Here is a 60,948-nt window from a genome sequence, read left to right as displayed (position 1 = left end):
TCAGCTATCCTGTGTTGTTCAGTAGACGTCAGATCAATTAGGTATGTTTAGATCAGTACAGATCCCCTTATCCCATACGACTCCTCTACTCCTACATCTTTCCTTCTCATTTTATTGATTTTTTTTTTAAATTATGACTTTGAATAATTGGAGACAATTTTCTACTACCCTTCTCGAACGTTATTATATGATCGTTTTTTTTTTTTTTTTTTACAACAACAACGACAACTTTTTTTTAAATGTCTGCGACATTTTTTATGCGTTTCGTACAAATTATTTCACGGTAACAAACAGGAATTCTGACTCAACATCTAGGTACTTTATATTCGGCATCCACATAACTCCAGGAGAAAACGGAAGCAGAAATATCTACATAACTCCAGGAGAAAACGGAAGTAGGAATATCTACATAACTCCAGGAGAAAACGGAAGCAGAAATATCCACATAACTCAAGGAGAAAACGGAAGTGGGAATATCTACATAACTCCAGGAGAAAACGGAAGCAGAAATATCCACAAACCTCCAGGAGAAAACGGAAGTAGGTATATTCGGAGCTAATCATCATCCCACACCAACAGAATTCTGAAAAAAAAACCAAACAAACAAACAAACAAACGAAAGGGAAACATCCTGTCCTCATAAAATTTCCAGGTAACAGAATACGGACTTAAACAGTCCACAATCAAATAACAAACTTCAGTTGGAATCCGCTCGAATTACTAGATGTTAACCAGCGTTTAGCAGCAGAAATCTCCTTATACCGAAAGTGGTCTGAACGAGGGAAAATACAGTTCTTCTACAAAATAAGTAATAAACTCACACCTAATTATCTATCTTCTTTTTTGCCTCCTTTAGTGTAAAAAAAACTCACAATATAACCAGTGGCGTAGCAATAATATACGCTGCTAAGCTTAAGCATACACTCGAATTCCAGTGAGATTTTTTTTCTTACGTTTGTTTTTACTGCACTTCGCTCCTGGACCCTCTCTTGAAAGTTTACACTTCTAAAACATTTGCTATGCCACTGTCCGCGAAATTAGATAGAGTGTTTTTTATTCAGTTTTAAAAATTCTATCCGAACCCCGCAAAACTGATATATTGCATGCTCGACTAAGAACTATTTCTAGTAATTTAAATAATGACTTTTTTTCAAATTCAATTTGAAATATTACCGTCACTACCCCCCCCCCCCCTCTCTCTCTCTCTCTCTCTCTCTCTCTCTCTCTCTCTCTCTCTCTCTCTCTCTCTCTCTCTCTCTCTCATTATTATTATTATTTTCATTGGGGTGGGGTTAAAGGGCCCATTACCCACGATTGGTTACACTTCTGTGGCTTTCTGTGACTTTTCTTCGCATATAGAAATACAAAACAAATAAAATCCAAGGAAAATGGTAGTATCGGAGTCGGCAACTATACAGAAAAAAGGACGGATGGAACGGGAGACTTCCCAGTTTAAAAAATTGTGTGCTCCCTCCTTCCCGAAATTCTGGATTTGCGCCTCGATGAGGTTCGATGTGTTTGAACATTCTGAAAACGTTATTAAATATGGATAAAGCTGGGTTCGAACAAACACTAGACAAAAAAATATTATTTATATCGCAAAAATCATATGTTCAAACTAACCGTCCATTCAAATTTGGCCAAGGTTTACCACATATGTCAAGCCCTTTGTTGTAGATGTGAATGTGAAAAGTCTTAACATTTGTATTGTGTCGAAGTTAACCTAAAACTTTCAAAGATGATAACTCAGTCTCATGTCTGAATTTCAGACATCGGGTAAATGACCAGTGTCCGGAATCGTACCAGCACTGACGCACTTATTGTACGAGATGGTAAGGAATCGACCACCTTTATTTCCGAAGTACTATAATCCTCTGTACACTAAGGTGACGAAACGGTAAGCAGATATCGTACTGCATATGGCTTTAATCTTTTTTTTAAAAAAATGTGGAAATATCGCACATTCACCATGTAGATTTAACAAAAGATAACAATTTATTCCATACATGATAAAATGTCGTTAAATAACATCAAATCAAATTATTACAAGTTGTATTTTTTCAATTTTATTTCATATGCTGTAAGTACCAATTAATGAGTGAACGTAATTGTTTAAACCTATTGACTATATATACATATATAAGTGTTATCTAAATTTGAAAATCAAGTTATTGGATGAAACGTTATCAACAGTTAATCATTTATATATATCAGTGACTGAATGGTCGGCTGAAGTTTTTTTCAAATAATAATATATTCTTGAATGATCAGAAACTAATTAATAACTATAAAGTAAATCATATATGTTCCGTATTTGTATTTCCCCGTCCGTGTCGCTGTTTTTGATTAGAAGACGTTGAGCTATATCCGGGGCTGAGTTCCGTTCCTGATATATAACACTGATGTAACTGTCTAACAGCTGGCAGTGTAATCTCTCTATGTGGAAATGGTAAGATTATAGCCGAAAGTAAATTTGTCCTTGCTTCAATGTAAAAACCTGTGTGATAATTGATATACTGCATCAATATTCAAAACCAGTAAAACTCGTTTGCATTCGAGTGTAAGTTCGCGGTGACAATCACTGCTTTGAGTAATGAATCAGTTAATCGAGTATGAGGTATTTTAAACAGAGACCCATTGAATTAAATGAAAAAGATATCATTATTTCTGTTTCAAGTTTTAAGTAAAACCGTGAAAATTTCTACAATAACAACCACGAGGAAAAAATCGGTTACCTGTCTCTGCCTGAAAAGGTAGGGACGTTAGGTAGGTGCGTTTTGTGTTTGGTTTTCTTTTTGCAATGAGGTTCGCTTCAGTTTGCCATTTATTTCTGAAATACTACATATTTATTAAGGAATGGTTTCTAACAGGACACTCTTATTTAAGGGAAATTTTCGCTAGCCATGGCTAGTAAGGCAACATGTACTCATAAGTTATAAGTCCTATCAAGTGACGAGTCTCAATGAAATTTCATTGAACAGTGTAGGAGGAGTTGCATTTATAAGGTTCTAGACAGATGGACAGACAGACAAGGATATTTCTATATACACCCACTTCTTTGCATATAAAAAGATAACACATAGAACATTGGTAATATCTGTCAAAGCAATGCAGAGTTATCACGTTCAGAAGAGATCTGGAACATCTTATCACACCTTTGCTTATAGTGAAAGTTCATGATGTTTTTAGCATATGTGTGCACTTAATAAATAACATCAGCAAAACCATGATAGGGATCAGCAGGAGACCAAAAATCAGCAAAATCAACACAGACATTTTAGAGTGTGTTTTATGCTGAAATGTTAATAAAAAAAAAAAAGAATCAGGGTTCATGGCAAAAGTATAGGGATGGTGAGGAAACACACATTTTTTAAAAAATTTATAAGGAAATAGGGATGGTCAAAAAACGCCTGATCATTTTTATTTTTCATTCAATATTCTATACTATCATACATCCATCTCTTATTTTTTTTATTTTTAGGTTTGTCCTTCCTGTGCCTCTGTCTGCTGAGTGGTCATTGGCTGAAAATCAAGAATAATGCATCTGGGTGTATATTGTCCAATATTTGTGAAAATTTCCATCTTGTTTTAACTACTGCAAAAGACATTGACAACATACTTATTAATAAGAAGATGTCATTTCTACGATTCAGCAGTGTTACTGGATCTGAGCTGCTATATTTTTGCCATTTTTGATGATTGATTAAGGGGTTCTTGATATAACTTCAAGTTAAAAAAATGTCATAAAATTTTCATAACTTCAGCATCCTACCCATTACAATGATGTTTGTGCAATGGCCTCTTGTGGGTAGAGTAGAGTTTTACTATGGATCCATGGCATTCTTCCAAACCATTCTTAACAATATATTTCTCCTCTACCATGTTGATTTGTTTGTTTCTGTTTATAAAATTGACAAGATGTCATTCTGGATTGGAGAAACAATTTTTCTAATATGGAATTCCTTCAATGATCCACTTTTTGGATGGCTGAGTGATAAGCAATATCTGTCAACAAAAAAACATTCTGAAAGTGCTAGCAGTGCCTTAGAAATTGTAACGAACCGCCTGAATGCACTTATGTATAATGGGCCTTTATTGGCATTATCTTTTGTTTTATTTTGGTTTCCATGGGGATTTCCTGGTCTCCAGTTTGTAGTCTGCCTCTGTCTGTATGATGGGTTCCTTACTCTTGTGGATTTACATCATTCATCATTGTTAGCTGATTTGGCTGTATCAGCTAGGGAACGTACACAGCTAAACACAATGAGTTCTCTTTTCAGTGCATTAGGATCAGCCTCTGTTTTTTTTTCTTACTCAGTTTGGAGTAAAGAAAATCTTCATTCATTTAGAATATTTTGTTCTTGTTTGGCTATTTTTTCATTCATTGGATTTGTTGTGGCTATAAATTTGATGAAACAAGAAAGAACTAAAACATTGAAGAAATCTTTCTCCTATGATGACTCTTGGAGTAACAGGTATGCAATAAGAAAATAAGTTTATATTAACATTGATATTGGTTGCTATGGAAATTTCCATTTCTATTTTATAGCTATATAATTAGTCAAATTTGTTATTCACATGAAAAAGCAAAAACTTGTAATTTTGAAGTTGTGTTATGGGTAGCTATTTAATCTCAACAAGTATTAAATTTCTTTATAGATAACACCAGATTAGAAAGTTTATACATTGCCGAAACATTAAGGTTATTTTCTGTCAAAAAGCTCTCATCTAGGATCTGTTTGATTAGATCCTATTAACAAATGATGATGTACCACATTTACTTGTTAAATCCAGATTTTCCAATGTTTTTTTTCAGATTTGACAAGTATGATGACTCCAGTCCAACTGAAAAACCTGTAATCACTACTTTTCTGTCACAACTTTGGAACCAACAAAATTTTATATGGTTTACGATGATGAATCTTATTCAGGTAACTTATATATAAAGGTGCTCTACTGTCCGATATAAACTATTTATATAGATGCCTTGCTCCCTGATATGAACTCTATAAAAATGCCCTTCCCCCTGATGTGAACACTTTATAAAGATTCTCTGCTATCTGATGTGAACTCTTTATAAAAATGCCCTGCTACCTGATGTGAAATCTCTATAAAGATGCTCTGCTTCCTGATGTGAACTTTTTATGAAGATGTTCAGCTCCCTGCTAAGAACTCTTTCTAAAGACGCCCTGCTCAATGATAGGAACTCTTTCTAAAGATGCCCTGCTCCATGATTTGAACTCTTTCTAAAGATGCCCTACTCTATGACAGGAACTCTTTCTAAAGATGCTCTGCTCTTTGATGTGAGCTCTTGATAAAAGTTGCCGTGCCCCATAATGTGAACTCTCTATAATGATGCTCTGCTGCATGTTGAGAATTCTTTTTCATAATACCCTGCTGCCTTATTTGAACCTTTTTTGAAGATGTTTTGCACGCTGATGTGAATTCTTTATAAAGATGCTCTGCTGCCTGATGTGAACACTTTATAAAGATGCTCTGCTGCCTGATGTGAACACTTTATAAAGATGCTCTGCTGCCTGATGTGAACACTTTATAAAGATGCTCTGCTATCTGATGTGAACACTTTATAAAGATGCTCTGCTGCCTGATGTGAACACTTTATAAAGATGCTCTGCTGTGAACACTTTATAAAGATGCTCTGCTGCCTGATGTGAACACTTTATAAAGATGCTCTGCTGCCTGATGTGAACACTTTATAAAGATGCTCTGCTGTCTGATGTGAACACTTTATAAAGATGCTCTGCTGCCTGATGTGAACACTTTATAAAGATGCTCTGCTCCCAGATATGAATTCTTTTTAGAGTTGCCCTGCTTCTTTAGGTGAATTTCTTATGAAGGTACTCTGCTCCCTAATGTAAACTCTTTAAAACACTTGGTCACCTCTGTATGGTTAAAAGGTGATCAAATTTCTTTCTCTGTTTCAAATGTGATAACACTTCCTGTGATAAACTCATCCTTTACCTTGTTACTTTTATCCAGTTTCAATATTTGTCCTGGGTCTATTAACAGATAGTCCTCCTCCCCCAAAAAACTGTTAGATAAGGACACACTCTGTTACATGGTTAAGTAGAAAATGTCATTCTGATTCAATATCAATATCATTTTCAAACTTTAAAGTGTCCGATTTCATAGAGACATTATTGACTTCCAAAAGATGGGTTATCTTAGTTCCATAAGAATGTCACAGGGGATAGTATAATCCTACAAAACTGTCACCGATTCAAATATGGATTACCATAGTCCCACAAGAATGTCACCGATTCAAATATGGGTTACCATAGTCCCACAAGAATGTCACCGATTCAAATATGGGTTACCATAATCCAACAAGAATGTCACAGATTCAAATATGGATTACCGTAGTCCCACAAGAATGTCACCGATTCAAATATGGGTTACCATAGTCCCACAAGAATCTCACCTATTCAAATATGGGTTACCATAGTCCCACAAGAATGTCGCCGATTCAAATATGGGTTACCATAATCCCACAAAAATGTGCCAGATTCAAATATGATATGTACCTTTGTATCTCAATTTGTATCCTAAAAATTACTAATTTAAGTACATGTGTCCATGTGATATTAAAAGAAACCAAATTAGCAGATGAGACAAAGAAATCTTGTCACTACTTAGGATACAATGTGAATCACCAGTTACAGGGATGAAAAAGAAAGATAAACCGATAAACTGGATAGAATATGTGGAACCACATTAATAAGCCTGGAAATTTTATTTGAAAGTGCATTTGAATTCTTACTGTTCAAAAAGTTTACATGGAGATTGGCACCGCCTCCTTTGATTACTCTGAAATCACATTGTATTTTGTTCTCCTGATTTCTCTGAAAGTTACACCTCATGACAATTCATGTACAACAAGTATCTAGAATGACACATATTCATGATATTTATGTAACCAGTTTAATTTTCACTGATATTAGTTGTTAATATATTGTTAACACTGATTTGGCATTTCATTAACAATGAAGATAGATGTTTGGTTTTTGTTTCATTCACACTAAATAAATATTTTGTTTACACTGATTTTATTTTACACATGATTTCATTACAATGTATTTATTTTTTCATTCTCACTTGCTTTGTTTCAACACCAACACCATCTTGTATATTTTCAGGTTTTTCACTGTCACTTCAATAGCAATTTTTTTCCGTTGTTTCTGGAAAATTTATTAGGAAATTCTGTGAGCTCAAGTTTTGGATCATTCTTAATTGGTAAGTTATTACTTAAAAAAAGGAAAGAATGTGACCACAGTCTGATTTCTTATACTGTAGAGAAATATTCTGAATTTCTGATTAGGCATCTGGTCTATTGTATGTGTCAATATTTGAGTTTTTGCCAAAGTACATTGATGCTCTTCCAGGGTAAATGAACTTTCATGCTTTCAGCAATCCTTGTAAGCATAAAGACATTATCACTCGCAATAATCATAGCTTGATTAAGTTGTTTTAGACTGAATTTTTGAACATGATCAAGATCATTACAAAGGGATTGTTATATGGCAGGATATTTATCCCATGTTCCCTGTCCAAATCTCTGGCAGGGTATATGGTCCAATGTTCCCTGTCAGAATCTTTGTCAGGGTATATGGTCCAAAGTTGCCTGTCAAAATCTCTGGCAGGGTATATGGTCCTAGAATCTTTGTCAGATATATGGTCCAATGTTCCCTGTCAGAATCTCTGGCAGGATATATGGTCCTAAGTTCCCTGTCAGAATCTCTGTCAGGATATATGGTCCTAAGTTCCCTGTCAGAATCTCTGTCAGGGTATATGGTCCAAAGTTCCCTGTCAGAATCTTTGTCAGATATATGGTCCAAAGATCCCTGTCAGAATCTCTGGCAGGGTATATGGTCCTAAGTTGCCTGTCAGAATCTTTGTCAGATATATGGTCCAAAGTTCCCTGTCAGAATCTCTGTCAGGATATATGGTCCTAAGTTCCCTGTCAGAATCTCTGGCAGGATATATGGTCCTAAGTTCCCTGTCAGAATCTCTGGCAGGGTATATGGTCCTAAGTTCCCTGTCAGAATCTTTGTCAGATATATGGTCCAAAGTTCCCTGTCAGAATCTCTGTCAGGATATATGGTCCTAAGTTCCCTGTCAGAATCTCTGGCAGGATATATGGTCCTTTACTTTCTGTGTCTGTATTTCAGTCTTGTTATATTGAGATATGTTCCCTGTCAGAATCTCTGGCAGGGTATATGGTCCTAAGTTCCCTGTCAGAATCTTTGTCAGATATATGGTCCAAAGTTCCCTGTCAGAATCTTTGTCAGATATATGGTCCAATGTTCCCTGTCAGAATCTTTGTCAGATAAATGGTCCAATGTTCCCTGTCAGAATCTCTGTGTTCCCTGTCAGAATCTCTGTCAGGATATATGGTCCTAAGTTCCCTGTCAGAATCTCTGGCAGGATATATGGTCCTAAGTTCCCTGTCAGAATCTCTGTCAGGATATATGGTCCTAAGTTCCCTGTCAGAATCTCTGGCAGGGTATATGGTCCAAAGTTCCCTGTCAGAATCTTTGTCAGATATATGGTCCAAAGTTCCCTGTCAGAATCTTTGTCATATATATGGTCCAATGTTCCCTGTCAGAATCTTTGTCATATATATGGTCCAATGTTCCCTGTCAGAATCTCTGTCAGGGTATATGGTCCAATGTTCCCTGTCAGAATCTTTGTCAGATATATGGTCCAATGTTCCCTGTCAGAATCTCTGTCAGGATATATGGTCCTAAGTTCCCTGTCAGAATCTTTGTCAGATATATGGTCCTAAGTTCCCTGTCAGAATCTTTGTCATATATATGGTCCAATGTTCCCTGTCAGAATCTTTGTCAGATATATGGTCCAAAGTTCTCTGTCAGGGTATATGGTCCAAAGTTCCCTGTCAGAATCTTTGTCAGATATATGGTCCAAAGTTGCCTGTCAGAATCTCTGTCAGGGTATATGGTCCAATGTTCCCTGTCAGAATCTTTGTCAGATATATGGTCCTAAGTTCCCTGTCAGAATCTTTGTCAGATATATGGTCCAAAGTTCCCTGTCAGAATCTTTGTCAGATAAATGGTCCAATGTTCCCTGTCAGAATCTCTGGCAGGGTATATAGTCCAAAGATCCCTGTCAGAATATCTGGCAGGGTATATAGTCCAAAGATCCCTGTCAGAATATCTGGCAGGGTATAAGGTTCCATTTTACCTTTTAAGATCTAATCACACATAAGAACCTGGATCCTGTCAGTATGCATATGATGCTGAAGGGAACATTGGTCCATAAACCAAGTCATAATTGGGTCCTGTACTGTCCATGTATCATTCCAAAGACTAAGATGATGGTGGGGATCATGACATCCTGCTACTCTTCTCTGTATGACTACAGATTCTGATAAATCCTATAACAAATGTTCCACTATGCTATTGTTTCCTACACAGACAGTTATAGCTGATAGACCATGAATGTTAATGATTGATAGACAACTGGTAAACACCATCCTTCTGATGATCACTTAGAAGTAGAGAGATCCAAATTCTTTAATGAAGGGGTTTTTTCTGTGGGTTATAAACGTCTTTCCTAAGATAAATGAAAAGAATGTAAGTAGGATATATATATATATATATATATGGTATCCACATTTTCTATTTTACAGGTATATCTTTCCTGGCACCCCATGTAAATAATCTGTTCTTCCTAGAGCTGTGTAAGCGGTATGGTGTGTACAAAGTCATACAAATCTTGTTCTCCATCAAACTTTCTCTTAGCCTCTTCATGTTCTTCATGGGACCCAAGAATTTGTGGCTGCTCTGTCTCTTCATAGCCAGGTAAATTGATGTCTTTTCTTTGCCAGGTAAATTGATGTCTCTTCATAACCAGGTAAATCAATGTTTTTTCCATATTGAGGTTAACCAATACTCAGACACTTGATGTAGAAAATTCAGAGAGTGAAGTTCCATGACAGAAGTTATCCTGATTGTCCGTTTTCAGTGTCATTGAGAAAATAATGTGCCAGGAATGTCACTGAAGGTTTGATTCTTCCATATTACTCTAATGTAATGCTTTGTTCTGATTGACTTTGTTTTAATTTTTATAACTATTCTCATTGCTTTCCTTCCCCAGCAACCGTGTATTTACTGAGGGAACCTGTAAACTATTAAACTTGGTGATCAGTGACCTTGTGGATGAAGACTATGTTCTTCATAACCGAAAAAAGGCAGTCTCTGCCCTGATTTTTGGGAGTACTGCACTGCTGTCTAAACCAGGCCAGACACTAGCACCACTGGTTGGAATGTGGCTACTATCAATGCAGACAGGTGAGCGGATTTAACATAAGTATTCTTGCCTACTTTTCCTATTCAGGAGCAAGACTTTATTTCGGGCCTGAATATCATAAAGGAATTATCTGTAAATCTCTTCTTTTTCATGATGTTAAAAAGTTCTCTAGAAACAGCAGCTTAGATGTTTTCAGGTGTTAGTGTTTCAAGAAAATATATGAATGTATTCATTTTAGACCTGAAGATTCAAAAGTGCAATTTCCTCCATGGAAGTGTTGAAAATTGTTGGCAAGTATGTAAAATGTTTTTGATAGATATTACAAATGCATATTACCAGTTAGAGAGTGGAGGCTAGGGATTTGCTCTACTTAGTGATGGTGTGTAATATGTGATGATTTTAACTTCATTTACTGGAATAAATGGATTGATTGGTGGGATATCTTAAAAATAATAAGTGGTATCTAGATATGTGTGTTTTGAAATGAAATACTACAAAATATGTGATTATTAATAAGTATACAATATATATGAGGTGGAATTGTTTAAATCTTGCTTCTTGCAATAATCAATTGCAATTTGATTATGTGTTGAATTATCTATGATGTTTAAAAAATACAGACTTTATGTGATAAGTATACATCTTAGTTATAAATAAACCGTGTATTTATACCAAACAGATGATGGAAATGATGTGTGCCTTTTCCAGGTCATGACATTTTCCAGACAAGTAACAAGATTCTGCAGCTTGGCAACAGTCACGATGAACAAAGTAGTCTGGAACAGTACCGACAAGGCTGCTTCAATCTTCTTGTTTACATTCCTATTCTGTGTGCTGCCATTCAGCTTGCAGTCTGGTCACAGTTCAGACTTCACGGTCACCGACTCCGATGGGTGAAGTCCTGTCGTACTGGAACAGACCACTCTTTAATATAAGACATCTGAACTGTCAGGGTTTTAATCTTTATTTCCTGTTCATACAAATAAGTCAATGAACAGGAAATAACTGATTGTGAAACTGTTGTCATCTCTTTTAAATCAAAACCAATATATTGTGTCTTAGTCCACACACTGCTGCTGTGTATATTACTGCTTAAGAATGTCATATACTGTTTTTGTTTTTTTGAGAGAGCAAGAGAGTGTTGATATTATCCTTTAAATTTAAAACAGTTTTACAACAGGATGCACCCAGCTTTCTTTTAAATTGATATTTTGTATGATCTAATAGAGTAATAACTTGTGTGTAATTTATGTCCTACATAAACACTAATCAAAGATGTATCTTTTGTATACTCTAATGTATAGGAAACATGTTATATGTCATGTTTTTAATGGTCATTGACAATTTATTACTTTTTGATGTGCCATATAAATAAATGAGTTTATGTCACAAATATACAAAAGTTGAAATCCATTCTCATGGTAGCTCTTGTCTAGATCATCATGAAACATTCACTTATTTGTTTGTGATTCCAGTAGGTATTTTGAGTGAAGAGATAATCAACTTTGTCGTGAAAATCAAAATTCAAACATAGATATAGGAGATGTCATTGAAGAATGATATAGTACTACCATCAAGAGTGTATTTCAGCATCTAAATTCTACTTTTCTCATTTTGTTATATACCATACTTATCCTACACTACGTAGAAATTCAGCCTTTATGCTAGTTGATGGGCAGGTTGGAGGACAATGAATTATATTTGTTGGTGATTCTGCTCAACAGCAGTAGATATGGATGGGCTATTGCCTGGCATGGACTGATTGAGGAAATACACACAGGACTGGTGGTGTTATCATTATGTGTATTCATGTTAAATGTCTTTTTTATATGCTTTGTTGATTGTTCAGATATTCTTTTGATTTATTTTTACTAAACATTGATTTCTCCAAAGCAAGTATTGTAAGTAAGTTTTGTAAATTAACTACTGTGATAATAATGGTTTACTGGACCAAACTGTGATCAAGTAATGTTCAACAAATACCTAGCACAGCATTATGCTACAATATACTTTTGTCATAATAGGTTATCATTGCATTACTGTGATGGTAGACAGTAATTATCTGCCAAAAGGTATTATACTTGTAAGTGTAAAATCATAATTGGTCACATTTTTTATCTATCTTACCTGTAGAATGAAAATAATTTGCTCATATTTTGAAGTGACAGGGTATTTATATTTTATCATTATTCCTGATCATGGAATACCTTTACATAGCAATAATTACTTGTTAAGAATCAACTGTTTTACATAAATATCATATAGAGGTGCTGGTTTTGATTCAGTGATAATAAAGTGATTCAATTTAACGAAGGTGCTGTCATTTAGCCATTGAAATTAGGGCAACATATCAACAGATTTTGTTGAGGATCTTTGACACATGTGCTGTAAAATTTATTGTTTGAATGGATGGGAATGTAAAATTTGAAGCATAATGGTAAAATCAGCTACTAGCAAAAAAATTAGATAGCTTGAGAAAACACCAGCTTACAGATATTTTGACTTATGCCCTGTGCACTCCCATTTAACATTCTGTTTGGTGACATAAAGTTATTAACACAAACTTTATTTAGGATTTCACCAGTATGAAGCCTACAGAATTTGTTCCACTTAGTGAATAATCATTTTAAATACATCTTTTTAATTTCAATGCAGAATATTGAATTCGAGAATACATCATATTGGTCCTGTAGTTATACTATCGATGTTCTAGTCCCCCACTTCAGGAAAATGCTTCTAAATTGTAAATGCATTTATTGGGAGAATGTCACATATAAGGTATGTATTTATTGTTGTATAGCAGTTAATGTTGATCTTTCAACTGGGTCCTCTTCACCTACCTGGTCTGGTATATATGAGCGCAATTCCAGGGTCTACAGCAAAAGGTTTATTATCAGAATGAAAGCTTTAAATTTGACACTTACCCAAGGAAAATATTGGTTTATATCTGTGTTGTATATACTGTCATATCCATTTCATATCATTCAATTATATATTTTTATAATGGATAGGAAAGCTTTCTATAAAAATTTACAATAGGAGGGAATTTTCTTCATTCTTGCCATTTTATAGATTTTTTAAATGAGATCATTTGGTATATGTTTTCACTGAGTACAGAAAGACCTTTCAACTTTTAGTCATTTCATCAGATGTTGGGAAGACAAATACCACATTTCTTCAAAAACTAATTTTTATTTCTTTTGTTTTATCATTACTTAAAAGTAAAAAATTTTACGTGGTTGAATGCTGATTGTTCTATGCTACATAAACAAAATTATTAACCTGCATAATTAATTACCATTAAACAACATTTACATTGGTTTTGTAATAAATTTTGTGATAAAAGGAAAAATCACACGCTTATTGTTTCCTGGTTAAAAAAAAAAGTCTTAATATAAAGCCCAGGGAAATGGAACAACTAAACAGTATTCATAGGAAACTTTTTAATCAATTTCACAATAACACTATGGAGATTGTTGATGTCATTACATGGTAAAAAGGCTATCCCCATTAAGAGTGAATGTCAGGTATTTCAATATGTATCTAATTGATGAAATAGGAATATTTCTGGTGCTAACAAACTTCATTATTATCATGAATAGGATTGAGTCCAACACAGAAGGGCCTTTTTTATCCGAATTTCATGCCAGTGTTGTTTTTATATTTCGACTCAACAGAGATCTGTCATCAGTACAATCGTTATTGTTGTGATGAGACATCACTATTGTTTTGTCAGGTATTAACAGTCTCTGCGATCTTTATTTTCACATCTCGTCTACATAGCAATCAGATCCTGTGATATCGAGCAGTGATCCAAGGATAAGATAGATCATTTTCGCGTAGTGATTTCTTTTCTATTTAAGGACCAAAACACAGTTCATTTTGCTATATATTGATATTTCTTTATGTACCACCAGCAGTTGAAACATTGTCACTGTCATCATATTTTTCTGCATTGAATTGGTAACAAGGGCCTTTTTTTATATTATTGTGTTATATTTTCAGCTCCCCACAGAATTTTCTATAAGGCGTGTTGACATGACAATATTCTTTGGTTTAAGTTTATAATTTCATTCCATGTTCATTCTTGAAACAATTTTGAAATGTCAGTTTAATTTCTCTTCATCTAAAGCCACACAAAGACTCAGATATGAAAGTATTTACAAACTTTATTCAATATCCTACATAGTTCACCAGTTGACCTTTGTAGGACATTGAAAGTGCATTAGTTTTCAGTCATAGGTAGAAACACTCACCAGTATATATGTGATGCTGAAATTCATCTACACATCTTAGTAATAGATAATTTTTTGACATCAAATACTGATTTAAATCATAATGATGAAAGAATGGATCTTATTAGCATTTTTATACAAATTTCATAGAGATGAGAAAGGAAGTTCTGTGGATTAAAACTGAATAACAGTTGAAATTATGAAATCATCGTCAAATATTGCAACCAAAACAGGTGCAATTTTTAAAGTGAAAAGGTGTTAACAATATACAAAATTTTTTAGCAGTGAGTCAAGTATTTGTATGATTACAGATTCAGATATAATTCAGTTTAAGGTGAACAAAATAAGAGGCATGTGCCATACATTTTCATATATTTGTGCCAAGGAAATAATTGAAATAAAGATCATTACAGTAAGATTGTTAAGTATTTTCGGTAAAATATTTTCTAAGGTTTGCATATATTTATAGATTTTCATATATCACAACTGGTAAGAAAATTTGTGACATTTCAGCTGCTACTTGCCACTTTTATGTGACCAGTGGAGTTATATAAACTGAAGTGTAAAGTGGATGGAATGGTTATCATATCAATGTGGCTTTTCGGCTATGCTATTATCTACAAAATGATAAAATCATTATGCATTCAGTATGAGTAGGTAATGATCCACCAAAGTCAATTCTTGGATTTAGACACTAAAAAGTCACAAAACATTTGTCTAACTAGTTCTGATATACAAAATGTATTCATAAACATGAATGTGTATCAAACCAAACGAAAATCACTTTGAGGAATGTTCCTTATTAGTCTAGGACAGTTTTTACCACGGACAGTTCCTCAACACAACGCATAATGCATTGTTATCTTTGTTATGTCACAGTGTGAAAAACCAGGCTCAATATTTTTTATAGAGTACATAAACAATGTAGATACTCTCTGTGATGGTGCTGGGAAATTTTGACAATATGTGTTCTTAAACCTGTTTTTTAAGTGTCCATTTTATTGTTTTATAACCACCTTGGTTTTTGTGTTCAGCATCTAATGAATTAAGATAAGATCAAACTTGATAAATTTGATGTCAGTGATTTTTTTAAAAGATTTTATTATAGCTTCTCACATTTAAACTTGTCAATAGAATTTTAAACGTGCTTTATTTTTCCAAATATTTTTGGTTTGAGAAAACAAATATTGTTATTCCGAGAGTGACAATTGTAAAGATTTCTTCTCAATAATTAGAAAAAGATTGAAGCTGGTTGGAGTCCGTGATATACAGTGGACATCAGAAACCAATTTCACAATATTTATAAATTTGTTTGATACTGGATTAATTTATAACCATAATAGAGTTGTTGATATATGTACAGCTTATCATGATTTTGAAATTTTATCAAAACACAGTTGATTCATTTTATTGTATCCACTTTCAAAGCACTGCATAACCAAATATATATTTATATTAAACATGTCACAAACATACTGATTGTTTGTTTGTTTGTTTGTCTGTGACTTCCACAATCGGTGACAGGTCAACAAAAGCCAATGTTAACATTACAATGGTCAACTAAAACCTAGGCTCTAGGTAACAGGAGTCAAGAATAACCCACTTTCTATGTAACTATTATCAGTTATAACCCACCTTAAAGTTACAGGTATCAACATCAACCCAAGTTCGACATGACGGGTAAACATTATCCTACATTATAGGTAACATGTCAACAATTACCCCAATTTATTTTAAATGGGGTTGACTTTATTTGAAATTGGGTAAACAATAACCCAAAATTTACATAATTTCAGTAATAACTCATGTTCTGGATAACTAGGGTTAACAACAACCCATGTTCTAGATGTCTAGGATCTACAACAACCCATGTTATATGTAACAGGGGTCAATAATAACCCACATTATAGGTAACAGGTAAATAATAACCCACATAAAAGGCAACAGGAGTCAACATTAACCCATCTTATGGGTAATTCATGCCATCCATAGCCTGTTTAATAGATAACAGAGGTCAACAATAACCCACATTTAGGTACCTGGGTTAACAAACCCTACTTTTTTAAGTAACAGGTCAGCAAAAACCTATGTAATAGGTAACAGGGGTCAACAATAACCAGTGTTATAGATAACAGAGGTCAACAATAACCAGAGTTAAAGGTAACAGGGGTCAACAATAACCAGAGTTAAATGTAGCAGGGGTCAAGAATAACCAGTGTTAAAGGTAGCAAGGGTCAACAATAACCAGTGCTAAAGGTAACAGGGGTCAACAAAAACCAGTGCTAAAGGTAACAGGGGTCAACAATAAGCTATGTAATAGGTAACAGGGGTCAACAATATTCAGTGTTAAAGGTAACAGAGGTCAACGATATTCAGTGTTAAAGGTAGCAAGGGTCAACAATAACCAGTGTTATAGTTAACAAGATTCAACAATATTCAGTGTTAAAGGTAGCAAGGGTCAACAATAATCAGTGTGAAAGGTAACAAGGGTCAACAATATTCAGTGTTAAAGGTAAAATGGGTCAACAATAACCAGTGTTAAAGGTAACAGGGGTCAACAATAACCAGTGTTAAAAGTAACAGGGGTCAACAATAACCAGTGTTAAAGGTAACAAGGGTCAACAATATTCAGTGTTAAAGGTAGCAAGGGTCAACAATAACCAGTGCTAAAGGTAACAGGGGTCAACAATAACCAGTGCTAAAGGTAACAGGGGTCAACAATAAGCTATGTAATAGGTAACAGGGGTCAACAATAACCAGTGTTAAAGGTAACAGGAGTCAACAATAATCAGTGTTAAAGGTAACAGGGGTCAACAATAACCAGTGTTAAAGGTAACAAAGGTCAACAATAACCAGTGTTAAAGGTAACAGGGGTCAACAATAACCAGTGTTAAAGGTAGCAAGGGTCAACAATATTCAGTGTTAAAGGTAACAAGGGTCAACAATAACCAATGTTTTAGGTAACAGGGGTCAACAATAAGCTATGTAATAGGTAACAAGGGTCAACAATATTCAGTGTTAAAGGTAGCAAGGGTCAACAATAACCAGTGTTAAAGGTAACAGGAGTCAAAAATAAGCTATGTAATAGGTAACAAGGGTCAACAATAACCAGTGTTAAAGGTAACAGGGGTCAACAATAACCAGTGTTAAAGGTAACAGGGGTCAAGAATAACCAGTGTTAAAGGTAGCAAGGGTAAACAATAATCAGTGTTAAAGGTAACGGGGGTCAACAATATTCAGTGTTAAAGGTAACAAGGGTCAACAATAACCAGTGTTTTAGGTAACAGGGGTCAACAATAAGCTATATAATAGGTAACATGGGTCAACAATAACCAGTGTTAAAGGTAACAGAGGTCAACAATAACCAGTGTTAAAGGTAACAGGGGTCAAGAATAACCAGTGTTAAAGGTAGCAAGGGTCAACAATAATCAATGTTAAAGGTAACAGGGGTCAACAATATTCAGTGTTAAAGGTAACAAGGGTCAACAATAACCAGTGTTTTAGGTAACAGGGGTCAACAATAAGCTATATAATAGGTAGCATGGGTCAACAATAACCAGTGTTAAAGGCAACAAGGGTCAACAATATTCAGTGTTAAAGGTAGCAAGGGTCAACAATAACCAGTGCTAAAGGTAACAGGGGTCAACAATAACCAGTGTTAAAGGTAACAGGGGTCAACAATAAGCTATATAATAGGTAACAGGGGTCAACAATAACCAGTGTTAAAGGTAACAGGAGTCAACAATAAGCTATGTAATAGGTAACAGGGGTCAACAATAAGCTATGTAATAGGTAACAGGGGTCAACAATAACCAGTGTTAAAGGTAACAAGGGTCAACAATAACCAGTGTTAAAGGTAACAGGGGTCAACAATAACCAGTGTTAAAGGTAACAGAGGACAACAATAACCAGTGTTAAAGGTAACAGAGGACAACAATAACCAGTGTTAAAGGTAGCAGAGGTCAACAATAACCAGTTCCAGGGAACGACAATCTCACACAACAGTCACAACTTGAACATCGAGTACAAAGCATAGAACATATTCCAGGGATCGACAATATACTTAAAGGTATGATTTGGAACAAATACAACGTCATCCCGAAGACAGTGCCATGATTTAACTGAAATGTAAGATAGTTGGCCTTCAGGAAGCTGTTGACATACATGTTTTTGAGTTTCCTCTTGTACTATTTCTTACACGTTCTTAGCTCCAAAGCATCATGGTTCCCTCATAAAATCTATAAGCAAATTAGCAAAATTTAACACATGGAAGACAGAGGTTTACTCGGCAAATATATGTTATACAAACACATAAACTACCGAGATCTGCAGTCCTCCCTTGATATCAATTGAACTGAAAAAAGAGAGAGAGATTTGACTGTGAAATTGCGCCGCCATCTCTGTTCTCATGGTTCTTGTTATGGTTGTGGTGTGAGATTATCGTTCTCTAGAACATGTTTTATGCTTTGTACTCGATGTTCAAGTTGTGAGTGTTGTGTGAGATTGTCGTTCCTGGAACATGTTCTATGCTTTGTACTCGATGTTCAAGTTGTGAGTGTTGTGTGAGATTATCGTTCTCTAAAACATGTTCTATGCTTTGTACTCGATGTTCAAGTTGTGAGTGTTGTGTGAGATTATCGTTCTCTAAAACATGTTCTATGCTTTGTACTCGATGTTCAAGTTGTGAGTGTTGTGTGAGATTATCGTTCTCTAAAACATGTTCTATGCTTTGTACTCGATGTTCAAGTTGTGAGTGTTGTGTGAGATTATCGTTCTCTAAAACATGTTCTATGCTTTGTACTCGATGTTCAAGTTGTGAGTGTTGTGTGAGATTATCGTTCTCTAAAACATGTTCTATGCTTTGTTCTTGTTCAAGTTGTGAGTGTTGTGTGAGATTGTCGTTCTCTAAAACATGTTCTATGCTTTGTTCTTGTTCAAGTTGTGAGTGTTGTGTGAGATTGTCGTTCCTGGAACATGTTCTATGCTTTGTTCTTGTTCAAGTTGTGAGTGTTGTGTGAGATGTCGTTCTCTGTGTTCTATGCTTTGTTCGATGTTCAAGTTGTGAGTGTTGTGTGAGATTGTCGTTCTCTAAAACATGTTCTATGCTTTGTACTCGATGTTCAAGTTGTGAGTGTTGTGTGAGATTATCGTTCTCTAAAACATGTTCTATGCTTTGTTCTTGTTCAAGTTGTGAGTGTTGTGTGAGATTATCGTTCTCTAAAACATGTTCTATGCTTTGTTCTTGTTCAAGTTGTGAGTGTTGTGTGAGATTGTCGTTCCTGGAACATGTTCTATGCTTTGTTCTTGTTCAAGTTGTGAGTGTTGTGTGAGATTGTCGTTCCTGGAACATGTTCTATGCTTTGTACTCGATGTTCAAGTTGTGAGTGTTGTGTGAGATTGTCGTTCTCTAAAACATGTTCTATGCTTTGTACTCGATGTTCAAGTTGTGAGTGTTGTGTGAGATTATCGTTCTATAGAACATGTTTTATGCTTTGTACTCGATGTTCAAGTTGTGAGTGTTGTGTGAGATTATCGTTCTCTAAAACATGTTCTATGCTTTGTTCTTGTTCAAGTTGTGAGTGTTGTGTGAGATTGTCGTTCCTGGAACATGTTCTATGCTTTGTTCTTGTTCAAGTTGTGAGTGTTGTGTGAGATTGTCGTTCCTGGAACATGTTCTATGCTTTGTACTCGATGTTCAAGTTGTGAGTGTTGTGTGAGATTGTCGTTCTCTAAAACATGTTCTATGCTTTGTACTCGATGTTCAAGTTGTGAGTGTTGTGTGAGATTGTCGTTCTCTAAAACATGTTCTATGCTTTGTACTCGATGTTCAAGTTGTGAGTGTTGTGTGAGATTGTCGTTCTCTAAAACATGTTCTATGCTTTGTTCTTGTTCAAGTTGTGAGTGTTGTGTGAGATTGTCGTTCCTGGAACATGTTCTATGCTTTGTTCTTGTTCAAGTTGTGAGTGTTGTGTGAGATTGTCGTTCCTGGAACATGTTCTATGCTTTGTACTCGATGTTCAAGTTGTGAGTGTTGTGTGAGATTGTCGTTCTCTAAAACATGTTCTATGCTTTGTACTCGATGTTCAAGTTGTGAGTGTTGTGTGAGATTGTCGTTCTCTAAAACATGTTCTATGCTTTGTACTCGATGTTCAAGTTGTGAGTGTTGTGTGAGATTGTCGTTCTCTAAAACATGTTCTATGCTTTGTTCTTGTTCAAGTTGTGAGTGTTGTGTGAGATTGTCGGTCCTGTAACATGTTCTATGCTTTGTTCTTGTTCAAGTTGTGAGTGTTGTGTGAGATTGTCGTTCCTGGAACATGTTCTATGCTTTGTTCTTGTTCAAGTTGTGAGTGTTGTGTGAGATTGTCGTTCCTGGAACATGTTCTATGCTTTGTACTCGATGTTCAAGTTGTGAGTGTTGTGTGAGATTATCGTTCTCTAAAACATGTTCTATGCTTTGTTCTTGTTCAAGTTGTGAGTGTTGTGTGAGATTGTCGTTCCTGGAACATGTTCTATGCTTTGTACTCGATGTTCAAGTTGTGAGTGTTGTGTGAGATTGTCGTTCCTGGAACATGTTCTATGCTTTGTACTCGATGTTCAAGTTGTGAGTGTTGTGTGAGATTATCGTTCTCTAAAACATGTTCTATGCTTTGTACTCGATGTTCAAGTTGTGAGTGTTGTGTGAGATTGTCCTCATTGCTGGACCGACCAAATCATTGGTGTGGTGATAGTGAGATATCAGATATGCCGTTCTTGTTCCCAAGGCAACATATACCGTTGTGGCTGTCGAGATAAAACATATTCGTTCCTATGAGTTAACATATTAAACATGTATATTACAATAAGACATATAGAAATACTTTCTAGATTCTATGAGAGTGAAACATTTTTCAAATCTTTAAATCTACACAACTACTTAGTATTCATTTTGAGCACAGTGTATAGATACTATCTTAAACAATTTTAAACTTTTACACTGCAGGCAAAAATATTACCATCAACAACATCTTATTGTTTACACAAGTGACATAATATAAACGTGCTGATTTGCAGAATATCAAGTCATTTCTCGCCCAATACATGAATTTAAGAAATTACTGTTTTCGCACGTCAGGTCATATTCTTGGTGGAAGGTCACGGCAGCATGTCCTGAACTGTTCTCGAAACCAACAAGAACGTGTCGCCCAAAGACAGGCCACCATAAAAAGGCATGCCAGCTGGTAATCATGTAAAGTACTCCGAGGTTGAGTCCGTTTGTCTTGTCACTAGGTGGTTAATAGATCACTACTATATATGGTAAGATCATAGGTCACTTAATGAATCGTTAATTCGGGTCATCAATCATCCTTACGACCGTATGTATTATGATGAAGCTTTAAATCCTTATCGGTCCATCAACCACGAAAGTGTCACTTCAAAATAGAAATGAGGTTAAAGTATTTCCTTGTTCGATTTTTAAAAACAAACAATATTTGATCAAAGTTTGGTAAGTTTTTATAGTAATTAGTAAATTCTAATGACACTCTAGGATATTGTACAATTTTACTTGTATTTTTTCAGCGATTTCAGTGTTGTTGTGTTTTGTTCTCATAAAGATAAACCTTGTGTAAATGATGTTATTGTCCTTTGAGTGACTGGCTGACCCTAAGAGAGAAAGACAACATTTGAAGAAAATAGAGATCATGGAAAACCGTTTGATATAATTATTGATATAAGTCTGTGTAAGATGTCAAGATGGATCTCCCCGTCTTGATATAACCAAGTATATTGATACCGACAGAAAACACATTAAAAATGAACGAAAGTAAGAGCTCCCCAGCCATGAAGACTATGAGATGAGCATAAACACCAACATCAACTACATACCTCTCCTTATGTTGTGTGTCGGGATGATCACACATAGATTTAAATATACATTCCATGTTTAGAAGTGAGAGCTTAAATAAAGCTCAACACCGAGCTAAGCAGAAATATTTAACAGTCCCCAATTAACTGATTAACAGAGGCAAATTAACAATAAAAAGGAAGTGAAAAACAGAATCTTAAATGTGTGTTAAAATGTTTTTATGTAGCTGTAAGTATATCACACACGATAACTCTTGTACTTAAAAAATAAATTAAGTTCGATGTAGTGCTGAAAGGAAAATGTAACTAGTCCCAATTAATTAACACAGTCCAATTTTCAACTATACTTTAGAATATCAGTTGAAACACGTACTAAATATGTTCTCTGAGATGAATTGTGAATCGTCGCGCGCGAGTAGAAAATATACGTTTAATGAACAAAGTCGGTCTTCAGTATTTATCTGGTAATCTGGTTTTTTTTTTAAAGTGATGAGTGGTAGATGTATCTTGGCACTGCCGTCCTTGTGCTGACACGAGGTGTTTCGGTACAACTGTGTGGTTACGGGGCGATTAGATAGGGGTGTGGAGAAACCCCGGACAAAGCTAATTACCTCTTACATCAGAATGATAAATATCTTTGTTTACTTAATCAATAACTCACTTGAGTGAAACTAGGTCACGCTGTCGTGATTGACTACCTAGCTTCATGATTTACATCTCCACACCTTGTTGAAATATCGCACTAGATATTGCCACGAGACAACTGAACAGTGCGCATCAACAGCTTGGCTATGGTGACTGATTACGGAATTTTCTTTTATCCGCTCAGTCGAAAAGTTCATTGATAAATGACAATGTCACATTCACATTTCATGGTAGTGCAAAGGTATTTAAAGTGGAAATTAAAACAAGAAACAGCTCTATATTTCATAGGTAATTAAAGCCCCCCCCCCCCCCCCCCCCCCCCCGCCTTCATCCCACACACACACACACACACACACATTTAATTGTGGAAATCTATCTAGGGGATCGGGAGCTGTTTTTTTAATTAACATGAAACGTTTGTATTTAAGCTTTATGGCTTGTAATACATGCACTTGTATTAATTAAACAGTTTACTTTTTATAAATGAATTGGTACGTTTCCGCGTATAATGAATTGTTTTACACTATGTGGATCACACACCACAATACACAAGCATCAAATTCCGTCCATCCATCTATAAAAAGTGAAGAGATCGCTAATAAACCTGGATTGTCTTACTTAACTAGAGAAATGCTACAATCCTGTCATGTTAACGAGATCGTGTCGCCAAGGAGCGAGAACGCGACAGGGAGAAAGCGAGATCGCAACAGCAAGGGAGAAAACCCATGACGACGAGACATCCAAAACGCAACGGTGAAGATGCGTGAACACGACAGCGAAGGCGAGACCAGACGACAAGGAAGCGAAATAGCGACAGCAAGGGAGCGAAACAACGACAGCGAAGGCGAGACCAGACGACAAGGAAGCGAAATAGCGACAGCAAGGGAGCGAAACAACGACAGCGAAGGCGAGACAAGACGACAAGGAAGCGAAATAGCGACAGCAAGGGAGCGAAAACACGACAGCGAAGGCGAGACCAGACGAACAAGGAAGCGAAATAGCGACAGCAAGGGAGCGAGACCAGACGACAGCGACGGAGCAAGGCTAATCCGTTTCGTTCCCGCGCCTCGCCTCCCTACATTTCCCTTCGATTATTTTATAAAATGACATTTTGCAAATACAAACAAAGGCGCTAAAAACGTGGCTCACAAGTTATAAGATTTTTTTCTTTTAATTCTTTAGTACACACCTCTCAGTTGGACGGTGGTCATATTTCGACCACCTTCGGATCCAATGTAGCTGCTTCTATCTCAGTTATCGTTCTTGGACATGTCGTATGTCGTGTTAGCTTAACCAATTCTTCTAGCATAACCGTCTGTAGACCTATAGCTTCTCATACAAACACAACTTAACTGATGAAGTCAGCTAGGTTTTAGGAGTAAATTTGGCAACACATGGGTAATTTCAACCACCATATATTTTTTTAAAAACCAGGTTGCATGAGCTTGAACGTTTGTGTTAATCATACCACAAAATCTATTAAAAACCCAATTAATATCACAACATGAAATAAAATTGTGGAATTATAATTACAACTTTCTTTAGACAGGAAAATATGTATATTCATGGACAATGGATGTATCATGACTAAAGGCATGTTTAATTCGTGTGCACTAAATCATTTCTAAAATAATCCCTAGGACCAACGACATCTGTGTCTTTAGTCACACAGATGACATTTAAACGGCGCAATTACCGCGTGTGAGATAGGAATGCATTTCAAATGCATCCATTTTGTGCGCAAATTGCACTTTGTCCATTCCGGTTCATTCCAGCCAGTTGTATACTCGTGCAGACAAATGAATCAAGTCTTGTCTAGTACATTTTCTTTCTTAAGTCGATGTTTCTTGCTGATTTCCTCATTTTTTTTCTGTGTTTTCTTCCTGGGCATGCTTCTGTTGCTTAAGCTCTACTACTTCCATCTCTTTTGCTTTCTATTTTTCTTTAATTCTATCGTCACTGATCAGTAAAATCATAATACTTTCTTCACAATAATGGTTCTGTGAGACTAAGATTTTCCAGTTTCTTCGTGTATAGCTGCTGTGCCAGTTGCTAACGCCTGTAAGAAAGTTGTATATGTTCGACGGGAATAACTGCTCCATCGTCAGGATTAGATATTAATATCTCTGGTGGAACAGGAATAGATTGCGTCCCAAACATATGGTACTACCACTTCGGACAGACCGGTTAAGACAAGCTTTGTATGGAATGTCTGGTCTCGAGGGGAGGTCGGCATATTTCCTAGAGTACACGAATTCAGCGAATTGTCGGGAGAGCATTCAACTGTGTTCTGACTTTGATCGGCAATAAGGATGTGCCATACACTGACGATGGCAGGAAGGCTGATACTGGAATTTGCAAACGATCCACTGGATATAATCCACATACGTTAAAATCTTAAGTTATGCCTGCACTCGTCATTGCTGCCACCGAAGCACCATTGAAAAGGCGAGACCACGATGCATTATTTACAACGTGGTTTGGATTTGCTGCCAAGAACTCGATACAAAGTCGGATGTAGGATTTGTTGAACGGATCAAATATTGTCCTATCTAGCGGTTGTAGTAATCGGTGTAGTGAGGAGGTAACGCCACAATGTGAATGTTTTTCATGTTTAGCCCTTTCTAAGAGTGAAAGGACTACAAGTGAACTATGGGAATCCATAATTAATAACTGAGGACGTTCTGGACCACACTGCTTTAGAAAAATATTACTAAACCACTCTTCTCCGAGAATGTCGCACACACAAGCATTGTTTTAGTATTTCCAAAGTGTACGATTGCAAATATTTTCTTGACTTTCCTTTTGCGATACAAAGTGGAGGTATAGCTATTTCTAGGCATTAATACACGCAAAAATTGTAAGATTTCCTTGTAATTGTAGAACTCCGTAATGTCCTGGTACCCTTCTTAGAGCAAACGTTACCAGGGCAATCCTCAAACTGTTTCATCGGCTTCCAAATAAGATTAGGTTTCTGTGTCAGATTTAACTCGGTCACCACTTTCTTCATATCGGCGAAGAAATTGTCAATTACCGGCTTGTTTATCGTCCTTATTCTAGAGATTGGTAGTTTTTCAGGTTTGCCTCTTTTTAAACCCCTCCACCAGTCATCTCCCGGCACATTGTTCTTCAATGGAATTCGGGCTGATTGACATAAGCGACCCGTTTTCATAATCATCTCCGATTCGGATATTCCGAAACCCTTATTATTATTATGGAATCAAAAGTTCCCTTAACTTTCGGAGGCAAATAAGGTTTCCTTCCCGGCCTTGTCCTGACTCAATCCGTCCAGAGACAAGGTAAATGATGGTAGTGTTGGGAACTCCATACTTCTTTGGAGCTTTTCGAAGTCTAAGGTAACCATTTAGCACTGCAGAAATTGCAGCATCGATGTCCTCAGCTGTATCTTTCATTTACGTGGCATATTTACATTCTTGTTTTAAATACAAATTTTTAAATACAAGCAATGGTTTCATGTGAAAGCTAAACTGATGTCTCCAATTTGATTTTGGAAAGTCAGACAACGAATGAATTCTAAATGTCTAACAAAAAAACTGCTGTGCTGCAAAGGACACAGAGGAGACGTTTGAATGAGAAAGACACATACGTCACTGTAGGTCACAGAGGAGACGTTTGAATGAGATAGAAGCATACAACACAGTGGGCCATACAGGAGACGTTTGAATGAGATAGAAGCATACAACACAGTGGGCCATACAGGAGACGCTTGAATGAGATAGACACATACGTCATTGTATGTCACAGAGGAGACGTTGGAATGAGATAGACACATACGTCACTGTGGGTCACAAAGGAGACGTTTGAATGAGATAGACACATACGTCACTGTGGGTTATACAGGAGACGTTTGAATGAGATAGACACATACGTCATTGTATGTCACAGAGGAAACGTTTGAATGAGATAGACACATACATCACTGTGGGTCACAAAGGAGACGTTTGAATGAGATAGACACATACGTCATTGTATGTCACAGAGGAGACGTTTGAATGAGATAGACACGTACATCACTGTGGGTCATACAGGAGACGTTTGAATGAGATAGACACATACATCACTGTGGGTCACAAAGGAGACGTTTGAATGAGATAGACACATACGTCACTGTGGGTTATACAGGAGACGTTTGAATGAGATAGACACATACGTCACTGTGGGTCACAAAGGAGACGTTTGAATGAGATAGACACATACGTCACTGTGGGTTATACAGGAGACGTTTGAATGAGATAGACACATTTGAATGAGATAGACACGTACGTCACTGTGGGTCATACAGGAGACGTTTGAATGAGATAGACACATACAACACAGTGACGTTTGAATGAGATAGACACGTACATCACTGTGGGTCACAGAGGAGACGTTTGAATGAGATAGACACGTACATCACTGTGGGTCACAAAGGAGACGTTTGAATGAGAAAGACATATACATCACTGTGGGTCATAGAGGAGACGTTTGAATGAGATAGACACATCACTGTGGGTCACAGAGGAGACGTTTGAATGAGATAGACACGTATGTCACTGTTGGTCACAGAGGAGACGTTTGAATGAGATAGAAGCATACAACACAGTGGGCCATACAGGAGACGCTTGAATGAGATAGACACATACGTCATTGTATGTCACAGAGGAGACGTTTGAATGAGATAAACACATACGTCACTGTGGGTCATACAGGAGACGTTTGAATGAGATAGACACGTACATCACTGTGGGTCACAAAGGAGACGTTTGAATGAGATAGACACATACGTCACTGTGGGTTATACAGGAGACGTTTGAATGAGATAGACACATACGTCATTGTATGTCACAGAGGAGACGTTTGAATGAGATAGACACGTACATCACTGTGGGTCACAGAGGAGACGTTTGAATGAGATAGACATATACATCACTGTGGGTCATACAGGAGACGTTTGAATGAGATAGACACATACGTCACTGTAGGTTGCAGAGGAAATGTTTGAATGAGATAGACACATACGTCACGGTAAGTCACAAAGGAGACGTTTGAATGAGATAGACACATACGTCACTGTAGGTCATATAGGAGACGTTTGAATGAGATAGACACAAACGTCACTGTGGGTCATACAGGAGACGTTTGAATGAGATAGACACGTACGTCGCTGTGGGTCATACAGGAGACGTTTGAATGAGATAGACACATACATCACTGTGGGTCACAGAGGAGACGTTTGAATGAGATAGACACGTACGTCACTGTGGGTCATACCGGAGACGTTTGAATGAGATAGATGCATACAACACAGTGGGCCATACAGGAGACGCTTGAATGAGATAGACACATACGTCATTGTATGTGACAGAGGAGACGTTTGAATGAGATAGACACATACATCACTGTGGGTCAGAGGAAACGTTTGAATGAGATAGACACGTACGTCGCTGTGGGTCATACAGGAGACGTTTGAATGAGATAGACACATACAACACAGTAGGTCACAGAGGAGACGTTTGAATGAGATAGACACGTACGTCGCTGTGGGTCATACAGGAGACGTTTGAATGAGATAGACACATACGTCACTGTGGGTCACAGAGGAGACGTTTGAATGAGATAGACACATACGTCATTGTATGTCACAGAGGAGACGTTGGAATGAGATAGACACATACGTCACTGTGGGTCATACAGGAGACGTTTGAATGAGAAAGACACATACGTCACACATACGTCATTGTATGTCACATACAACACAGTGGGTCACATACAGGAGACGTTTGAATGAGATAGACACATACGTCACTGTGGGTCATACAAGAGACGTTTGAATGAGATAGACACATACGTCACTGTGGGTCGTACAAGAGACGTTTGAATGAGATAGACACAGAGACGTTTGAATGAGATAGACACATACGTCACTGTGTGTCATACGTTTGAATGAGAACGTTTGAATGAGATAGACACGTACGTCACTGTGGGTCATACAGGAGACGTTTGAATGAGATAGACACGTACGTCGCTGTGGGTTATACAGGAGACTTTTTGAATGAGATAGACACATACATCACTGTGTGTCATACAAGAGACGTTTGAATGAGATAGACACATACGTCACTGTGGGTCACAGGAGATGCTTGAATGAGATAGACACATACATCACTGTGAGTCACAGAGGAGAAGTTTGAATGAGATAGACACGTACGTCACTGTGGGTCATACAGGAGACGTTTGAATGAGATAGACACATACGTCATTGTATGTCACAGAGGAGACATTTGAATGAGATAGACACGTACGTCACTGTGGGTCATAGAGGAGACGTTTGAATGAGATAGACACATCACTGTGGGTCATACAGGAGACGTTTGAATGAGATAGACACGTACATCACTGTGGGTCACAGAGGAAACGTTTGAATGAGAAAGACACATACATCACTGTGGGTCACAGAGGAGACGTTTGAATGAGATAGACACGTACATCACTGTGGGTCATACAGGAGACGTTTGAATGAGATAGACACATACGTCACTGTATGTCACAGAGGAGACGTTTGAATGAGATAGACACATACATCACTGTGGGTCACAGAGGAGATGTTTGAATGAGAAAGACACATACATCACTGTGGGTCACAGAGGAAACGTTTGAATGAGAAAGACACATACATCACTGTGGGTCACAGAGGAGACGTTTGAATGAGATAGACACGTACGTCACTGTGGGTCATAGAGGAGACGTTTGAATGAGATAGACACATCACTGTGGGTCATACAGGAGACGTTTGAATGAGATAGACACATACATCACTGTGGGTCACAGAGGAAACGTTTGAATGAGATAGACACGTACATCACTGTGGGTCACAGAGGAGACGGTTGAATGAGATAGACACGTACATCACTGTGGGTCATACAGGAGACGTTTGAATGAGATAGACACATACGTCATTGTATGTCACAGAGGAGACGTTTGAATGAGATAGACACATACATCACTGTGGGTCACAGAGGAGATGTTTGAATGAGAAAGACACATACATCACTGTGGGTCACAGAGGAAACGTTTGAATGAGAAAGACACATACATCACTGTGGGTCACAGAGGAAACGTTTGAATGAGAAAGACACATACATCACTGTGGGTCACAGAGGAGACGTTTGAATGAGATAGACACATACATCACTGTGGGTCACAGAGGAGACGTTTGAATGAGATAGACACGTACGTCACTGTAGGTTATACAGGAGACGTTTGAATGAGATAGACACATACGTCATTGTATGTCACAGAGGAGACATTTGAATGAGATAGACACATCACTGTAGGTCACATTTGATACCTATGAATTGACTCCATATTTTGCCAGTAGAATATTAAACACTTTATAACCAATAATCACCAGTTACTATTGATCTTTTCCCAGTATTCATACAACTTTTAATCAGAACATTTGGCTATGGTCATCTGTAAAACATCACTATATGTTGTCTTTATGCTGTTTTTAAAGGGTGTACTGCATCTATCAAGCCAAATGGTTAATTCATATTGCTCTGTTGTTCTTCACTAGCTTTGTCTTGTTCCATGTTCTATGTATACAATATATTTTGTGTTATATTTTGTGTCTTGATAAATGGCTGGATACAACAATGAACTTGTCCATACTATTGTTATTTCATCCATCATCTATATCACACATATTTTGTTAAAACTTGCGTAATATCAAAAAAGGACAATATCTAATTGTTTTTGCTCTGATCTGAGATAAAAAGTAACTTAAATTTGTTTTCAATTCATACAAGGTATTTGCCAAGCATTGTTCATTTCAGCTGCCAACCTCATATAAACAAAAAGGGGATCTTGTGTATTCATATCTATTCATGTTTGTAACCAATACAGCTTGTGAAGCTGACCTTTGTCATGTCTTGTCTTGTTTGTTTATTGTTTTGTTCCATCTTTGTTTCACATTTACTAGAAAAAAACTCAATTCCAAACATTTTATCAACTAAGAATTATAGACAAGTAGTTGATTTTGATAAATTTATTTAGAGTGTAACATGTTCAAATGTATAAATCAATATCACAAAATTTTACATGTACAATGACAACGTATACATCTCTCAGATCAAAAGAAAATAAATGTAATTTACTTCATGAAATGAATATAAAGTCATGTAAAGGGAGACAATCCAAATTAACTTTAAAATAGACCAACTACATAAGGAGTTAATATAGATGAAATTTTAACATGATTATTATATATCTCCTGGCAGTCCAGAATACTTTAAGTATTTAACAACTTAACATGACAAATGATAACAACACAGTTAAAACACACATATTTTTATGCTGATTTTAGAAGCATGCATTAAAGTCAGAGAGAACTTCATAATCATAATCATAATTAGAGTTTGAAACTTGTGTAACGTTAATTAAGAAATGTTTTATACACTCTTTCAACATATAATGTAAGGAATGTATAAGAGATCTGTCAAAAAAGTAGATATAAAACCATCACATAAACCATGGACTTAGAAATGCTTTAATCAGTGGATGTACCTAGTCACAACTCATCTGTTCCTCTAACACTCCACAAATATGTCACACATCCAATATTTGATACCGATAATAAAGGTAATAAATAATGTATATATGATTTGTCATGTGATAATTGATATTCTAATTCATTCCAAATGTAAAACCAGTAAAACACAATACATGTATCATCATGATTTCCGGCAAGTTTTCCCTGTAATAATTACAATATTATTGAGACACTTCAAGATAAAAGATGAAGGTTTATACAACTATAATGATAACACCTGGCATTAATTTAGGTTAGATTCATTACATGGCTGTTTTTCTTCAAATCCATTCTACATTTAAGAGGAATAAATTAAAATAACAATCATAAATAATGATTAACAAATTAATATCCATGTATTAGAGATAACAACTGTGATTTAATTTATTTGTGTATCACTTTATTACTTTGTGTACAAGATAGTGTGATTCCAGCCCTCATGTTATCTGGAATCGAGATTACTTAACAAGGGCTATCAAAACAAATACCATCATATAAACACTATCAAACAGTAAACAACAGATAGTAAACAAGTCTCACATTTACTCATGCTATTTCTGAAACAATGATAGGATTTTTTTTCTGAGTCACAAAAAGTGTCGTTCTTGGGCAATAAAACTGCTATAGAAATACCAATAAATGAAGTGTTATAGAGGAAAGAGGTCTAATAGATATTACAGTAGTACTGAATTACTGACAATTATGCATTCATACTATTAAAAGGAGGAAGACTTGGCACCCTGTTGCAAGAGAGCAGCTAATTGAAACTTTGACAGTTTTCTAAAAAATTATCAATCTTAAACACTCATACAGATATGTATTATGTTTCCTCAAGGTCAATAACCTTTAAAAGTCTACAGGATTTAAATACAGCTTGCGTTTTGTTATCTAGTGAAAACTCGTCCACTTTTGCCTCAACTTTCATCAAAGAAGATTGATATTACTGGCGCAATGACATAGATTGTGGACAAGAAAGACAAATAAAATACTATTTACAGTCACACCTGTCTATAAAGGCTACTCAAGAGAGCTCAGAAAAGTGGCCTTTATACACAGGTGACCGTTATAATGAGTTCAATTACTATGAATTGCATTACATAAGAAACCAAAAAATTGGCTTTTATAGACAAGTTACATTTAAATGAAGGTGACCTTTAAGACAGGTTTGACAGTACATCACCTTCCCACTTATAATGGCAGGGGCCACGAAGTTACATAATGTATCTATGTATCTCATCATAGTTTCCAGACTTGAAGAGCAAAGACTCACACAATAAGTCTGCTGAAATACATTATCTGGTACTGAAGAGCACTTAACTGATAAATACATTAATAAATATCCAATCAAATTTCTCTACCAAACTAGGTGATACAGACTGTGCCTTCCAACATATTCAGTATCTTCTGAGAATTATATTGCATTCAGTTTCCAAATTTTATATACATACATGTAAACTGCTGTATAAAACTTTCTAAATAAAATAAATTTTAATCACAGTTAAAGGAATTTACCTTAATTCTATCTCAACAAATTTTATTGCAGCAACATTCAAACAATTCAACATGATCAGGTAAAACCTGGATATCTATGGAAGTCTTCTCCATAATTCTTCTTCCTAGATTTCTTTCCATTATGATATTTTCATTTCGAATTTTGTGATTTTCAAATTTTTTTTTTTGCAAGTTTTATTTTACTTTCCCTCTCAAATTCATCTTTTCTAACTTGCAGTCTGCAGTCAGCATGACTATTGCCAAAAAAAATATATTCAAGAAAGCATATACAGTTTTTGCAACTACCCATTTTTTACCTCTATCAAGGAGTTGATGAGTAACATATTCTGCCATCCACACTAGTATGAATCCAATAATCTCAATAATTCAAGACATTTCCAGAATGCTTTTGTATGCAGCCCAGATGCCCTTCCTTTTGCCACCATGTGGGGTCTGTGTTCCAACCATTTCAATGTCTCTAGTTGACTTGTTTATCACAGTTGACGTATCCACCTCAAGATGTTTTTTTATTTCTGATAATTTCATAGCACCTTTACAATCCTGAAATCAGATCAAGAATATCAATTTTAGAAAGTAGAAAAAACATGAATGACATGTTTAAATCTAGTATACAAATCTAGTACATTTTGTGGAACATCAGATGTTTGTTAGTTCTGACAAAAACATTTTAATAATGTACCTATAACTAACTGAATAGATATATCACAACATGTTACAAAATCTGTGACATTTCAATGACTATCTTGTCATCTTCAGATGTAACCATACTGATGATCCTAAGTACACTTCAGGTGGAAAATCATGTACAAGATGGCCGTAAGAATGGTGAAAACTGGTTGAGCTTAGTAACAATGTACTGTCCAATGAAAGTCAAATTGACTTTGCTTTCATTAAAACAATTCACTTTTAAAAAACGGTCATAGATGAGAATCTATGGGCCTCTCATTTCAGTTTAGAACCAGATTGCAGTGAACTCATTTCACTATAACTGATATATGATAATCCATTCAGTCACCAACTCAAAGAAAGGGTTTAACAGTATAATATATTACACCCAATACTTGTATGACTGACAATATATAGAGATTGAATTGGATACAATGCTCAATCACATTACAAATCACAACATCAGAGATGAAAAGTATGATTTACACAGCAGATTTGTGACACTCGAATTTATTCCAGTGAGATAATAAATGTATTTTTTAAACATGAACAAATCATCTTCAACATTTATATGTAATTTCAACAAAACTTAATAACATTCAGGATCAAATAATGATTATCTGATCCCATAACATTATACACAGACCATTCTTACTGTTTATTGGAGTTCCATCCAGCACAATATTGTATTTATCATTCATATACCCCAGGGGTTAATACATAACCTCTGACTAAAAGCTATACAGGAGGCCAACATATCCTTAACTCAAAGTCATGCCAGGGACCAACAAATCCTTGACTCAAAGTCATACAGAGGACCAACAAATCCTTGACTCAAAGATATACTGGGGACCAACAAATCCTTGACTCAAAGTCATACAGAGGAAAACACATCCTCGACTCAAAGTCATATAGAGGACAGTGCGTCATTGACTCGAAGTCATATAAGGGACTAACACATCATTGACTCAATAAATGTTTATAATAGCAAGGAGAGGACATTCATAGGCTGTAGCCCCGTTCTTTTTGTCTGTAAAATCATTAGAATATAATATTCTGAAAAGAAAAGAAGCTACACAGGGGGTCAACATATAATCCCTAATAAAATATGTCTGTAGGATTGCTGTGCTCTCTAAATTTACCTGTTTATTTGCCACTATGAGAAGTGGGCGTATCTCCCGATCATTTTGTAGAAATTTGATAAGGGCTTCTCTGGATTCACCAATTCTCTCATGGTCTGAAGCATCTACTACCCAAACAATGTAGTTAACACTCTGGAGAAATTGTTTCCAGTATTCACGGCATACCTCCGATCCTCCAACTGGAAAAAGAACACAAGTGGTAAAAAGGCACAAATCACTCTGAAATGAACAGTTCACCTTGGAGTTTTTACCATGACTTGAAATAAAAAAAAGGAAGATGAGGCATGAAAACTTTAGTACTACTAGGCATTTTACTGGTACTGATAGAGATTTTGAACATTATATGCATCATGTACATTATATTACTCCATCTTGTAAACAACTTTAATTGCATACATATTACACATTAAAAGCCTTCTACTGTGAATCTTTACTTACCGTCCCAGAAATCAAACAGAGCTGATCCCATGTTGACACTTTTAACATTAAATCCCACTGTAGGTCGAGGCTCATCATAGGCTTTCCCATCTTTGTTGCCTTTCCCAAAACACCTCACAAAGCTGGTCTTTCCTGCCCCATTTAATCCAATCACTAGAATCTTTTTATTTGGAGGATCTTTTGACTGAAAGTATAAAGTACTCATTTGATGAATTTATGTAAACATAGCTGAGAGAACACAGGACAACATACATCCCCAGCTGGTTTTGTGAGAGGTTACCAGTTTGAGCACCACTGTGGTCTGAATATTTTAAATTAGTCTTTCCTATCACAGATTTGGTACCATGACCACCAAATCCCAGACGTTGTGGTGTTGAGACTTGGTACATGAAAGAAAAGTATCAAGACAAAGCTGAGCTTTATAACTGAACTGTTGTTTGCACTAGCTGTGAAATCATAACTTATAATTAGCCTACCGGACATGTATGCCGCAAAATGTATGCTTGGTATAACCGAAAACGGCGTGATATGATTATTTGTCAAGTTAAGAACAGTTCCAAAGCATCCTCTCAAATACGATGATGTTCCCAACCTGTTCGTGATACGGCACGTTTAACACAACTAGTTAAACGGGAGGCGTTGAAGTTCTTGTGCATCCTCACAACTGAGATGATGCCGTCGACCTGTCTCCCTCTGTAAACTAGTCGAGACACGTTCATGTTACATATACTTACAAGGACAATTGTCTCAAAATATTCGTCTGCCTCTTCCTCCTTTACGTTGAAGATAACTTTGTATATGCTGTAAGCGATAGCCGCTGTGGCTACACTGGTTGCCACCGAAATTACTACACGGTTAGCATTCCAAGTTTGCTGCAGCCATACCAGTGCCATGCTAGCTTGTTGTCAGGTTGTCACGTGATGACAATCAAAGTCAGCGTCAAGAAAACGCTCTTAACAGAATCCCTGCGATGAGAGAGGATTTCACGAATCTCTATGTTAAATTTTAGAAAATACAAAAAGTTTTGAGTTTGAAAATAGTAACATACTTTCAATTGGCACAAAAACAATCGATGCTCGCCGATTCTTTTATATAGTATTGTACTTTCGTTTTACTGACACTTATCACATCGATAACGATCACGTGATGAAACCGAATTTGTCTCTTACATTACGGCTTTTACTGATTTTTCCTCTCATTTCAGTTTTCATCAAAACAAAACCTTTAGGTAGGCCCAGGTAGATTCGTAATCCATCAGACTCGCGGTCAAGTAGGAAGAAAGACACGTTGGGACCTGACAAGGCCTTGAAAGGCTGGAACTCACTTTTAATACTCTTTACTATTCAAATCATTGTTCAAAATCATGCCAGCATACGTTGATTTTCAGATACAATTGGATTACTTTTAAAAATTATTAGTCTGAAGTATTTTTTTTTTGTCTATCATTTAAAGAGATTTGTTTTATATACCATACTTATAGATAGGGTGCCGCTTCTATCTTATATCATTCACGGTTTATCTCATCGCTAATTGTTTTTCTAAATGTTCACATGTATTTTTATACACGTAATTACGTCAATTTGTCCGACTTCTTCTACAGGATACGACAAGATTATGTAAAAGGTTATATGAATATCTGTCAGTCCTACGGGGTTTGGTAATAAAATGAGTGCGAGATTTTAGTTCAGGGAGCTCGAGTGAGTAGGTCTTGCTATTTTGGATTGTAGCGGGATTTTACCCAATATCATTGAGAGTGATGGTGTGTGCTGTCTACGTGAACTGTTACGATTACACTACATGTATGTTGACGATTCTGAATACAGAAGTCTGAAACTAAGGCTTTGTGTTGATTCGTATTTCTCGACGACTCCAACTAAATTCATCTAAACTCGGATATTGTGGCAGGTGCCTGGCGCTATCTTGTAGGGCACTTACCGAAGTACTCGCGGGTAGTATTGTGTATTTTACTCCTTGAGGATGTTCCATGCTACAATTAGTTGCAGCGGCGGGTTATATTGCTCTTCACTTTTTTTCCGGGGAACTAATTTTACTCTCAGTAATTGAAGGAAATTTGAAGCACCATGTTTTTCTTCACAGGTTATTAACAATGTGAGAAATATTCATAAAATGACTATAAGCAACCCTTTTCCACAGTTCAGGAGAGTTTGATAAATTGTGATAATGATTGGTGGCACATCTCCCAGTGAAATGACCCTTTCCATACCCAAATCTTCACCCAAAACCATTTCCCGGTGTACTTGGGCGGCCTCCGTAGCACCACCAGACTTCAGGATAAGTGATGAAAAAGACGTCAGATAACGTGCCATTTACTTTGTAGGCAAATTGATTTTAGTGTAACAATCACAAATTATATTTTATTCTAAGTAAGAGGAGTGACCAATATTTTTGACATGATCGGAAGGAGCCCCACATACGAACCATATCAAGGACAGTTGATCCAAATGTCCGTCGAACTAATCCACATTTATTGCCCTTGTTCAGTGATGACATGACTATTCATCGACCTGTAGTGTGTTCTGTCACTCTGGGTTAACAGGTATTAAATATACCCTGCGGTGTCCGAATGTTCACATTTATTTATCGCTCAAATGACTGTAATTCTTACACACTTCTTTTATGTTATATGATTGTTCAAAACCAAGCATGAACGCGTTCTCATATCGGCCATCAAGATTCGATGTCACTGTCGTCGCTCTAAGATCGAGGTCACAGTTACTGAAATAGTCTATGTTTCACCATCACATAACACGTTCACTTCTAAGACAGCATGATCAGGTTTGAATACCAGCATTCTTTGCTTTAAGGTTAAGGTCACAGTCAATAAAGTTCCTGGTGAAAGAGATTCTTTTCCAATCCCAATGAAACTCCCTACAGCAGTTCGGGTACTTCTGGCTTATAATAGTGTGCGTTAACTTTCTACGTCAAAGCCGATGTCACTGGTACGAAAATAGCTTTTCCAGTTCCTAGTTGTCAGCAACATGAAAAAAATCGGAGTTACATATGTAGTTGATTGATCAATCAAGGTCCAGCTTCAAGGTTAAGGTCAAGGTTTAATGAGAGCAACTGTGATTCTGACATCTAAGTCACATGTATGAAATGGCACTTAAATGGCTTCAATGTTTTGAGCCAACATACCTCAATCATTACATTCTATGATCATGGTTAAAATCGTGACTTTGCTCACTTGCTCATCTGAATTACGTCACACAATAACAGGATTCAATATAAAGACGGCTTCGAAAATTCTCATGTTTGATTTCACACTCTAAATAATCAAGGTACAAACTGCCAATTTCCATTCAGCAATTACAGAGGTACAACTGGATCCATATCTGATTTCAATGAAACGTCACTTAGAGGTTTTAAGTACCATCACTCTGATTGGTCTACCCATTACTTTCTGGCATCACCGTAAAGGTTACCAAAACTATTTGTTTTGTTTTATAGTCAAACATTGGCCATAGAAACAGAATCCAGAAACAAAGCTCTATTTCAAACACTGATCATTCATTATACATAAAAAACACTTCTACCTTGGACATCGTAAGAATTGTCAATGTCTATACAGTTACACCTAGGGTCTGGTGAGAGTGTCATGCTTCCACATACTGTTATCTGATTTTAACATTTGTATCAAATGCCATGATTGGTCGTCCATGACGAAACAAAACCAACAACACTATTCTTCAGTCTTGAGTAAGCATTCTTTTCAGATTGACCTGCACCCATCAATAAGTAGGTATAGCAATCGCCAAACATTTCCCCCTTTCCACTTATTTGCTCTTTATTAAATGACATTTGAGAATTGTCAAATCAAGAAAAAGCTATACCCGTGCGGTAATCTTAAACTGTGAAATTGAATATGGTCCCCTGTCTATCATTTAGTGTTTTTTTCAGTTCTATTATGGGCTTTGCACAACTAGTCTAGGGAACAAGTAGAACCTATCAACAATTTTTTGAATGATGCATCTTGAAGGTACCTGTCAAAAATCCAAGAACGTCACCTATCAGCCGGTTTTCCATCAGTCCCATGATACAAAACGCGGAGGACCAAGATCCTTAAGACTTCTTCTCAAGAAATAGCATTAACAGTTTTCAATGGTTGGAATTATACATGGCCACCTGTTGGTTCTTTTGCTTTTCTGATCAGTCTCAATATAAATAGGCACAATATGGGAGTGTAGGAGAGCTCAATGTAATATTTTTTTAATGATTCATTCTTCAAAACTAGCCATAATAATCTTAGGTAATCAGATTCCAAGATGGCTGTCCAGCAGCCATTTAGTTTTTTTCCTGATCGATAAAAAATGAAAAGGGAACAACTTGGAACCACTATGAATTTGAGAGAATTTGAGAAAGATTGATCCAGTATTTGTTTAGAAATGGCGATAATAAACATTTATTGTTGAAACCTGATACTGTCACTTGCCAGTCATTTTGAGCATAACTAGTGACCAATGGGTAACCACAATAAAAATCCAAGATGGCCACCTTTTAGCCATCTTGTACATCTACTCGGTCTCAGAATGGAAAAGGCAATGATAAGGACAAAGAGGAACCCAATTTAAGGAAGATTGATTTAGTAACTCTCAAAAAATGCTGTAAACAATCCATCAAAATCAAAATCTGAGATTGCCTTCAGTCAGTCCCAATTTTAATAAGATGCATCCAGTACTTCTCAAGAAATAACCATAATAATAAATGTTTAAGGACTAATGACTAACAGATGAGTGTCTCCAGATGCAGGGTGATTTTAATAATCTATCATCTGTAAATGTCAGCTAAAAGAAAACAAGAACAAGACAGTTTTAAAACAAGATTGTTGCATTTATTTCACTAATATTTATAGAAAATGAATCCCTCAAGCACCCGTACAATTATATTCAACAGAGTTATATAGCTTAAAAGCATGGTGCTGATTACAATGTATGCTTAGTGTGTCACTCCTGTTCAACCCAATACCAAGAAATAATAAAAAATGAATGTGCCAGGCAAATTTAACACATCAATCCAATGTAGACATGTAATAGTTATTTCTTTAATATTTTTATTCTTTTTCTTAGGAGATGAGAGTAATAAGCTTGATGCATTATGATTAAGTATATTGGTAAGTAATTAAGCTAGATGTTCACTGTTCTTGATGTGGGTACATGATACAATCCTGGCTTCATCAGAAATATCTGCATGCAGTATTTAAACTGGGGGTGCTCCCAGGTCTCTTGAGATCTCCTGACACTTATAACTAGACTTCTGAAACATTGCATTATAAAAACAGGCACTTGATCATACAAGTCCTTCAATATGTACATATCACAAAGGTCAAGGGTCAACTGCAGGTCACAACACTAGTCCATGGGGTTATCTTCTGTGTGAAAAGGTTTTATCACAGCAAGGAATATAGAAAAATTGTTAAATGTGATACAAAAGAAGTTGATTTAAAGGGGGGTGGAAACCAACAAAAATTATTGCAACTTGACAGGCTTCAAATTTTGCAAAGACAATGATTTTGAGTTGGGGGAGGGGAATGCTATGGTTTTTCTGTATCAGAAGTTGACACGAAGAAATGTTTTTATAAGAAATGCTGATATGTCTTTGTTCTAATGATCTTCTACCTTTAAAGCTAAATGATCAAGAGTTGAATATTAAAAACCAAAACACACAACCTGTTCAAAAAAATTGTGACTTCAGTTCACATTTTTCTTTCCATTCCCATCTCTAGACTTGTGATATGCTGGTTTCTGATATGCTATACCAGAAACTACCCTGTGAGGATCCAAAATACACCAAAGTTATGTTTACACTGATCCCCATATCACTATACTCTGGTCCTCTGTAAGCTTACAACAATTTACAGTGAAATGAAAACAACTGATTCTAATACAACAGTGCTTCCATTTCATGTATTACAGGTATATAAACACTGGGTAACTACTTATCCAATATGAACAAGATACAATAAGCATATTTATGTCAGCACAGTAAGATTTACAACCATGTACCAGAAACGGGATAATGTTACATCTCCCTATTTAACGGAATAAGACAGATGTTTCCCTGTGCATACATACTAAAGCAAATCAGTACAACTTTGATAAGTATACTTATAGTATTTCAATTAAATCTTATAAAACTTGAACAATTAATAATAATCCTGATCAAAGTCAGTAACAATGTTTTAAAATGTCAAAGGTCATCACTATATTTGCTATCATTACTCATAAAATCAGAAAAAAGTGTTTTTTTTTCACAATTTTTCTTGAATATATTTGAAGGGAAGCAACTCCTTTGACAAAGATTTAAGTTTACACCTTATTGCCAGACCTGTACAAAACTACCCTATACTAGCACAACGGCCTTAACTTCATACACAAGATGGAAGACACAGCATTGGCAAATAACAATGGCAATGAAAGACCACACTTTTACTTCATTATGCAACATCCCTTACAAAAAATAAACAATCTCAGTATATATAGGCAACACATGCTTCACCAACAATATTTATCTTTTATAACATCGTTTTCTCTTTTGAAAACATACTACGAAGAAAAAGAAAAACACTGTTGAGAATATGGCTGTATTGGAGCTTTGTTAATGCTATATATTACAACATACATTTAGCGTTCACTTCTCTAGACTAGTTCATGCTGACTTTCATAATACTTGTATATCCACGCCAGAGTCACTATAAAATTACTTTCAGAGAAAACAAAGGACAGAAGATAAAATGTATCCCTTAACTTGTTTTTTCAGAACAGCCTCAATCATGTGGAGATAATAGAGACAGTCTCAGCGAAATGAAGGTCTTGTTTCCAACATCATTAAATAAAATCTTTTGATTATCTCACACTTCCGAACACAAGTGACTTTTAGTCAACATAAACTAAACCAAAAAGTATCTCTCCTGATGTACCAGTTTTAGAGATTTTTTAAAAAGTTTATAGCAAAATTATGTTATTTGAAATAAAGACATTATGATGATGTTTAAGGTTTTAAAGTATAACGTACAAGATAGGTATTCAAAATAAGAACAACAATTCATTAAGGAAAACATTAGAAATTGCTAATTTCAATGATCACATCTGTACACAGCACACTAAATTTAAATTTCCATTTCTAACAGTGAATGTCAACAAAATTAAGAGTGATAAACATGTCCTGAGATTCAGTCAGTTATAGAAGCAAATGTGGTGAGAACAATGCATGATTGTATAAGGACAGATATAGAGTCGTTCAAGCTGCTGGAATGTGTTTTGTGATAGGGAAACTAAAACCTTAAACACGTGTCATATGGGGAAAATCATTGAAATCAAAAAGGAAAAAAAAAACAAAAACACAAAAACAAAAAAGAACATTAAAAAAATGCATGCTAAATGTAATGGAAGCCTCCTCTTTAAATTATGTAATACGTACATTTCCTGAATTATTTCCTTAATCTATGTATAATATAACAGAATAAGCCTATCATAGAGAGAATACCAGAAAAATGCTCCCTTCCCATGTGTTTAAGTGATTATAGAAGGTGTTTGTTTATATAAAGATTATTGTCAAAAAACAAATGTGCAAAATAAAATACAAGATTATATTGAGCAAATAATCAAAAACACATAGCAAAAAAAAAAGAAGTGAGGACTAAACATGGTCAGTATGGTCATGAATTGTTGGTACTTACTTAGTCCAATTAAATACTAATGATGGTATCATATACATGTACATGTTTAGTAATTTAACTTGGAAAATATGATGCCTTCTTTTTTCATCACTGGTTTAAACTAAACCTACAGAATTAAACTTCTATGGCATGTGTATAAAGTTTAGTATCTTTTACATTTAAAAATACAGTATTAACTTTCAATTTTGGTATTATATTTAATAAAGATAATTTCAATGACTAGGATGCTAATGAGACTGTTTATGTTGAAAAAACACACATTTATGGTATTTAATATCCTGTGTTGGGAAGAAGACTCATGTGATCACATCGTTAATGGACCCACAACAATACAGAAATAATAATTTAAAATGTACCTTACAACAATAGCACCTACCTACACTCTCACTTATAGATCACCAACTTATTTCTAGACTGTACAAGGTGCCAGAATAAATGAGGAGGATTAAAATTATACTTATGCATCACAAACAATTTGGTTTTTTTTTAAAAATATCCAGCTCATTAGTAAGCATATAAGGCAAAATATAAAATGTTAACAACCAAATCAGATTTACAAATATCTATATGCAGAAAATAGATTCCATAGAGATATGTTATTAGAAGAATGAAATCATTTACAGAGGAAAATCAACAGATGATTAACAAACTCATTTCAATATCATTCTATACACTATACTGTACAAAAATGATCAGCAAAGTAGGTAAAAATCTCATTATATATATATTTTTATAAATACTGCATTGTTTGCTACATTTGAAGTCATCTTATAACATATTAGGCAAGTGAAAACGGGAAAAAAGGTTTCAATGGGTTTTCCATCCTCAAAACATTAAATCTATGTCATCTGTAGTGTATTTGATACTAAATTTGTGAAAATATTGAAGAAATTATCAACATACTATGATGAACCAGCAAAATAGTTTTAAAAAAAGTAGTATAGAAAAAATGTTTAGGTAACATGTTTTGTCAGGTAATATATTGTCAAATTTAAAAACCAAAAAATGAAGAAAAAGGAAAAGAAAAAAAAGAGAGATCAACCATTATTAACTCCTATGAACCAAATTTGAAACATTCATACACATAGAAAATACATAAACTCTCATATTCACAAAGGACTTCCACATACTATCTATCATCTACCAAACTTTTTGAGGAACAAAGGGAGATAATTACATCCTATTGTCTTGCATTACATGTGGAAAGTATAACTATTAAAATGTTTCTCTCGTGTAAATAAGAACCTTTTACCTACAATATTAAAATTACACTGAGTCCTCTATATTGTCATGTTCTTCTGGTTTAAAATGTAAACAAATCAATTTTAATAAGTCCTTACCTGTATCATATTAATACAGAAAAGATACCTGTTTATAGCGAAATCAAAATTGATACAATTTCCTTTTCTTTTAGTCTACTACAACCACATGAAGTATAGAAAACTGATTACAGTCACCATAAATTTGTTTACGGTATCCACACCATATTTTGTCACATTCATACCCTTATAGGAATGCATAAAACAAAACTGAGAACTGCTCTATACCAACAAACCATCAGTCTGATCAGCAATTACAGGTATATTTGAGAAATGACAGCTCCTCAGGTGTAATATTCAATTTATAAGATGATCAGTATACAGTGGTAGATATATCCCATCATAAATCCAGGTTAACATTAGTGTTGTAATTGGTCATTCAGGTTTTTGCTTCCTGTGTCTTAAGGAAATTTTGATGTTTCTTTCTTCCACTTTGTTTAGGAGCACCCTGCAAAAACACTTCATAAACATCACTTGCTCTCTTAAAAATCACATCTTTAAAGAAATTGTGAGATATTTAGATATTTGTGTTAGAAAATGATGATATATACAATCTTTTTGGTAATGTGTTTACATGATATTATGCTTTTACAAACTGTAAATGTAAAAGTGTCTTAGATCACAAACATTCAGTCAAGCTGAATTTTAACATATAATCAGTGAAAAAAAAGCTTAGATCTGGAGCAGTACGAAATAACAATTCATTTTTGTTAAGGTTAGTTTTCATGCAAAATTGACAGTTACGAAAAATACCACAAAAACAGAACCTCACAAAAACTTCCATCAACAGTAATTATATTACCACGTCAACAACACAACAGTCATCCTGGTCCAGTACAAAATATGCTCCATCACCTTGGCAACCTTAATGCAAGGCCTTTATACACAAATCCTGTTACCAGTGTATTAGCTTTTGAGCATTAATACATTAAGACTTCAGTCTGAATCTAAACATGTTAAAATTTTGTGTTCTTTTTCCATAAGAAAGTGATTTAACTTTCATGTAGATTGTGACTCTGGACTTGAGCATTAAAAACATTTAAATTTTCAATTTTTTGGAGTTTGGACTGAAGTCTATGATCCTGAGGCTTTGCTTGGAATTCCTCTATAACATTGAGCAGTACATAGGTATGAATGGCTGACGGGTGATATGCTGTGGAGTGGTCTAACCATAGGCATGACAGAAGCACAATCCCTATATATGACATCATTTTCAGTACTTGGTATTGACATCAGAAAAATGTTTGTATCAGGGCCATGTTTACATGTACTTCTTTTTTTTTTAATTCATTCTATATCACATCATATCACAATGTTGCTATGTTTTACTGCAGCCATCATTATATTTTGCTTGGTCTTCACATAATGTACCCTTAAAATATATATATAAAGTTTCAGGCAGACGGCAAAAAGTTCTTCTATCTGTTTCTTTATGTATGAGGATAAAAATGCCATTCTTTTATTTGTGGTTTGAATTTCAATATAATTTTTATGTGAGAAATTGCATTATATTCATACACTCATATCAAATGTAATGTAGTTAAAGCTATTGATGAAACATCATCGACAGAGATATAAATAATATGTTATTATTGTTGCTGTTTACAGCTATTTCGGGTTACTGTTCTGTAGGGACAGTTGTCCCTGATAGTTTCAGTACAGTGTTTTCTGGAAGCGTTGTAATCACTGATGAAGCTTTGCTCTTGTTCTAGCTCGAGTGCGAGGTAGCGTTCCATATGGATCATTCTTGTGCTGAAACAATAACAATAAAGCCCAAACTAAGCATGTCTAGTATTCCTTTATCTAAACAAGCTTACCAAACATAGAACACGTGTCACACACAAAAAGCAGAAAGACGGCTAGTCCAAACCACACTTTGTAATGTTCAACTTATGTTGCCCATAAAAAAGTGTTCCATTTTCATTATCACTGTAAAGTATCCATAATGTATTAAACAAAGAAAATGAAGTAATGTCAAGTGAATTGTGATTAGGTGTGATTCTATTACACTACTGCTATATCTGTCTTTATTCCATGTGTGGTTCTCATCTTATCTCCTATATTTTTCAATCTCATTTCTGTATATCATTCACACAAGAAAAATCTAAAATTTATCTTTACCTAACTTGAGAATGTTAATGGTAGATATGACCAGACAACATCTGTCAGAAAGTTCAGCAGGATCTATAATTAACAACTTGTGACAGATGTTGATTGTCTGGTCATACCGTTAACTTTGATAACGGTTTAGGAACTGGACTATGAGTTCCATTAGGAATTCATCCCTGAAAGACTGCCAACAATTAGCTGAATATTGGATCACATTTTCTTTGTATTGAGTTATTACTATGTTAGTGTAAAACAATAACTCTAAAATTATCATTACTTTATATTATAGTATCACGACTAGAGACCTTTATACTTGGTCAAGATAATTCAACTGAAACAATTAAGTTGAAAAGTTGACGAGATTACTCTCACAGAACTTTTTACAATGGACAGACACACAAAGCAGTTAGTACAAAAACTCCTGTACTGTGTGTGTGTATAGGAGAGATGAGGTAAGTGTGTTTTTGGCCTTGACACTGAATAACACTTACATCCTTTGGACTATAGTAGCTTTCTGTATAATAGACTTCTTCTGTATATGAGATCTGTTCTTCTTCCTCCTCTTCCTCTAACTTCGAAAGACCTGATGACAAAGAATGTTTAAGACATCTATCAAATAGTTTACAGGGAGTGATACATGTAAACCTGTCAAGATTTACAGGGAGTGATACATGTAAACCTATCAAAGTTTACAGGGAGTGATACATGTAAACCTATCAAAGTTTACAGGGAGTGATACATGTAAACCTATCAAAGTTTACAGGGAGTGATACATTTAAACGGTCAAAGTTTATAGGGAGTGATACATGTAAACCTATCAAAGTTATACATGTAAACCTATCAAAGTTTACAGTGAGTGATACATTTAAACCGATCAAAGTTTACAGGGAGTGATACATGTAAACCTGTCAAGATTTACAGGGAGTGATACATGTAAATCTGTCATAGTATACAGGTAATGATACATGCAAACCTGGCACAGTTTACAGTGAGTGATACATTTAAACCTATCAAAGTTTACAGGGAGTGATACATGTAAACCTATCAAAGTTTACAGGGAGTGATACATGTAAACCTATCAAAGTTTACAGGGAGTGATACATGTAAACCTATCAAAGTTTACAGTGAGTAATACATTTAAACCTATCAAGATTTACAGGGAGTGATACATGTAAACCTATCAAAGTTTACATGTAAACCTATCAAAGTTTACAGAGTGATACATTTAAACCTATCAAAGTTTACAGTGAGTGATACATTTAAACCTATCAAATTTTACAGGGAGTGATACATGTAAACCTGTTTACAGGGAGTGATACATTAAATCTGTCAAATACAGGTAATGATACATGCAAACCTGGCACAGTTTACAAAGTTTACAGGGAGTGATACATTTAAACCTGTCAAGATTTACAGGAAGTGATACATGTAAACCTGTCAAGATTTACAGGGAGTGATACATTCAAACTGATCAAAGTTTACAGGGAGTGATACATGTAAACCTGTCAAGATTTACAGGGAGTAATACATTTAAACCTATCAAAGTTTACAGGGAGTGATACATGTAAACCTATCAAAGTTTACAGGGAGTGATACATGTAAACCTATCAAAGTTTACAGGGAGTGATACATTTAAACCTGTCAAGATTTACAGGGAGTGATATATGTAAACCTGTCAAGATTTACAGGGAGTGATACATTTAAACCGATCAAAGTTTATAGGGAGTGATACATGTAAACCTATCAAAGTTCACAGGGAGTGATACATGTAAACCTATCAAAGTTTACAGTGAGTGATACATTTACACCTATCAAAGTTTACAGTGAGTGACACATTTAAACCGATCAAAGTTTACAGGGAGTGATACATGTAAACCTGTCAAGATTTACAGGGAGTGATACCTGTAAATCTGTCATAGTATACAGGGAGTGATACATGTAAACCTATCAAAGTTTACAGGGAGTGATACATTTAAACCTATCAAAGTTTACAGGGAGTGATACATCTAAACCTGTCAAAATTTACAGGAAGTGATACATGTAAACCTGTCAAGATTTACAGGGAGTGATACATCTAAACCGATCAAAGTTTACAGGAAGTGATACATGTAAACCTGTCATAGTATACAGGTAATGATACATGCAAACCTGGCACAGTTTACAGGGAGTGATAAATTTAAACTTATCAAAGTTTACAGGGAGTGATACATTTAAACCTGTCAAAATTTACAGGGAGAGATATCATTCAGAATCATTGATAGTTTAGAGGACTTAGTACCTGAAGCTTTCTGTGGTCTAACAGACCGGCTATCTGTGACATCACTCGTACTTCTGTGTAATTTTCTCTTCTCTTTCCTCCTCTCTATCTCTCTGTTATCTTGAGAAAGTCGTTCCTCTATAACCATAACGCCAACAGGTGTAATGAATTATAAGGCAAAAGATGAAAGGGAAGATGGTAGAAGTTTGGATATGTTTTCAATAAAACTTTGTAAGTGAAACAGATTTCTTGTTTCTATGATTCACTTGTAATACAATAGAGTGGAATACACTCAACTTCCAAGTTCTAAAAACAGAAATTGTGTTAGGTCAACATAACCACTAAACTATATTCCTAGAGATAATCATTCTTTGTTTAATTATTCAATCCCTATCTCATTTTTAAGAATTAAGAACCAGTTTCTACAAACCCGGGTATCAAAACGGAATGAGCCATTAACCAGGATGGGAGTCATCATGCATTGTTGTAGGACCAAGTTGTATGATTCCAGGGGATAGAAAGGGTTTAGGATACACAGAAAAGGGCCTTTATTATTAAAATCTGATAAAAACATGTTGACAAGGGCACTGCAAAAATGAAATAATGAACCAAAAGTATACTGGATCTTGATAAATCTCTACCAGTACTTTTTACTGACCTCTGACAAAAGCTCTTCTATGTTATTATAAAACATGTCTTCAGTATACATGCAAATTTTGATAGATTTGCTAATCAATTTTTTTCTGAATTTACAAGATTGTAAATATTGTTAATATATCAGATGGCTATGACCTGAAACAATGACTCTCAACTTCAATACTTGTTTATTGGTACAGAAGGAAGTGACACAGCACTTCAGGCAAACATCGGATTAAATGATAAATGGTAGTGATGAGCATTTTTTTAACATTTCAGAACCTACGGTAAATATCTGATAGATGTTTGTGATTGGTGATTACCTCTATCAGAAATTGAACACTGTATATGTATCCTATCAGCCTATTTACTTCCTCTTTTTTCCTACTAGTAGTTCTGTATAATGTTAGCAGCAGTGAAACTTGTTACAGATAAACGTATACTATTATGGTGATGGGATTTTAAACAATGTTAATAAGGGTTCTTATTCATTATTAAAAGATCAAAATAAACAAATTCACATAAAATGTATGTAATAACCTATTTTTAAAGAAAGCAGTTTTAGTACAGAATTAGGGCTGTGAGGTAGCATGCGAGATGAGTAAACCAACTGAGGTATGGCCGCAGTGTTAAACTATTACCGTTAATGTTCTCATCTTGTATATCTAAATCAAACAAAAAAAAAAAAAATTGGAATGTTAGATATGATCTAAACTACTAATAACATATATGTGAGATTAATGTTGTACTTTCAAATGCAACTTGCAAGTAAATTAGTCCAAACAAACATATGATAATATACACCAGGTCCTGTATTACATAAGTTTCAGGCTGATAGGTAAATTTGTTTTTTATTTTTTAGACAAGCTCAAATGAGAGATTTGTGATTAGTTTCATAAATCACATATGAAATGGAAACAAATTTAATTTCCTTTTAAGTAAATGAGCAATAAAATGGCAAATATGGCAGAAACTGACATTTATATGTCAAACAAAGTCATGTCTGCTCAATATCTATGTTCATCATTGTTACGCCACACAGCTGCGTGTTTTCCCATTATCTAAGATGACGTCACAATAAGCTATATTACGTATGTAAGATGTAAAAATATCACATGAGTATATTTACTAAACAACAAAGCAATCATATGATAGAATGATATGCCAGTGAGACAGCCTATTATCTTTCAAACCAAGATTAAATCTGTCAAAAGCTGAGGAATGATCAGTAAGTCAAATGATATTCAATCAAAATCTTAAGACACACTGTGTTGTCATATATACATGCTTCAAAGCAATTCTACTGTCTAAAACTGAAAACACTGTTACTACAAATGTTGTATATCCCACTGCCAATGTTTATATCATTCTGTAATGGCCCTCTATTATGTATAAATGTATTTTCTCTGTCATTATGAATGCTTGAGTGAGAGCCATACAAACTTTAAGGCTTCACTCACCGAATTCCTCGTCACTATCCATCAGATTTCCAGCAGCGTTCTGAGAGTCGTCGGGAACTCTTAGATCGTTGGTGCTATAACTCTTACGTACATGTTCTACAAGGGTAGACTGCCCCTTTAGAAAAACGAAAAAAAGGAATGGTAAATCATTGTTATCACCACAAAAATAGGTCAATTGTTTCCTACTAATTCAAGCTTCATTACTGTAGTTCATCATCTAAGTTTAGTACCTGGTTTGTGCACCATATTAAAGTAATTAACCAGAATTCATAATCCAAGTTGGCTTCAATATTTTCCTTTTTTTCTGTTCTTTGGTAGTTAGTTTAAAAAAGAAAATTGTTTACATTTTTACCCCCGAGATTGAAAGAAATGAACATGTAATATGTACTACACTGTTTATACAACACAACACAAAATTCATGACCATCTACCTGTATAAATGTTTTAGCCTTAACATTTCATGACCATCAGACTGTATAAATGTTTTGGTCTTGACATTTCATGACCATTCTACCTGTATAAATGTTTTGGTCTTGACTTGACCATCTACCTGTACATTACCTGTATAGTTCCACTATACCTACCTTTATAGCTGTTTTCACCACCACATTAGTGGCATAGGTAAGGCCTCTTTGACCCAGGTTCATTAAAGTAGAGTAGCCCTGCTTTGTTGCCTGGGATATGTATTCATCTATTTCCTGAAAAACAAAACCATGTTGTTCTTAAGTCTTAAAACAGGAGGAGGAAGACCGGCAAAAATTTAAGTTTGTCAGAAATGCTTGCTTCATGTCATGTCTGTGATGAGTTGGGACACATAACCCCACTGAAATGACTTTGGAAACCTAATAATGTCATCTACCATACTGTGTGTAGCTGTGAGACATTTAAATTCCATGAGTGTACAGAAATAACTTTGGTAACCAAATTAATGTCATCTACCAATCTGAGTGTAGCTGTGAGACATGTAACCTCAATGAGTGTACGGAAATTCTTACCTTTTCTCTCTTTACCAAATGTGGATGTACAAACTTCTTGTAAAGATAACTGGACCCTTTGGTAATAGGAGACAACATCCAAATCACAAATACCATCTTTATCTCGTAATAAAATGGAAGCCTGAAAAAAATGTAATTAGATAAAAAACAGAATAACACAAAGTACACATCAAACCTATGCATGTGATAAGCCCTTCTTCTAAGACCTATCTGACCCCATTGTCTTAAAATTCATGAAAGAAAACATTGGTGATCCAGAACGGATGGTAACCGGTTTCTTTATATGTTAATCAGACAAATTTGATAGAAATCAACAGGTACATGAGAGGTATTGCATGCTTCAAGTGAAATAATGCTGATGACACTATTGATACTTAAATAAATCCAAAATTAAGTCAGCCCAAGACCGTTTGTTAAAATTTCAGTGAAAACACAAAAAAAATCAAGGCGTCAAATACAAGATCTTTGAATACATACCATGATAGAAGCACATCGGAAAATGTCTCCACTGACAAGAAAATGGCAAATACAATCCAGTACATCATCCATTTTACCTGAAAAACAAGAAATTTGGAAATGGTACTTATTTTTCTAATAACTGATCCATTTCGTCAGCAGACATAAATATCTCGTATGTTCATCATCAGCTCTGAAAATCTTTGTTTATATCAGGAACTTACTTCTTGGCAATATTTTCTTTATCTGACTGTATTAAAGTCTATTACTGTGACACATTACCGGGTATTTTGAATAAGTTAACAATTCTTTTACTTACAGTATTACGGTCTATTACTATGACACTCTATTTTGTGTAATATGTCTCGACAATTTTTATCTGACCATCTTACAATCTATTACCGTAGCACACTATTTTGAGTAATAAGTCTTGACAATTTTTTTATCTAACAGTATTACAATCTATCACTGTGAAACACTCTTTTGAGTAATGATGAGGTAAATACTCACATATTCCTTAACATTTTTTGTGCGGATGGCCTTGTAAGAGGCGTAGGCTGGATACAGTGTCCCACACACCAATCTACAAATAGTATAAAGGTAGGGACTTGTTTGACTGAGGATTTCATAGATAGCTTGTTTTAACACAGACACCGCTGATGTGTAAAGTGACGTCAACATGTTTCCACAGATCTCCCCAGACCAAACATGACTTGATGGCTTTACCATTCATAAGTCAAACCCAGACATCCTGTTATAAAGTGATAAATCCATTGGTTTGTATCACTGGTTTCTCCTGTATGTATCCATACATTTTTGAACACGAAATCACAAAACAGACTTTTTAGGTGCTGTCTGATCCTACCTTGTGACGTGATACGTTAATTACCTCTAATGGCACTGTATAATTACTCAAGTAATTAAATATATCCATTGCTGTTTACACACTGTATAAATATCCTTAAAATGAAACATATTAATAATCCTATTTACAATGTGGAAGTAAGATTTTGCAAGTTCTACAACACCTCTGTGATGATGATATACAGATTCATGAACTTCGGTAAAGAACAGTACATATATAATACATGTATATATACTAGGCAAACTAAGGATGATATGTGACTGTGGCTCATGGTCCATATTACTGTGTACACATCTTAAACGGTTACATTCCTCAGGTAACTGGAGCAAAACATTCTGGATTATTACACAATTGTCCTATTGACTCAGCTGTGAAATACTGCCATACTTCTCAGTCCACAGAAATTCTGTTTCACATCCATGTTTGTTTGACCTAATTTCTATCATTACTTTACCAGTCCATGTTTGTTTGACCTACTTTCTACTATAACTTTACCAGTCCATGTTTGTTTGACCTACTTATTACTGTAAAACAGTTTCAAAGTCCATGTTTGTTTGACCTATATTCTGCTATTTAGTAACTATATATAATCTTGTCCTTTCAATCATCTCCAATTTCCAGTTCATAATTCACAATGCAACTTTGTTGTGACAAATCCTGCCAGACAGATCAGTATTTGTAAAATCACGTCAGAAGTAAGAAGAAACTTTGATCAAAGTTTGAGTCAGTGGTTGCCATTCTAAAGATGTCTAAGCAAATCCAAACACTGTTCAATCCATCTCTTCTACAACCAAGTCATACTGAGCCAAGAGTTTAAATCCACACATTTCGAAAATCAAGATCAGCACAGCATGTGTAGTAGAAGTTTGGTAGAACCCCTGGGTCATATGTTCTACAGAATTACCAATGATGAAACCAGCCACCTCTTCAACTTGTATCCCAAGCATCAAACCTCAGCCAAATTATTCCAGCTGCACTTTCTAACAACTTGGCAGGGGCTCATAACATTATGTTGATTACCCCATTGAAACTGGGAACACCAGTTGTCTATAGTAAACAAAGACACTGGAAATGTGTGGGAGATACCAACTTTCACTCACCCACCTACCTCTATGTATTCTATCATACCATTATTTACAATTGCAGCTCTGAAAATGAGCACAGCCCACATCAAACATTGCCATGGAAACAATATTTTTACCATCTCTCTACATGATGGTAATATGGGAACTGATAAGTAAGTTGTGTGAGACCAGTCAGGTATGTTCTCAGTCTACCTAACTCGGGTTTCAGCTGTGCACGGAGTTTGCTAACAGAAAACTATACATGTTCTAGCACTGATTGTACAATGAAAAATGAAGTTTATCAATTTGGACATGTGGCTTTTCATCTTTATTTCTCCATACATTTTGAACTCAGGTTTCAAAATACAATATAACATTAGGTGCTTTGATTTTGTCTATCTTATCGAAGTACCCAGTATATGTACATAAAATTGTTAACTTTCTCAATGCCAACTTCTAAGAGTTATTCCCCTTTGGAGGGAAAATATTGAAATGCACTGTTAATCTGGAAAAGGTGCACCCGGAAGTTCTGCGTCTTCATGCTTGAATACTCATATGCAGTAATTTTTACACTTAACATTGGTCATTGAGGTGTGTCCATCTAAACTTAAGAGAGAGTTTTTGTTTGTTTCTGTAGATTATATAAAAAGAACGGAACAGAGAAACAAAACAATGTGTTATTGAAACAAGCATTGATTATATATCCCTCAGAATGAGCTCAGGGTTGTAATTGTAACAGGGACCATTACACATGTCCCCAAGAATGAGCTCAGGATTGTAGCTAACAGGGACCATTACACATGTCCCCAAGAATGAGCTCAGGATTGTAGCTAACAGGGACCATTACACATGTCCCCAAGAATGAGCTCAGGATTGTAGCTAACAGGGACCATTACACATGTCCCCAAGAATGAGCTCAGGATTGTAGCTAACAGGGACCATTACACATGTCCCCAAGAATGAGCTCAGGATTGTAACTAACAGGGACCATTACACATGTCCCCAAGAATGAGCTCAGGATTGTAGCTAACAGGGACCATTACACATGTCCCCAAGAATGAGTTTTATAATAGTGACAGGGACCATTACACATGTCCCCAAGAATGAGCTCAGTATTGTAATTGTAATAGGGACCATTACACAGAGCTCACAGTTTAAATATCTAAAATTTATCAATGATCAAAAATACAGAAGAAAGGGAAAAATAAAAACAAGAATGAACATTTTATACATAAGAAGAAAATACTTCTCATGGAATTAAGCAGAAAGATTTTTTATCTAGCCTCTGTATATGATGTATTATTTATAAACCATCCTTGTAATTCAAAGGATTCAATAACTTGAATTCTGAATGTTAATTTTCAATATGTACACTTCAAAGAAGTTCCAACATTTATTTGAGAAAAGTTTTTGTTTTTATCTTTCTACACCTATATCCTGCTTTTAACTTTCAAATACCTTAAAGGTATTGGTCTGATGTTACAACGATGCTGTTGCACTGTCGAAAATGAATGCTGAATTCTGGTAGAAGATTAAAAAATTTTCAAGGATTGTTTCAGGCGAGACCAGAGCACCAATTCCAAGACTTCCATGAGGAGTCCCACTACTAAGAGATAAAGTAGGTCCTAAAATTTGAGGAAATCCCAAAGGAAAATCATGAGTCCAGGACTCAAATGTCCTGAGCCAAAAAAATCAGTGGAAAAAACAACTTATCTATGGCTGCCTTCGTCCCTGAAGTTGTAGATTCATATATTTAAGATTGAGAATGAAATCTAAATATGTAGAGAATGAAAAGATGTTGGTAAAATAGTTTAATTATCTGGGGGTTAACATCAGGGTTATATATCACAACGTTGTCAATACAAGGATTATATGTAGATCAGGCTGACCAGTAATGTGTAAAATGACTAGTAACGGGCTATAAACGATTATCAATTAAAAATCAGATAGACTTTCGGTGTAGTTAATGGATTACATAATATTTTATTTTTGTGAATTTAATGTAAAACACCCCACTTATCTAGAAATAACATAAGAATGAATATTAATCTTGATTATGTATCATCTGAATCATGTTTTTGCTAAATCCCGAGACAATATTAAGGTACCAATGAGTGACTATGAAAAATTTCAACTGACCACATCAGATGAACCTAAATGATTACCCATCACTGACCATCATTGCCAACATGCTTGTCATTAAATCAAATGTCCACAATGCCATATCTGATTTTACCACCAAGTTTTACTGGATACTTTCATCAAACTTCACATACTTGGCTTCTGTTGACTCATATCTATTGCCCATAGACCAATCTGATGACACAGAGGTCCTATAGATCATCATATCTAGACCACCCACATATGCTTTCTAGGACTGTTTGTAATGATTGCCTAGATAGGCTTGGATAAATTGAAAGCAAACAAAATGATTAAACATTTAGTGATTAGGTGTCTCTCCCAACGCATACTGTACTAGAATAGCTTATGCCTTATAGTGATATTTTATAAATCAGAACTGTAGAAAAAAAAATTGTAAACATTAAAAGTATACGAGCAATGCTGTGCATTTCATGTGAAATACATAACTTCTTTACAGATTACAATAAGTCAAGTAAATCTAGAATTATGCAGGCTGGAGTAAGATCTCCTGCTTGAAGACATCACCCTAAGACATCAAGTGTGTAGGTCACTGATCCCATTGATCTGATTGATCCACATGCCTCTACATGGTATAATTGGGAGGAATGACTGCCACAATGACAACATGACTGAATATGGCAGAAATGTTAAAAGTATCTCAATTACATTCAACCAAATATTGAAAAAGACATGCACCACTAACAGGCGAGTATACAAGAACCCAACATGGGTTTTAATCACTCAAAGGAAGACTGCTGGAAGGTATAATGCCTGCAACTTTCATATTCATCATCACACATAATACCTCTTCCTTCCTGAAAATCCCATACATACACAATTAATATTCCCATGAAAATTGATAATTGACTCTGTGATCAATAAATCATAATAATGGCTTTATCAACTAATACAATACTTGACAAAGTTAATTGATCTGAACACCAATACAGGTACAACATTAAATGTATTATTCTTTGGTTTGATTTCAGCAGAAGGGTTGTACCATGACTGTGTTAAGGGGCAAATGATACCAGTATAGAAAGAGATATTGGTCGACCAATGATTGAAAATTAATGACAATTTTGAAAAGTGAATTCATCGAAAATGTCCAGAAGTGTTCATAAATTTCACTGTTTGCGTCATGAAACTCATGTATTTTGTAATTTAACCTAAACAAGAAGATGTCTTTATTTCTATCATTTGTTTTACTATCATATCCATTGATATTTTACAATTGATTCAGAAAAAAAACTGTTGCAACTGTTAAATTGTTATTTGTGTTCAGTATTAAAAAGCGTAAAGACAAGACTGCAAATACAATGGAAACCTCATGTCATGTCATGTTCCATTTCTCAAAAGAAAATGTGACACTAAGTAGAACATGACATTTTCACTTCACATTTTGATAAGAGGAGGAATTCAGCATCATAAAATAGATGTTACATTTGCTCCTTTTGAATATAACTGCAAATCTTGTTTGCTGACTGAAACATCAATATATCAATTGGAAGTTCCTCAAACAAGGATATAACTACCAAAACATTTTGTAATATTACAAAATAATTGCATTACAATTTCTATTTTAAGTCTTTGAGTGGTGGTGTTTTCACAAGCAGAAATGTTGACATATGTGACTTTTAATGTCATGAAACAGTTTAATGGATAAAGATTGAAAAGATTTATGAAATGTATTTATCAGAAATATTCCTCAATTTACATTTATAACATATTGAAAAATTAGCACCTGGATGTAACATTTCGTGTCTTAAATGTAACATTCAAACAGAAAATGTAGTAAAAAACGTCTGAAACTGCTTTAAAAAATTAAACCATTTAGCACCTGTGTAAATCATGTCATGTTACGTCTGGCCATTGAGACTAAAAGTGATTTATCTCTTATTACGACTACGTTGGTTTACATGTTTTAAAACATCATTTTTGAGGTGATTGGTTTCTAGCTGTTTAATGTACGTCTGCACTATTATGATGCAAAAGATGACCTTATACTGGAATGGCCACGATACAAGTCCAATGTTACATACCAGACATTAGATGAATACTGGGGGGTATATAGTCCAACTATTGAAAATGTTGTTTGAAATTACAGAACTTATTGGGAATAAACAAAAAAAAAAAGTCATTGAATATTTGATATATTTTACCATAAAATGACAGTTGAAGATTGACCACCAACGAAATATTGTGCAGTAATATGACCAATTTTAACAGAGGTTTGGTATATTGTTTGATGCAGTTTAGCATCCATCATTACATCCTGAAATGTGACTGATAAGTTTTATTCTTAGCATCATGTAACACAAGAAAACCTAAAATATACAAGAAATACCCCATTTAATATATGGCAGATATGAAGAACCTGGCATATTATATTGATAGTTGTTCCAAGGACACATATAACACCAAACAAAATTTGGTGTCTTTGTTACGTCTTTCTATTCTGCAATAGATTTACTATTTTGATGATGAAATGTGCATAGACAATTTTCAATGTAAAAAAACTTTGCATAACATTTCATTTAACATTAAAGCTTTCTAGTGTATGCCAGGTGTATCTATTTTTTTTTACATGATATGCCCGAGATGTAACATTGACTTGCAATCTGAACTGGATGTAATGCAGGACACCATAGTTGCAATTGGTGAATGAAATCATTGTCAAGAGATAAAGTTCTTTAAACATGATTTTGAAAAGCTATATAGTTATTATTTAATTGAATTGCAATATAGAAAAATTCATCTTCATCTATTAGTACCCAAAATACTTGTTTATTGCAAAATTGGGGTTCTGTTAAATCCGCTATTTATTTTTGTCAATAAACTTATTTGATGGCCTAAAATTGAAGTTACAAATATTCATGGCCATACCTTACTTACAATTAAACGTACTCGAGATGGAAATATATTCCCAAATAGTCATTCGTGTCCTGTTACCTCCAGGAACTCTACATAAACAGCTGTATTTTCTCCATCATTCAAAGCAGAACTATCTTCTCCTTTATTGGTCAGGATGCAACAATATTATATGATGTGAAATCTACTACATCAGGGTGTTCACCTTGTTTTAATTTTTCAAATGGTTGCCTCAGATGTAACAAATATTTTATAATGCCAAATTCGACCTCATAAGACAATCACGTCAAAACTATCCTTATGTATTATGTCAAATAAATAAGTACTGTTGTCATAGAGATTTTAAGCAATGCCACTCTCTGCATACTGATATTTCAACACTAACTTCCACCATACACAAGCAGACATGTGCTTTTTTCAAGCTAATCTAACATAATTTCTTCGTAGCCAATTTCAACATGATGAAGAACAAAACTTGTGATTTCTTAACAGTCAGTTAAAATGCATGTATTACAGTACAGTGTTTCAAAAGATAATCATTTCACAATCAACTTTTTTTTATGAAAATGCCATTACTGACCTGTAGTTTCCTGCCTTGCCTATGACTCTTTCAAATAATTATTCTTGGTTTTGGACAATGTTGACAATAATAGTCTGAACTCTAATTTACTTTCACAAGCATAACTCTGTATAATTCAAACAGTGAAACTTCTATAATCAAACTTTGATGATTCAAAACATCTCAATTTATTGAAGTTTTTTGCCAGTTCTGAATTCTATTCCTATATATTACTATCAACTTACTCCTTTATGAAGTTTTATAAATAGAACTTTTTTATGTATCAATGTTTTTTCACAGACCGAAAGCTATATGACAACACAGTCAATGACACTTCATCATTCAAACAAAACATTGACCTGTACTGTACAGGTATTTTCGCCTGTGCCAAAAATTTCACACATTTCAACAAAGAGTGTTGTCTGACAATGGGAGCTTGCTGTCATTGGCTCTGTGTTTTGAGGTTAAGGAAATCATTTTTATGATACAATGTGTCTCTTTTTTGTTTTAAGTATTAAAATATGAGAAATATATTGATTTATTCGTCAATCATGCATTCTCTTAATGATTCAGACTAGCTGTTGTCAGAATATTGGCAAACACTCTTGTAATTTCTATGACTGAAGATGTGTCTTATTAGTGCTGTCGTTTCTGGACAGAATACATTATGTTATTAATTTGCTTTCTTTAAAACTCATTAGTGCCTATAACACTTATGTAGCAGTCTTAAAATAATTACTATAACACTTGAAGACCACTTTAATGCTGCGTGTCATTTCATTTAAAATTGATGTGTAAAATATATATACTGTGTGACATGAAGGCAGGCATGTAAAGGTAAGCATGCATTATCAATTTCTAATTGATTTCTATTGAATCATATGGTTTTTTTTCCATGAATGAAAATGTCTGTCTTAAGATAAAAATGTATCTTTTCATTTAAAGCCCCAATATACGTAAAAATCACTATAAAAAAAAAACTTTATCTTATTTTCCCCGTAATATATGTAACAAAACAAATACTTTCCTTTAATTAAAGAAAATAAAACTGTTTTCAATTTCAATAAAAATTGAAAAAATCGGAAAATAAACAATGTGGGACCCACAATAATTCATACATTGCGCATGCACAGTGCAGACGTCCACCAGTCGCTTCCTTTTT

The 60,948-nt window shown here is 35.0% G+C and overlaps 4 protein-coding genes across 6 annotated transcripts in view; 1 reads left to right on the top strand and 3 right to left on the bottom strand.

Moving 5' to 3' along the window:
• Positions 1–2,407: 2,407 nt before the first annotated feature.
• LOC132548628 (transmembrane protein 180-like) lies at positions 2,408–16,000 on the top strand. Its single transcript, XM_060212501.1, has 7 exons — positions 2,408–2,449; positions 3,482–4,475; positions 4,817–4,931; positions 7,158–7,254; positions 9,671–9,842; positions 10,138–10,331; positions 10,999–16,000. The coding sequence occupies exons 2-7, from the start codon at positions 3,781–3,783 to the stop codon at positions 11,223–11,225; spliced, it is 1,500 nt and encodes a 499-aa protein (XP_060068484.1). The 5' UTR covers positions 2,408–2,449; positions 3,482–3,780; the 3' UTR covers positions 11,226–16,000.
• An 11,100-nt stretch (positions 16,001–27,100) lies between these two features.
• LOC132548632 (uncharacterized) lies at positions 27,101–28,497 on the bottom strand. Its single transcript, XM_060212506.1, has 2 exons — positions 28,408–28,497; positions 27,101–27,157 (listed from the first exon to the last, which is right to left on the bottom strand). Exons 1-2 carry the CDS (start codon positions 28,495–28,497, stop codon positions 27,101–27,103), a joined length of 147 nt encoding a protein of 48 aa, XP_060068489.1.
• A 4,494-nt stretch (positions 28,498–32,991) lies between these two features.
• LOC132548631 (ADP-ribosylation factor-like protein 2) lies at positions 32,992–36,253 on the bottom strand. The gene is made up of 4 exons (XM_060212505.1): positions 36,095–36,253; positions 35,361–35,544; positions 34,923–35,101; positions 32,992–33,654 (listed from the first exon to the last, which is right to left on the bottom strand). Exons 1-4 carry the CDS (start codon positions 36,251–36,253, stop codon positions 33,481–33,483), a joined length of 696 nt encoding a protein of 231 aa, XP_060068488.1. The 3' UTR covers positions 32,992–33,480.
• Positions 36,254–40,187: 3,934 nt separating this feature from the next.
• LOC132548613 (receptor expression-enhancing protein 1-like) overlaps positions 40,188–60,948 on the bottom strand; it is a 22,502-nt gene continuing 1,741 nt past the window's right edge. The window contains exons 2-10 of one of the 3 annotated variants that reach the window (XM_060212486.1): positions 52,796–52,868; positions 52,307–52,383; positions 51,830–51,950; positions 51,419–51,532; positions 50,835–50,949; positions 50,016–50,039; positions 48,760–48,876; positions 46,973–47,064; positions 40,188–46,124 (exon numbers count right to left, since the gene is read on the bottom strand). In XM_060212486.1, coding sequence (XP_060068469.1) covers positions 46,056–46,124; positions 46,973–47,064; positions 48,760–48,876; positions 50,016–50,039; positions 50,835–50,949; positions 51,419–51,532; positions 51,830–51,950; positions 52,307–52,383; positions 52,796–52,868 — 802 coding nt within the window. In that variant the 3' untranslated portion in view covers positions 40,188–46,055. Of the gene's footprint in view, positions 46,125–46,972; positions 47,065–48,759; positions 48,877–50,015; positions 50,040–50,834; positions 50,950–51,418; positions 51,533–51,829; positions 51,951–52,306; positions 52,384–52,795; positions 54,163–60,948 lie in introns of those variants that run through there. The other 2 variants (XM_060212484.1, XM_060212485.1) reach the window with 2 other exon arrangements.

This window comes from Ylistrum balloti, unplaced genomic scaffold (assembly GCF_031769215.1).
Source record: "Ylistrum balloti isolate Yb309-2 unplaced genomic scaffold, AGI_CSIRO_Ybal_v1 Utg370020, whole genome shotgun sequence".
NCBI lineage: Eukaryota > Metazoa > Mollusca > Bivalvia > Pectinida > Pectinidae > Ylistrum > Ylistrum balloti.
This window is presented reverse-complemented; position numbering and strand designations above follow the sequence as displayed.

Excerpts from the sequence above, each read along its gene's own strand:
- LOC132548628 (XM_060212501.1), top strand. The coding sequence starts at position 3,781 with ATGATGTTTGTGCAATGGCCTCTTGTGGGTAGAGTAGAGTTTTACTAT. Across the intron at positions 4,932-7,157 it reads CGATGATGAATCTTATTCAG|GTTTTTCACTGTCACTTCAA; the intron begins GTAACTTATATA and ends GTATATTTTCAG. Across the intron at positions 10,332-10,998 it reads GCTACTATCAATGCAGACAG|GTCATGACATTTTCCAGACA; the intron begins GTGAGCGGATTT and ends TGCCTTTTCCAG.
- LOC132548632 (XM_060212506.1), bottom strand. The coding sequence starts at position 28,497 with ATGTGTCTATCTCATTCAAACGTCTCCTGTATGACCCACAGCGACGTA. Across the intron at positions 27,158-28,407 it reads TTCCTCTGACCCACAGTGAT|TCCTGTATAACCCACAGTGA; the intron begins GTATGTGTCTAT and ends CATTCAAACGTC.
- LOC132548631 (XM_060212505.1), bottom strand. The coding sequence starts at position 36,253 with ATGGCACTGGTATGGCTGCAGCAAACTTGGAATGCTAACCGTGTAGTA. Across the intron at positions 35,545-36,094 it reads ATTTTGAGACAATTGTCCTT|TCAAAAGATCCTCCAAATAA; the intron begins GTAAGTATATGT and ends TTATACTTTCAG. Across the intron at positions 33,655-34,922 it reads TCATAGTGGCAAATAAACAG|GATTGTAAAGGTGCTATGAA; the intron begins GTAAATTTAGAG and ends ATCTGATTTCAG.